At 53.6% G+C, this 62,304-nt stretch overlaps 2 protein-coding genes and 1 long non-coding RNA gene across 6 annotated transcripts in view; all 3 read left to right on the top strand.

Moving 5' to 3' along the window:
- LOC120239506 overlaps window positions 1–1,517 on the top strand; it is a 3,478-nt gene extending 1,961 nt beyond the window's left edge. Inside the window, exons 3-4 of the long non-coding RNA XR_005530444.1 lie at window positions 121–330; window positions 1,198–1,517. This is a non-coding gene — a long non-coding RNA (uncharacterized LOC120239506). The remainder of the gene's footprint in view (window positions 1–120; window positions 331–1,197) is intronic.
- A 14,417-nt stretch (window positions 1,518–15,934) lies between these two features.
- On the top strand, window positions 15,935–32,504 carry IMPDH1 (inosine monophosphate dehydrogenase 1). 3 transcript variants are annotated; one of them, XM_039242732.1, is made up of 16 exons: window positions 15,936–16,180; window positions 20,328–20,426; window positions 22,502–22,550; window positions 24,744–24,845; window positions 24,978–25,052; window positions 25,288–25,494; window positions 25,646–25,733; window positions 26,557–26,756; window positions 27,393–27,483; window positions 27,709–27,804; window positions 29,477–29,620; window positions 29,719–29,863; window positions 30,190–30,333; window positions 30,470–30,553; window positions 31,130–31,146; window positions 31,750–32,504. In XM_039242732.1, exons 1-16 carry the CDS (start codon window positions 16,011–16,013, stop codon window positions 31,848–31,850), a joined length of 1,812 nt encoding a protein of 603 aa, XP_039098663.1. In that variant the 5' UTR covers window positions 15,936–16,010; the 3' UTR covers window positions 31,851–32,504. The 3 variants fall into 3 exon arrangements, with proteins under 3 accessions (XP_039098672.1, XP_039098663.1, XP_039098683.1); XM_039242741.1 differs by lacking the exon at window positions 31,130–31,146 and having other exon boundaries at window positions 15,935–16,180; XM_039242752.1 differs by lacking the exons at window positions 15,936–16,180; window positions 20,328–20,426 and adding an exon at window positions 20,875–20,963.
- A 15,730-nt stretch (window positions 32,505–48,234) lies between these two features.
- On the top strand, window positions 48,235–58,246 carry PRRT4 (proline rich transmembrane protein 4). 2 transcript variants are annotated; one of them, XM_039243613.1, is made up of 5 exons: window positions 48,235–48,425; window positions 49,699–50,419; window positions 50,505–50,609; window positions 50,953–51,072; window positions 55,910–58,246. In XM_039243613.1, the coding sequence occupies exons 2-5, from the start codon at window positions 49,768–49,770 to the stop codon at window positions 57,733–57,735; spliced, it is 2,703 nt and encodes a 900-aa protein (XP_039099544.1). In that variant the 5' UTR covers window positions 48,235–48,425; window positions 49,699–49,767; the 3' UTR covers window positions 57,736–58,246. The 2 variants fall into 2 exon arrangements, with proteins under 2 accessions (XP_039099544.1, XP_039099553.1); XM_039243622.1 differs by lacking the exon at window positions 50,953–51,072.
- Window positions 58,247–62,304: the final 4,058 nt, after the last annotated feature.

The following is a 62,304-nucleotide window of genomic DNA, read 5'->3' as shown; positions in this document are numbered from 1 at the left end:
TTGAGATCAGTGATTGTGTCTTATTCGTGTCCGTCCCTTGTGCCTAGCACATAGTACTCACTAGATATTTATGAGATGAATGTATTAAACACACTGTTTCTTCATCCACTTCCTCCCTAGAAGCTGACCTCAAGTTGAACCACCTGCCAAGTAAGACATAAGATTTGCCTCTTGCAGAGAGAGGTCTACTTAATGAGACTTTAAGCCCAGAGAAACGACATCTAAAGTTGAATGCTCAGGCACCCTGGCTGGTGTAGAGGATTCCTCCTGCAAATGACACGTAGGGGAGGTGGTCATCCGGTCTGCGGCAGATGCTGCTAAGAGCCAATGGTAGGAGTGTTTTGTGTTTTGAGACGAAGTGGAGGACACTTTTGGGTCCTGAGCATCCCCTTGGTCCAGTGGCGTTATGTTCGGTGACATGATGGGCAAGGGAGGGGGTGTGGGCCTCTCGAGTCTGCACAATACTGGAGGGCTGCCAGAGGGTCTCTACATAGCAGTGGCTATCCATGAAGGTTATATGGGAAAAGGTGAGTGACTTCAAAACTTCTCTGCCTCATTGTTCTGTCAGGGGTTTTTTGGGGTGTTGATTTAATGAGCCAAGATGCTGTGATTATGTGTATGTATGTATATATAAATAATGTGCTTGAGGCTGAGGATTGGGCATAGACAGATGGTTTTGTGTGTGTGCGTGTGTGTGTGCGCACGCGCGCACGTGCACGTGATTCATACCTCTGTGGACATGATGAGTCCCTGTGCCTTCAGTTCAGTCATGGAAGTGAGGAGGGAACAAAGGGAAAATATAAACGTGTATTGAGTACATTGAGTGCCTGTTCTATACCAGATACCTTACGATTTTTACCTTTAAAAACATTTTTAATATTTATTTTTGAGAGTGTGCATGAGCAGGAGAGGGGCAGAGGATCTGAAGTGGGCTTTGCACTGACAGTAGTGAGTCCCCTTGAACCCACACACTGTGAGCTCATGACGTGAGCTGAATGCTCTTCCTATTGAGTCACCCAGGCACCTCATGATTCTTTACCTTGTTTAATCTTTTAACTCTTTAGTGTAGATTTCACTATCCCCATTTTGCGGATGAGGAAACAGACTCGTGGACATTATGTAGCTTGTCAAAGGACATAGAAATGATCTGTGGTCTTACTAGTAATGTTCAATTTACGTCTGCTCTGTCTTTTCCAGGTTGATTCCTAACTCGATGGTTTGGCACCTAGGACAGGACACAGAAGCGAAGCACGACTTGAGCCTAATTAAGAAGAAGGGTTAAGCTGTCAGGCTCTGGGGTCAGACTGAACAATTTCAAATCCTCCCTGTGCACGTTTACTGTGTGCCTGTGGCATTACGGTGGAGACCTTAGTGCATCAGTGCCTTTTTTTTAATGCCACAAATTTCCCTTTATTAAGTAGTCAAGACAAAACCACATAGTAAATATATATACTCTAACAACATAGCCATTTGAAAAAATAGTGCACGTAAATTAAAAGAAAAAATGTTTTAATTAATTCTTAAATGACCACAGTTACTAATGGGATATTGTGACTGTTGCGTGTTGCGTTACTTCTCACATTTTGGACTCAGATCGAACACCACACACTACAGGGAGAAATTTTCAGTTTTGCCAAAATAGGTCCTTGAAAGGAATTTAGCGCCACCTATTGTAGAAACGGTGAACTGCCTTGAGCTAATTAGTTCACGTGGGTGTTGAGACATAGGTATTACTCCTCCTGAAAACCTCCCTGTGGCAACTTGGAGAACGTTAGGGCATTAGGGACTATCCAGGATCAGTTGGGCAATTTACTTATTTTTTTCTGTGCCATGTTGTCCTCGCCTGTAATATGTGGATGATAATATGGAGCTGAACGGTTTGTGATGAGGTTGAAATGAAGTGTTTGTAAAGCGCCTGCAATGGCCCTTGACGCTCTACATTAGAATCACCTGTGAAGTTAATGAAACTCGTGGATGCCTGGCACCCTACCCACAGATTCTGATGTAATTGGCTGGGGTGAGGTGCAGGCATAGGAGTTACTTTTTTAAGGTACCCCAAGAGATTTTAATGTGTGGCCAGGGTTAAGATTCACTGACATAGTACATAGTGAGTAGGCTATTTTAAAAATAAAAGTAATGTTATTATGGTCAGGCAGAGAAAACCAATAACTAGGTATATGAAGGTCTAGGTTCTAGAACTTTTTTCCCTTTCTGGGTCTGTGTGGTCTTTGGCAAATCACTTGCTGTTTCTTAACTTCTATTCTTCCATTAAGATGAGCATAATAACTGTGTTCAATCTTAAATCATAGGGTTTCATAAACTGCTATTTAGACCGTGTGACACTATACTGATGGAGGGCATTATTGGGAACTAGAAGATGTGATCCCAAAGGGTAAAACCCCACAACACTTGAGGGCCATTGCTCTCTGCTGGTCTGTGCACCGTGAAGAGACTCGCAGGCCCACAGCTGAGGAGACGGAAACAGAAGGTGAGGTTCACTAGGGCCCCTCCTCGGTTGGGGAAGGCCAACAGCCTCAGCAGTTTATGGAGTCGCTGCGGTACTGAAAAGTAACAGAAGGGGTCACCTTCTCTCAGACCCAGACCTGGGTTTGAGTATAACCATCCAAACCAATTTGTTCTGAAAAAGTTTAAGCAAATAAAAGTTTAAAAGTTTAAACTTCTGGGGGCACCTGGGTGGCTCAGTTGGTTGGGTATCTGACTTCAGCTCAGGTCATGATCTCGCGGTTCAGGTTCTAGCCCCGTGTTGGGCTCTGTGCTGACAGCTCAGAGCCTGGAGCGTGCTTCGGGTTCTGCATCTCCTCTCCCTGCCCTTCCTCCCCCTCTCAAAAGTAAATAAACATTAAACATTTTTTTTGAAAGTTTAAACTTCTAGATTTTATTTCTATTTATTAGCCACTGTTCAATAATACATAAAGTAACTACAAAACTCAAAAATTAAAACAAGAACAAAATGTAAAAACTGTAAAAGAAAAGAAAGCTAATTTTTACTTGCTTAAGGCTCTTTGGCAGTAGACCTTTGCAAAAAGTTTCTCTAGATTTCTTTTTAAATGCCATTTGGACTTTTAATAATTATATCTTATTTGTACTGGGCTTGTATGTCACCACCCAAAATAGGTGTGCCAATCTAATGAAAGCAACAATGGAAGAGCTATTTCAATAGTTAGGAGACAAAGGGCTAGTTTTAACCAATTAACAATAACATCTTCATTCTTTCATTCTGAAGCCCAAGTTCAAGGGAAAGATCAAACCTCGGAACTCTGCAGATTTCTTTTTTCTTTTTTAATTTTTTAATGTTTTATTTATTTTTGAGAGAGAGAGAAAGAGAGACAGCATGAACAGGGGAGGGTCAGAGAGAGAGGGAGACACAGAATCCGAAGACAGGCTCCAGGCTCTGAGCTGTCAGCACAGAGCCCGACGCGGTGCTCGAACCTACAAACTCTGAGATCACGACCTGAGCTGAAGCCGGATGCTTAATCGGCTGAGCCACCCAGGTGCCCCCTCTGCAGATTTCTTATTCTCTGTGTTTGAAAATACACAGGGCTGGGCGCCTGGGTGGCTCAGTTGGTTAACGGTCAGACTCTTGATTTTGGCTCCAGTCATGATCTCATGGTTCAGGAAGTCAAACCCTGCATGGGTCTCTGCACTGGCAGCACGAAGCCTGCTTGGGATTCTCTCTCTTCCTCTCTCTGCCCCCCACCCCCACATGTGCATACTTTCTCTCTCTCTCTCAAAATAAATAAACATTAAAAAAAAGAAAAAGAAAGAAAATGCACAGGGCTTCCATTTAGCTCCAAGTGTCATGATAATAATAGCTACTATTTATTAAGCAACCACTATATGTCAGGTGTTTCCTTTACAAACTGCTACTTCTCATAGCTTAACAGAGGTCATGATCATCCAGGTCATTTTCCAGATGAAGAAACAACTCTGAGAATTTCTGACTACTGTCACGTAGCTGAGATGAGGACAACTGAGGGAGGCCTTCTATCGGCCAAGCTCATGGTAATTCATTGTCTAGTGCACGTAGGCTTAGAGACTCTCCACATCTATTCCAAGGTCTCAGGCAGGACTGTGTAGGGGAGGCGTCTTTCCCTACCTCTCCCTGGTCTAGCTAGCATGAGCAGCCCTATAGCTTTAAGACCCTGAGACTCAGAGGGTGCCTGGTATCTTCCCCTTGAAAAAGGGCCTTGTCTCCAATCACAAATCAAAGGGAATTAAAGCATGGCTAGAACAACAACATGAACTTGGGGAATGGAGTGTGGGACAGAAGGGTTGAATTTTCAGAACATTGCTGAACCTTAATGGAAACTATGTGAGCCGTGTGGGCTCTTCCTAAATCCAGGAATAAAGGGCTGCCTGTCTGTTGTCTAGTTGCATGGCCTCTGCACTTGGCCAAGGCTTTTCTGTGGCAACTGTGAAGAGGGTGTTGAAAATCCTGGATGGGACTAATCTTTAAAATAATGCAATGCTTTATGTGAACCCCTTTCACTTATTGTCACCCTGCACCTTCTAAGTAATCAACAATTATCTATAAAATATAGGTATATATTAAAGCCATCCATCCAGTTTTTCCTCCTTTCAGCTTCCTGGCCCATGGTAGGATTGCACTGCTCGCTCGGTCCCTGGTTCCTGCTCACAAGTGCGGCCATAGACTGGTCATGGCCAATAAAATGTAAGTGGAAGTAATGCTATTGCTTTCAGGCTCTAGTACTTAAATGCCTTTTTAAGCCCTTCAGAGCTCTCTTCTCTGCCACAGCAAGTGGTAATGCTCCAGACAGAGGCAGCTCCGTCCACCTGAGTTCGGAATGAGAACATGGAGGAGAAGCCCCATCTGACCCAGTGGATATGCAGAATAAATGAGAAAGACAGCTTTATTATTTGAAGTCACTGGAAGTTGGGTTTTGTTGTTGCTGTTCTTTTTTTAAAAAGTTTTTTTTTATGTTTATTCATTTTTGAGAGATGGAGAGAGACAGAGCGTGAGCAGGGGAGGGGCAGAGAGAGAGGGAGACACAGAATCGGAAGCAGGCTCTAGGCTCCAAATTGTCAGCACCGAGCCTGACGCAGAGCTAGAACCCACAGACTGCGAGATCATGACCTGAGCCCGAGTTGGACTCTCAACTGACTGAGCACCCAGGCACCCCTGCTCTTCCTCCTCCTCCTCTTCTTCTTCTTCTTCTTTTTAATTTTTAGTTTTATTTATTTATTTTGAGAGAGAACCAGAGAGAGTGAGGGGGCGGGGGGCGGGGGACAGAGAGAGAGGGAGAGAGAGAATCCCAAGCAGGTTCTGCACTATCAGCTTAGAGCCTGATATGGGGCTTGAACCCACCAATGGCAAGACCATGACCTGAGCTGAAACCAAGAGTTGGATGCTTAGCCAACTGAGCCACCTAGCCACCCCTTGTTGTTGGTGTTCTTTTTTTTTTAAATTTTTTTTAATGTTTTTATTTATTTTTAGGAGAGAGAGAGAGACAGCGTGAGCAGGGGAGGGTCAGAGAGAGAGGGAGTCACAGACTGAAACAGGCTCCAGGCTCTGAGCTGGCAGTCAGCACAGAGCCCGACGCGGGGCCCGAACCCACGAACCGCGAGATCATGACCTCAGCGAAAGTTGGACACTTAACTGACTAAGCCACCCAGGCACCCCTGTTGTTGGTGTTCTTACCACAACATAACCTATTCCGACTGGTAGGGGGTATTCACCGGTTCCCCATCACTGCGCACTGAGTCAAGGTGGGGTAAGTGAATTATTTAAGGACATGTATATGTAAAAGAAAGGGAATAGATTTTGGAGACACATAGATTACAGTTAAATATCAGCTCTGCCGCTCACTGTATGTATGATTTGAGGCAAATTTATTAATCTTTTTCACACATACGCATTAGAATGTCAAAAAGACAAACAAAAACCCTGACCATACCTAGTGCTGGCAAGGACGCAGAACCAGTAGAACTGAGGATGCAAAATGGCACAGCTATTTGGAAATTGATTTAGCAGTTTCTTATGAGATTACATACACACTAACTATATGTCCTGCCATTCCCAGTCCTGGGTACCCCAGAGAAATGAAACTTACACTTACACGAAAGCCTGTGCGTGAATGTTTATAGAAGTTTCGTTCATAACTGCCAGATGGCGTTCAGCTGTGAGTGGGTGACTGCCTGTGGCACAGCCACACAATGGAATGCCACTGAGCAATAAAAAAGAGGAAACTACCAACATAGGCAACATGGGTGAATCTCAACACATCATGCTAAGCGAAAGAAGTCAGATTCGAAGAGCTAGGATTCCACTTACAGGACACTCCAGAAAAGGCAAAGGGATAGGAACAGAAAACAGATTAGGGGTTGCAAGGGACTAGGTGTGGCGGTGGGGAGGGGGACAGTTGACTACAAAGGGGCCCCAGGAGGAAACGGGAGCTGTTCTGGATCTGGATCGTGTTGGTGGTTCCGTGGCCCCTAACATTGTCAAGACTCAGAACTGTACATCAGAAAGTGTCAATTTTCCATATGTAAATGAAAATGTTAAAGTGAATTAAAAGCCAGATATAAAAGGCCACATATTGTCTGATTCTGTTTATATGAAAAGTTTAGAACAGGCAAATTTATAGAGACAGAAAGTAATTTTGTGGCTGTTGTGGGGGAGGGAAGAGTGGGGAATGACTGCAAAAAGGTGGGGGGGTTTCCTCTTTGGGGTGATAAAAATGTTCTGAAATTAGACAGGGGTGATAGTTGTAGAGTCTTGTGAATATACTAAAATGTATTTTTCAATTTTTAAATGTACGTGTTTAAAGGAGGAGTTTTATGCTATGTGAATTATATCTTAATTTGGAAAAGTAAATTAGTAAATTAAAAAGAACCTTTCTCACTAGGGTGCCTGCATGGCTCAGTGGGTTAAGCGTCCAACAATAGCTCAGGTCATGATCTCATGGTTAGTGGGTTCGAGTCCTGCATAGGGCTCTGTGCTGACAGCTCAGAGCCTGGAGCCAGCTTCGGATTCTGTGTCTCCCTCTCTCTCTCTCTGCCCCTCTACCTCTCGCACTCTGTCTCTCAAAAATAAATAAACGCTTAAAATTTTTTTTTAAAAAGAACCTTTCTCAGCCAGTTTCCTCATCTATAAAAGTAATATTCCTACTTGACAGGCTGTTGTGTGGAATAGGTTTGATGTACACAAAGGGCCACATTTGAGGTGTCACACAGCAGTGTTTCACCTTGGAACACTGCTTGGCAGTGACAGCTGCCCTCCAGGACTCCAGTTCTGGCTTAGCCACTCCGTGTGGCCCTGGGAGACCCAGTTCAATTAACCAAGTCTCACATTTCCTATTTGCAAAATGAAGAGCAGGATTAGATGAACCTCATCTCCACACACCCCCCCAATGCCACTCACGGTGGGCAAGGACCTCTGAGAAACCGCTGAGAACAAGAATTTGTGTCCAGACAGTTCTCAACATTTCTCAAAGCACTTCAAGGAATGCGCCTTATGTGTCACCTCCCCTAGCATTTAATGCACTCCATGGCGATGACAATTGGCTTCCGAAGAACGAATGGTGGACCAGCAGGACACAGAGTGAACTCAGACTTGGGCAGAGGGGCCATGCTTCAGCGTGGCTACGGAAGCTGGTACCTACTCACACTGTCATGAGCACGCTGCCCCAGGGCCAGCCCTCCTCCCTCGCCCTCTCCCCCCGCCTCCTGTTGCCCGGGGAGCAGCCCCCCACCTCCCAGGGCCAGCGCTCAGGGGGCTTATCAGGAATGCCCCCCCCCTCCATCCAGAACCCCTCCACCAGGAGGCTCAGGTTTCCAGGGGCCACAGGAACCCACTCTGGGACAGGTCGCAGTTGATGCAAACTTTCCAAACCCCTTCCTAAATCTGCTCTCAGTGTCAAGGGCTTTCTTGGTTTCATTGGCTGGAAACAGGGCAGCATCTCCCAGGGGTGGGAACTGCAGGCAGATAAGCCTCCCCTTTCCCTTTCTGCAGTGTATGTAGAGAGAAGGAGCCCTAGGTCATCCTCTCTTCCTCTCTCTGTCTGTCCCCCCTCCTCTCTCTCTCTCTCAGGCCTGCCTGGAAGGTGGGTAGGAGTGTGTAAGGTTTCCACACTGGTAGGCGGTAGTGAGACAGTGTAGGACCTATAATGAAGGTGACAAGGAGAAAGAAGGGAACACAGTATCCCAATGAGATCTCACCCTGACCTGGGTCATCTCTGTACCTTAGAGGGGGGAGAGGCATTGCCTCCTCAGCCTTGCCCCCAAGACTGCCCTCTGGTAATTTGGTGTCCTACCTTCCCCAGTGGCTCTGGGCTGAGGCGCAGCTACACCTAAGGGAGGGGAAGGCAGTGCTGTGGATACAGGGCCCGCCTGTAGGTAACCAGGTGGGGCCGGAGGCCTGCGTGGGGCCCTGGGGATCCGCCAAGAGGCCCAAGTCTCCAGCAGGAAACCTCGGGCAGCCCTCACACCCACCCTGAGGGCTGAGCCGAGGTCTGAGCCGGAGTACTTGGGGGAGGGGGTGAAAACAGGAAAACAGATAATTCCTTTGAGGGTTACAGGGGAGAGAGTGGATGGGGCCGGGGTGAGAACAGAGTGTGGGAACCCACAGGGTCTCAAGGCCTGGGGGCAGGGTGGGAGGCAACACTCCCAGATGTGCCCTTGGGCGGATTAGGTGGGTGGGAGACAATGGCTGGGGGTGGAGGGAGACTTGGGGGAAGAGGTGGTCCTGGGACTATCGCTCCCATGACTGCCCTCCTGCCCCCTAACGGTCGGGCCTTCACCCCAAGGCAGAGGCCCCCATCACCACTCTCCCCCTGCCCTCTGTCCTGCTTGCCCACTGTGACCTGGCATGAGGCTCGGGCAGACGGGGGGTGGGGGGCTCTTCCGGAACTTAGGGCCCAATTGCCTTCCTGACCTGGATGGGAACATCTTTACCTTCCTGTCCTCAGGGCACCTTGGGAACCCAAAGCACCTACAGTGCACTCCCCAGGCAGCCGATGCAGCGACCAGGGTCGGGGCCTGCCCTGGTGCCTTGGGTAACACCATTACCCTGCATCCCTCTGCTCTCTGGCCTTGGACAAGAGGCAGGAGTGGGCTGGGGTGAAGGCCGGGGTCTGTTGTGGCTGTGATAATGTCAGGGCCTCCCAAGCAAGAGAACAGTGTGCTTTGCACATTGCTTACATTTTTCTCGTGAGGCGAGGCTGAGAAATGATTGGAACTAAAAGCAACAGAGGGTGGGCAGACGGTCTTCAAAGACAGGCTCTTGTGCCACCTGCAGCCTTGGGAGTGAAGGGAAGGGCTTCTACGTGGGGATCCAAGGTGGAGGCTGCTGTGGGAATGGGCACAAGGAGTTGCTATGGTCTTGGCATAGATCTTTCCTGGACTGGTGACTTCCACCCACCACCCCTCTGCACCCTCAGCCCTGTGCCAGGCCTGCCTGACTCCAACCTCATCCCCACTGGAGATGCAGAGGCGTGCGCTCTCTGGGTGACACGGGACAAAGCTGTCAGGCTATTTAAGGCCTGGAGGCCAGGACTGGGACAAGGAAGGGCATGGCAGAAGAGTCATAGGCCAGCACCTGGGTCCTGCTTCTTCCCATCTGCCCCCACCACTTGGACACGGCTGGCTGGCCGGCCGGGGTGGGAGTGAGACCCAGGTTTGGGGCTCCACCCCCTGTAGCACTCCCAATTGCTATTCTCCATGGGCTGCTCCTTCTCCTCTCACCTCACCCAGGTCCTCAGTGTCTGGGGCACAGGTGGGATTCCTTGCAGGCAGCCCCTGGCAATCCGCTTGGTGCTTTCCCCAAATCCCTCTCCTCTGACCTACGGCCCCTGCCCTTTGTTCTCCTTTCCACCCTGTTCCGACCCTGCTCGTGGATGCTTTGCCTCCTGGCCCTTCTCCCCTAAATGTAAACTGGAGAGGAGAGAGTCCCCAGCCAGTCAGGACAGATTCCGCTTGGCACCTTTGCCCTCTGTCTCCTCTGATTGTCTACGTGGGAATCTCCCGGTTCTCCCTTCCCCTCCACGAGGTGAGATTTTCCTCCCATTTCTCCAGCTCTGACAACCCTGAGAACCTGCATGCCCCGGCCTCCTCCTTTCCCCCACTGTCCCGTGCCTGCTGGCTTTTTCCCGCCACAGCCAGCCAGAAACTATTCTGTTCCTATCGATCTGCTGGCTTCTCTTCCCTCAGGTAGTCTGTTGACTATTAATTGTGTGTTTTGTGCTCTATAGAATGTGATTCTATTTCTACCAGCTTCCTCTTCGTATCTGATAAACATATGAGTGTGTGTGTTGAGGTTTCTATAGGATGTCCTTTCAAATAAAGAGATGGTAATGTTCCAGAGTAGACCAGCTGGATTCAGGACAGAAGGAAGCTTTGGTTTGGGTCATGCCCCCGAAAATTCCTTTTGGCTTCTGGTAGAAGACAGTACAAGGTGGGGCTGTGGCTCAGGTGAGCTGGACTACAGGGGGCAGAGCTCAGGACCCTGGGCACGGGAGGACTGGCTTCTCACCCCAGCTCAGCGACCATCACAGGGTCCTTGCTTAAGCTTTCTGTGCTTCTGTGCTGCCTGCTGCAATCCTCAGTGTGTGGAGTGGAGATAATGCTCCCTCCAGGACAGCCTGGCTCACTGTTCCAGAAACCTCCTAGCTTAGTCTGCCTCAGCAATTTTGCCCATGCTACATTCCCTCCTTGGGATGTCCCCTCCAGTTCCCCTCTTTTCCTAAATCATAACTTCTTCAGGAGGTGCTTGGGTGGCTCCATCAGTTGAGTGTCAAATGTAGGCTCAGGTCTTGACTGCTGTCAGCATGGAGCCTGCTTCAGATCTTCCGTCCCTGCCTCCTCTCTCTGCCCCTCCCCCACTCGTGCTCGCTGGCTGTCTCAAAAATAAACATTTTTAAAAAAGAAAAAAAAATAACTTCTTCCAAAACCCTAGTTTTGGACTAGTCCTTTTCCTTCAGTGAATCTTTTCTGATAGCTGATGGCTTCAGGTGTCTTCTTATAACTTTTACACTCATAGTTGGCACTACCAATGAGCATGTGATTGCTTTGTATCAGGGATTCTCAACCTCAGCTCTATTGACATTTTGAGCTGGAAAATTATTTGTTGTGAAGGATTATCCTGTGCATTTTCAGATGTGCGGCAGCATCTTTGGCCCCTACCCAATATATGCCAGCAGTGCTCTTCCGGATGCGATGCCCCAATACGTCTCTAGACATCGCCAAGTGAGCTCTGGGAGGCCACCCCCCCCCAGCTGAGAAAAATTACCCATATTGTGATTTAGCTTTTAATATTTCATTTTCCCAGCTAGATTCCTTTCTATATCCTAACGTCCCTGGCATCCTGTTGTACATGTCATGTGCTCCAAAACTATCTGTTGAACAAATCAAACACACTTTCGCAATTGTAAGACGTGCAAGTAGAAGTGATCCTTACAACTCCCTTTTGGCCTAAGTACACTTTCACGGGGTAGAGATGTTCATGTTTGTCCCTAAAAGGTCAGTCCTCTTTCTTCCCACATCAAGGGAGCGATTCTTAACAAAGAACTTTGTGATGTCTGCTACAGAAATTTTACAATAAATGGGACCCATAAAGAAAATATTTCCTTAAAGATATTTTTTAAATGTTTATTTACTTTTGAGAGAGAGAGAGCTAGAGAGAGAGAGAGTGAGACAGAGACAGAGAGCAAGTGGGGGAGGGGCAGAGAGCGAGGAAGATGCAGAATCTGAAGCAGCTCCAGGCTCTGAGCTGTCAGCACAGAGCCCGACACAGGGCTGAAACTTATGAACCCGAGATATGATGACCTTAGTCTGAGCCAAAGTCGAGGCTTAACCGACTGAACCACCCAGGTGCCCTTCCTTTTTTTAAAGTTTATTTATTTATTTTGAGAAAGACTAGTGAGGTGGGGTGGGAGGGGGAGAGGCAGAGAGAAAGAATCCAAACAGGCTCCATGCTATCAGCTATCAGCTCTCAGCTCTCAGCGCTGGAGCCTCATGCAGGCTCTGATCACAGGAACCTGTGAGATCATGACCTGAGCGGAAATCATGAGTTAGACCCTTCACCGACTGAACCATCCAGCTATATAACAAAAATATTTCCAAGCTAAACTCCACTTATTTCAGGAAAAACTTGTTCAGATCACAATCTGAATCACAAAAGAATCTGAACCTTCCTTTGAAGTTCATTGCAAAAAGCCATACCTTGTATTAGATTCTCTGCTGATGGTGTCCAGGTCTGTACGTGGGTAGAGCAGATGAGGGTTACTAGGATGGTATTTGAGGGCTCAGTGTTGGAGTAAACAAGCCCTGGGTCTTATGGGGCTCTACCAATCATTACTCTCTGCCTGTGGACGAACTGCTTCACCTTCCTGAGCCTCAGTTTCCTCGCCTGAGAAATAGACATAAGTCATGAGAAGCAGGTTTGTTGAGAAAAGGATGGCAAATTGCCTTTTCTAGTGCCTGATGTGTATATACTTAATGTTGGTCTTCTCGCCATTAGTTTCCCTCTCATATTGTACTTAGCCTTGCCTTTTCCACCTTCCTACAGTGTGGGTAACTCAAGGGGAAGAGCTGTACCTAAATCCTCTGTTCACCCCTCTAACACCTAAGCATAGCATCTTGCCCTTAGTAGGACTCCATACATTTTTGATGAATAGATGGTGCACCTAACTTCAGGAAGTCTGGAAGATGAGGGAGTACAAACAGACTAGCACCCAGACTGACCACCACCCCTTAATCTTATAGCCCCATGTTAGTTGCATCTTGATCCCTTCAGTATTTGACTCATCTGCTTTGTTTCAAGCTGGAAAGGGCTTTCTACAAGATCTAATCCAATACTCTCATTTCTTGGATGAGGAAACGGTCCCAGTGAGGATACATAGATCTTTTATATACAAACAACTGAAACAATCCATTGTCCTGCTGGCTTAGGAAGATAAAGTAGTTTTCCTTTAGTCCCAACTTCTTCAAACAGTTCCTCTAGACCAGCGTTTCTCTCAATGTTGGCACTATTGACCTTGGGACTTGATAACTGTTCTGTGCACTGCAGGATGTTTAATGGCATCTCTGGCCTCTACCCACTAGGTGCCAGTAATACACCCTTTTCTCCCTTAGTCATAACAATCCAAAAATCTCCCTACACATTGCCAAATATCTCAGTGAGAACCACTGGTCTAGACAATACTGCAGGTAAAATCCCTTCATATGAAGGGATTCATATGAAACTTCATATAAAATGCTGATGCCCTCGGGTTATCCCATCAAACTGTGATTGTTTTAATGAATAGTTTGCTAGAAAATCTCATTTGAAGCCAGCAAGCTCTGGAGAAAATACAGAACTGCCCTGTAGTGAGAGGCCAGATCTTGATCACTGCTCGGGGCCACTTATTCTGTATATGTGTATCATTTATTTATCATACTGCCTACTTCCAGTGGCCTTTGAAGTGGAGCCTGACTCATTTCCTTCTCAGAACAACTGGCTATGTTCTGTGTGCTGCCCAGAAGTCTGGCCCTGTAGAAAGGTCTCCTCCCTCTCAGAGCCCCTCTCACACCGTAGTCTCCTTGCCCGTTTTGTCTGTCTGCCCCAGTGGCTTCTAAGGCTCACAGGAGCGGAGACAATGACCATGTAATTTGGCACATGGGAAGTGCCCAATAAACATTTGTTGAATGAATATGCAATAGAAATTATAATATATTGCATTTAGCTGTGAGTCAAAAGTGCAGAACTTAGCTACCGCTTAGTTTACAATAACCATTGTTCTTGTTTATTAAGAACCTATCAAAAGCCAGGAACTTTACTTGTGTTATCTCACTAATGGCAAAGCAATGTTATGAGATAGATATTATTAATCCCATTTGAAAGACAGGGAAATTGAGGCTCAGAGAGAGTTTATGACTTGAGTGATTTTATATTAGGAAGTCCATACCTGGACCTAGGCTCACTCAATGGCTAGGATGATATATTACTGCTCCTGTTTACAGTCATAAACCTGTGTATTGCCTCTTTTTGTGAACAGAATGATAAGTTCATGATTAGGGACCAGAAACATGACTTTATTATTGTGTAAAGTTAATATCAGTCTACCCTTGCCTCTTTGGGAGATTTGCAGGACCATGGAAATAATCTTGTTATACAAAATTGTCTTAGTCCCTTTGAGTTGCTAGAACAAAAATACCACTGGGTGGCTTAAACAACAAATGCTTACTTCTCACAGTCTGCAAGCTGGGAAATCCAAGATCAAGGCAATAGCAGATTTGATATCTGGTGAGAGTTTGTTTCTTGGCTCATAGATGCTGTGTCCTTTCAAGGAGGAAGGGGTGGAGGAGCTTTTTGGGGTCTTTTTTATTTTATTAAAAATTTTTTAATGTTTATTCATTTTTTGAGAGACAGAGCACGAGTGGGGGAGGGGCAGAGAGAGAGGGAGACAGAATCTGTAGTAGGGTCCAGGCTCTGAGCTGTCAGCACAGAGCTCCACGCGGGACTCAAACCTATGAACCACGAGATCATGACCTGAGTGGAAGTTGAAGTTGGACGCTTAACCGACTGAGCAACCCAGGTGCCCCTGGGGCCTATTTTATAAGGGCATTAATCCTGTGATCTAATCACCTCCCAAAGGTCCTACCTCCAAATACCATCACAATGGGGATTAGGTTTCAATATACAACTTTTGAGGGGACACAAACAGTCAATAGCAAAAATATTGTCAGGGCGCCTGAGTGGCTCAGTCGGTTGAGTGTCCAACTTGGGTTCAGGTCATGATCTTGCGCTCTGTGAATTTGAGCCCTGCATCAGGCTCTGTGCTGACAGCTCAGAGCCTGGAGCCTGCTTTGATTCTGTCTCTCTCTCTCTCTCTAAAAAATAAACATTAAAATGTAAAAAAAAAATATTGTCTGTAATGGCATTTATGGTAACAGGATTTCATGTGTGGTCAAGAGTCAGAGAAACTGCGTTATAATCCTAAATCTGGGGAGTGGATGTGTACATGTATAGGAAAAGATACCAGGCAGGATAAAATGAAATATCCTACCACTGCATAAATTCAATTTCCTTTGTGAAATAGTTGCTGAAAAGTCTGATCCATAACTCTGCCTTCTTGAAATACGTCTTAACACCCCCAGGCATTCAGTGTTTACCATTTGCTCCCTCAGATTGTCAGATTTTTTTTTTTTAAGTATATGGTATAAGAGTTGTCAAGTGTTTATTTTCTATCTACTCTTTCTCCCCAAGAAATTGCCTGAGGGCAAGGACGCTTCTTTGTCATCTTTGCTAGATGCTTGATCATTGTTGACAAGAATAAGAACAACGGTGAAATAAGAAAAGTTATGTTTTCTAGTCAGCAAATGAGCAAGTTTGAACACCTGTGTGGTGAGCCCTACTCCCTGGTTATGGGATACCCCAAACGAGGGCAGACAAGGCTCCTTTCCTTAAGGAGACTGCCGCCTAATCTGTTCCTTCCTCAAGTAGTGGCAGTTAAGAACTGAGGAAAACCTATTTTCCTCCAGTGTAAGGGAGTCTGTTGAATAGGTAAAGAGGGCAGTAGACAAACGGAGCTGGATCATCTCCCCCATCTATCTTGTCCTAATTGAGGTAGGTCTGCGGGTGGCCGGTAGGAGGCACCCTAAAGGACCATTCCATTGGTTTTTGGAGATGCTCGGCTTCTTTGCTCTTCTGGTTTTTTTAGAGGGCGCCCAGGAGAACCTGGAAGGTCCAGACGGCGGGGAAAGTGATAGTGGGGGCGGGTTCCTTTGCAGTTCCACGGCCATCTTCCGGCATCCCCTCACCGATCCCAGGACGGGGGACACCGGCAGAGTCTGAACACCTTGGCAGGGCCGAACCTCCCTCTCCCTAGATGCCCCACCCCCGGCACTCAAGCACCGCCCCCGGCTCTCAGGCCCCACCCCCTGAGGCCCAGTCCCCTCCCCGGCACCCGCCTAGGCAGTGCTCACTCCCCAGCGGGGGCCCGGGGAACCTCCTAGCGGAGAGGCTCCCGCCCGCCCGGAGCAGCGGCCTCCGCATGGAGGGACCGCTAGCTCCTCTAGCGGGGTCCGGGCCAGTCCTGCTGCCGCTACAGGGAGGCGAAGCCGCCGCTGTTCCGGAGCCCGGAGCCCGGCAACACCCGGGACATGAGACGGCGGCGCAGCGGTACAGCGCCCGTCTGCTTCAGGCCGGCTACGAGCCCGAGAGGTGACGCCCAGGGCAGAGCGCGCGGGGCGCGTCCGGGGCGGGCGCGGCGGCTCCGGGAACTCGGCGACGCTGCCGGGGAGGGGAGGAGCAGGCCCCAGCACCCTTGCCCTCTAACCGCCTCAACTCCTAACTTCCTGAAATCGGGTTCCGACGCCACGCACCTTGCTCTGGTTGGGGGCTGCGGGCAGGAGCAGTGCAAAGGGTTCGGTGCTGAGCTGCAATATGGGAGCAGGTCAGGAAAACGCTCCGTAAAATCTTAGCTCTGTATCGGACCTCGACTACACCACCCGACGATACCTGGTCCAAATGGCTCCAACTCCTGGGGTTCAAACAGTGCTTGTTGGAGTCCTGTCCAGCATTGTTTACTCCTTCTTTAGTTGTTTCCTCCTAGAGCTCTCTCCAGAGTCTTACTGGCAGGTGTAGATGTCCAGATGGATGCTTCCTCAGAGCCGAGCGAGGACACTGTCCCTCCTCGCCATTCGCTGAGGTCTGATGAGGTTGCCAGTGCAGCTCGCCTCAGGGTTCCTTCTAAGATTCAGGACCCCCTCCTGCCCTTAGCCTGCTGGGGTCTGTAAGTTTCACTGGAGGAAGAGTGAGGGTGTTGAGCTGGGCCCCAGGGGGCTGGCTGAAAAGGAGACAGTGGTTAATCTCTGGATTGTATCACAGTTTGAAACGCAATCTCACTGTCCTTCCGGTCCAGAGGATTTGCACTTCTTTCTCTGCCCCATCTGTTGGTGCTCAGCAGCCTGAGGTGACCTGGGGAAGCTGGGTTTGGGGGGGGTGGTCTGGGGGAATTAGTCTTGCAGCTCTGCACAGGGGCTGGCGGCTTATGTAAGAACTTTTAAGGGCTTAAGGGGCTGCTGGGTGAAGCCCCACCCCTCCTGCCCTCACAGGCTGCCTCTCCAGAATTGACTCGGGTTCAGGCAGCCTTATCCTTCCTCCCATCCAGGAAATCCAGCTCCTCAGGTGCAGGGTCCAGGGCGATAGCGAGAGGCCAGACAAGGTTGAGGGAGCCGGCTGGGGCACTTTGGGACTCGATGGAGGCAGTGCCTTGGTTTGAGCAGGTATTGCAAAAGTATCATTTCAGAGCCCAGACTGGGGCCACGAAGGAGCATTCCTTCTCCAGATTGTACTTGTGCACAAAGGGGCCATCCCCATCCCCCACCAGTCTCCGAAGAACCTGTGGAAAACCTGAGCCCCAGCCAGGTGGTGTAATGAGATTCCAAACCTGGCGGCTAGACCTCCGTCTGCTATCACTGGCTTAGAGCTCTGGGAAGAGGGCGGGCAGGGTTGGATGAGAAATCCTGGGTCCTGGGTTTGAGGCCAGTGTTATTGTTCTCTGGCTTGAACTTGACCAAGCCATGTCCCCTGTCCCAGCTCAACAGTGCTATAACGTTATTGTTGTTACCTCTTCTCCTCATCTCCACCCTTCCCTCAAAATTGTTTTGAAATCTTGTCCCTTCAAACAGCCCTGGACCAGACAGAGGCCTCCAGGCTCCCAGCCTGGGCACTGTCTCCCCACTACCCTGAAGAAGGGGCTTAGGCCTGCTCCTCTGCTCTCCTGGCCTCACAGCTGCTAGGTGGGGAGCCTCAGGGACCAACAGCCCTTCCTCAGGCTGAGGAGGCCCACTGGTTGCCTCGGTGTCTCCTCCCCATGGAGGAAGCAGCTGGGGAAGATCAGGAAGAGGGAGGAGGAAAGCCACGGGGATGGATTAACATCTCTGGAAAAGGACAGCCTAACCCAGGGCTGAGCCCAGCAGCTTAGAGTAATGAGGAGTCCTGACACAGGTCATGGCGGTGGGGGAGTGGGGGGGGGGGTGCCGGGGTGAGGCAGCAGAAGAGGAGGACCATACCGTCTGTCGTCACTGGGAAAATGACCCTCCTCATAACTCAGCCTGGCAGCCTCCTCCCCTGGGGCCAAGTTCTAGGCTGGGGCAGATGTCACATTAAGGTCATCTGAGATGGCAGAATCCACCTGCTGTCCTGGGCCCCAGCTCTGGTGGACTCCTGAGTAGTACCTACCCATTCCTGACCCTTGCTGTAGACCATAGTGCCCCAGGGCAGGACCCTTAGAGATCTAGAGAGACCGCAGGGGAAGCTGTGCTCTGCTGCAATGCCATTACAGCCCTGTCCTACAGCGAGAAAAATGACCCAGAGAGCTTTGAATGGCCAGGGTCCTTTCTTTCACCTGTCTCACTGCTCTGCCTCCAGATGGCCAATGAGAGGTCCTAGCGAGGTCCTAGTGTTGTGCCCCTAAGGGCATGGGCTCTCAGGCTGAGTCCGTGAGGGCTGAGGAGCCAGAGGAGGCTTCTCCGCAAGCTGGCTCCAACGCACACTCAGCAGAGAACTCTGGTGGGCCCACTCCCTCCTTTCCAGGGCCAGAGCGCCTTCAGAAGTCCCTATCAGGAGCCCTCCTCAGGGCTCCGCAGGTGGGCAGGGAATCTTGGGGGGTGGGTAGGGGTCTGATGTCTTCATCCCTCACAGTAAGAGGAAGCAGGACACCGGAATCTGCGAGTCTCCTTCAGCACTAGCCTCATGGGCCTGGTCGCCCTAGCTTTGTGGGACAGTCCCCCTCTCCTCTGCACACAGATGGAACAGTCTGTATTTTCCTGGCAGGGTCCCGGGGGTGTCACTGGGGGAGGCTGGGCGTCCCAGGGAGCCTCCCCTGGGCCTGGCTGCCACCAAACCGTGGAGAGGTAAACAAATCCAGCCTCCCAGGGATGGGGAGGGAGGGAGGGAGCACCACAGACAGCCACCTTGCCAGGGGGAGGACTGTGTCCCTGCCTTGCCTTTCTCTTCCCTTACCTAGAAGTAAGTTGCAGCGGGCGACCACAGGAGGAGGAGGAAGGACACCCTGGAATGTGGGTTGGGGGTCTGCTCTCTAGCTTTTGGTCAGGGAGTAGCATTAGCAGTTCTGGTCAAAGGGTCTGCCCCCCTGCCACCCGACCTCTCCCATGTGAGTCAATTTGCTACCAAATCTTAGTGCCCCCAAGTAGAAATCTGGGTCTTGCTGGGCCCACAGGGCCACCAAACTTCTGCTTTGGGAAATCCTCCAAACTTCCATAACCTCTGTCCTAATTTGTGTGCATACTTACCTAAGCCAGGCCTATGATCCTCCCTCACCTTCCCCACCACTCTACCCTCCCAAATAAACTTTGTTCTCTGGGCTTAAAACCCTGATATGCACACCACTTTCTGAGCTGGGGATACAGATGCCAGGCTGAGGCACCCGGCAGGGATCAGAGGCAGTACCCATCGTCCCTTTCTTTCTGAACTAAAGGTTTTGCCTCTGTAAAGTGGGAATCCCTAATAATTGTCAGTTAATGGATTGGAGAGTAAATGTGATCATTTATGAAAAATGCCATGTAAACTGCAGAGGGCTTCAAGGCCGCCCAAAGGTCAGGGAATGTCATTGTTAAGAATGCCCGCCCCCTTGGAATGATGCTGGGGGAGATGGGAACCCACACTGCCAGGAGGGCACCACCACAAACTCCTGTGTGTTAGGGAGCTGTGAGCCCAAACCAGTTCCTCAGGGCTCCAAGCCCTGATCAGAGCCTTGGTCTTGGGTAAAGGCAAACCGTGTTAGAGGTACCCTGGGGGTGGGGAGTAGGACGGAGAGAGACTCAAGTTAGCGAGGCAGCGAGGGCCAGAAGGCTGGAGGGGTTAGGGGGAGGGCGAGAAGCAGGTTGCGGCCACCCAGGTTGGGAGCAAACCCGGGGGGGGGGGGGGGGGGGGGGGCCGCTGCGGGGGTCCTAGGAGGCGGGACGAAAACTGGTGGAGGGGGCGTGTCCCGGCCTGGTTCAGTCTCCTCCCCGGTTGGATGCGCACTCCCTCCCCCGCCCGGTACGCGGGGCCGCTGTGCCACTGCGGGCGGCGGCGGCGGCTGGGCCAGGCTCCGCTGGGCCTTTGTGCGGCGCGGGGCGGAGGCGGCGGTCTCCCGGGGGAGGGGCGGGAGGAGAGGGCGGCGCCCCGGGCCCGCCTTGCCGCTGCCGCAGCCCCCGCCCCCGGCCCGCCTGGCCCGCGGCGGCAGCGTGGCCGCGGCGCGGCGTCAGCAGCAGCGGCGGCGGCGGCGACAGCAGCGAAAGCAGCAACAGCAGCGGGGCGGCCCGCGCGGGTGTTTATGTCGGGTCGCGGTGTCTCCCGGCAGCATGGCGGACTACCTGATCAGCGGCGGCACCGGCTACGTGCCCGAGGATGGGCTCACCGCGCAGCAGCTCTTCGCCAACGCCGACGGCCTCACCTACAAGTAAGCCCCTGGGGCCTCGCCCCACCTCGGTGCACTCACCAACGCGCCTCGATCCCCAGGCCCTGGCGCCACACGTGCACGGTTTCCCCCTCGGTGACGCCCGGGTCCTCCGGCCCGTTTCGAGTGACTGACTGAAGGGGGGGGAGGGGGCTGGGCAAGGGAAGGAAGGAGGCCCGCGCTGAGAGCAGACGGACGTGGCATAGCGACATCGCGGGCCCTCGGTGCTTTGCCCCGTTCATGGCCAGATCCGGGTACGGTCTGCCCCCTTCCTCCTCTCTTGGGCATCTTGGCCCCATGGAGGGGCCTTGGGGCTTGTGGGAACTGGAGATGGGGGAGTTACGGAGAGACTTTTTCCAGACCTTGGTCCAGGACACCCTCTCACTCCCAGCGTCACATAAGGGCAGAAGGGACCCTGGAGTCCAGCTAAGTCACCTCTCCTGGGTGTTGCCTCCAGGACAGGCCCAGCTGAGCCGTTGGGATGGCTCCTTGTTCCCACGGACCATCCAGCCTTCCACTTGTACCCTTGCCTGCCCACAGGTTAGCACTAGTGCCCCCCTGGACAGGAGTATTCTGTGACTACCACCCCAAGCCCACCCCACATGGGATTTTGGAGGAGGGTGAGACCTCTCTGTTAGCCCCTGGCTTAGTTCGCTTTTCCTTGGGCTCTGGGCCAGTTGTCCTGCAGGCTGCAGGCCTGGCACTAGCTGCCCTCCTGGCTGCAGGACTGTGTCCATGCCAGGAAAGAGCATCAGAACCTGGGACTGGGAGGAGGGGGGATACCTGTGACCTGAAAGCATCCCTGCCCTGGCTCCTGCCAGTCCCTGCCTTTGCCTATAAGCGTCCCTGCTTGGCAGGCACTTTCCCTAGACACCAGGATTCCCAGTCACTCCTCAGTGGCCCCTCTTGCCTGTCTGGCTGGGGCGTGGGCCAGGTGAGGGATGTGTATAATACTTAGTAAATGTCAAGGGCCCTTGCCTCCCGTGTTTCTTCTCCTGCCTTTCAGTGAGCCACAGAGGCCTCTTCCCTCGACAGAAAGGCTGCCAAGGGGCAGGGGCAGTTAAGGGCCTTTATTTGTTTGGTGGTCTTGGATGAAGGGGGAGAAAATATCTCTTTGACATGTCGTTCACTGGAGTCTTCTGGGAAAACTCCCTAGAGAAATTCTAGGAGTTTCTCCAGGTCTGGGGCAGATTAAAGACCCCACCCCTCCCATCCACCCTCTAGCTCTTCATTCCTGCAGTGGGGGGCCTTCTGCGTTGCTTAGTCCCGTTAGGAGTGTTCCTGAAGTGTGGAACGTTTGCTTTTGGGTGTGTCTGTCAGGGCCCTGGGACTTCAGGCAGACTGAGCCCATGGGGCCCCGGGGCTATGGCGTGGTACCTTGCCAGACCCGTGCAGGCCTGTGCTCCCCTTCCGGGGTGAGCTGTGACCACGGCCCACCCTAGTGTTGGCAGCAGGGCCCCAGCGTCCTGGTCCTAACGACCGCAAGCCCCCTACTTCCCCTTTCCCATCCCAGGCTACGTCTGTCGGTTGCTCCAGCTCAGCTGGAGTGGAGTGCCTGCTCTGTCCGAACGTGCCTCACGCTCAGACCCCTGGGGTCCCGCCACACTGCCCTGAACCCTGTGTGACTCAGCAGCCCTGGCTCTGGGCTGTGCCGCGTGTCCCCTGCTCTGTGGTGTTCGTGCCATGCTGCACTACTAAACTGTTGTCAGTTCATTCCATGTTTACTCGCTGTCTCCCCCCTTCAAAACAGAAGGATTCAAGGGCAGGCACTGTATCTGCTATGTGTGTCATTACCGGAACTCCTATGCCCCTTGATGAGCTCTTAGCCCTGAAGGCAATAGACATTTGGGGCCAACTGCCTTGGTGGCACCCCAGGTCCACAGACGTCCTGCTGGCTTTGGCTCTAGGTGTCCAGGCTGGAGTCAGCAAGATGCTAGTGGGGGACCTGAGGGTGCTTCAGCCCTGACCAGAGAACAGCAGGGATCAGAGGGCCCCAGTCTCTGCCCCTGGCATGGCAGGCCCCGGCCCTTGCGAGTACCCCTCCCCACCCAGTAACACTCGCTTTTCTGTCTTCACAGCGACTTCCTGATTCTCCCAGGATTCATCGACTTCATAGCTGATGAGGTGGTGAGTACCTCTTCTGCTGACCCGGGGCAGAGGGGCTATGTATGTGGTAGAAGAGGCTGATTTCGTGCTCAAGGGCAAGGTGTGGGGGAGACTTTTCTTGGGAATGGAGCCTTTATTGGTGCCAGAGAAACTGGCACAGTGCGGTGGGTTGTGTCTAATGGGGCAGAGGCAGCTGGGGGGATGCAGGGGTACGCTGAGTGGTGGGCTGGGCACAGGCCGGGAGAGCTGTCCCTGACAGCGCCTGCGGCGAGGTTTCGGAAGGCCCAAAAGAAGATGGGCGTGGGTGTGGCGGCATAGATGGGAAGGATTGGACTTTGTCTGAAATGCTGAGCAAGGACATGACAGAAGCGAGTAAAATTATGGCGACTTTGGAAGAGGTGGACAGACTTGTTTGTGGATCCGTAATGCACAGGAATTGGCAAGAGAACTTGAGAGAATTAGTTGTTGGACAAATACAAGGACACACAGTGCCTTGCTTTATTGGAGGTGGGCTCAGGGATGAGCCAAGTGAATGAACAAGGTCCTTTACATGGTTAATATATGACAAGACCGTAGAAGCCAAGGGTTACGTGTTGATGAGTAGAAGCCGTTTTGTGGAAAAGTTAGATTATTCTACGACGGACTTGTGCGCATTGAGAAAATAGTTTCCTTTGTTGTTGTTATTGATATTTATTCAGGTCTGATTCTTATGAAAGACCAGAGGGCCTAAGTGTGCCTGGATAGCTTTTATGTTGGGGAAACTCACGCCCAGCCTGGTTGCCAGGGCTGATGCAGATGGAGTTTTAGGGGGAAATTCGGGCTATTCTGAATACGTCTCTTATGACAGCAACCAGGAAGTCTTGGTTCAGCTGTTCAGTTTCACAAAGTTTCCCAAGCTCTCTGGCTTTGTGCCAGACCTGAGCAGAGTACGAGGAAAAAGGGGATGGAAAAGTCCCCCCACTGGCCATTGAGGGTCTCCCCATCCTGCATCCTGTGTCAGGAAGGCTGTGGCTCTTCCCCTGTGGTACAGTGGGGGAAGGAGGAGATAGGGGAGTTTTCTAGACTACAGGGGCGTGATTCTGAACCAGGATCTGTGGATGGACTTCAGGGGCCTATGAATCTCCAAAAATTTTATACCGAACTCTGTGAGTACAGTGCGGCCTAGAATCCACGAGCTGTTGGCCTGAATCTTCCCAAATGTGTATTTGCAGCCCTGATCTCTCCCTGAGTGGCAGACCCTTAGTCACTTACTTTTCTGGATGCCTTATAGACTTCTTACCCTGCCTTCTCCTAGTCACAGCCTCTGCCTGGCCCTGTCCACCAGCCTTCTCGGTGGCCTCCCCATCTCTGACCTCATCACATAGAGTCCACTTTCCACATTGGAGCCTAAGTGACCTCTTTAAAACGTAAATCAGATCACGTCTCTCCTCTGCCTGAGACCTCCCTACCCCCTGCACCAGTGGCTTCTCTTCACAGAGTCAAATCTAAGCTCCTCTCTGTGGCCTTCAAGGCTTCACATCCTTACCTCCCCCTCCCCACCCTGGCCTGCCTCTCAGCTCCTGCCCTTCCCTTTTCTCCCTACTGCACTAGCTTTTTTCTTTCTTTCTTTCTTTTTTTTTTAAATGTTTTATTTATTTCTAGCAGAGAGAGAAAGACAGCGTGAGCAGGGGAGGGTCAGAGAGAGGGAGTCACAGACTCTGAAACAGGCTCCAGGCTCTGAGCTGGCAGTCAGCACAGAGCCCGACGCAGGGCTCGAACCCACGAACCGCGAGATCATGACCTAAGCGAAAGTTGGACGCTTAACCGACTAAGCCACCCAGGTGCCCCTGCTTTTTTCTTTCTTAAATACACCTCAGATGTCACACGTAGCTCCTCCTGCCTGCAACGACAGTCCCTCAGACTTTGATCGGTTTTCACTTTCACACATCCTAAGAGGCTTTGACCACCACATCCTTCTTCCTGTGGTCACTTTGCTTTGTTGTCTTTCTTTGGGGCCTTTATCCTGACTGAAATAATCTCATATGTGTTTTTCACGTTTGTCACCTTTCTTTCCAAGTAGAATATAATGTCTAGGAGGGATAGCAGGGACCTCACCTGCTTTGTTCAGTTCTATAGCTACAGGCCTGTCCTGAGGCTGGGTACCCGCAGGAGCTCAATAAATGTTTGTTGAGTGAATGGTAAAACTCTTCACATAGACTCTGCCTCTATTTCCAGGACCTGACTTCAGCCCTGACCCGGAAGATCACCCTAAAGACACCGCTGATCTCCTCCCCAATGGACACTGTGACAGAAGCTGACATGGCCATTGCGATGGCTGTGAGTCAGACACCTGGGTGGGGACCCCACCTTGGGGGAGGCACTGAATGGGGTGGGCTGGGTTCAGAGGTGAGGTTGACAGAGTGAGAGTGTTGGCCCCTGGCTCTGATCATGCTTCTCTTCCACCCCCAGCTGATGGGTGGTATTGGTTTCATTCACTACAACTGCACCCCGGAGTTCCAGGCCAATGAGGTGCGGAAGGTCAAGGCAAGTACCAGGCCTGTCCCCAGAAAGAAGATGCGACCTGGCCACATCCTCCTGCCCTCCCTTGCCAGCCCTACAGGCTGGCACACCCCCTGGCTGACTGCGGTGGGGTCTTGTCTGCTCTTCACGATGGGGACATAGGGCCCAGCCCTCACCTCCCCACCGCCCTGGCTTCTCCTGGCCACACACCACCTCCAGACCTCTTCCAGCCTCTTCCTTCCCCTGTCTCTGCCCACAGAAGTTTGAACAGGGCTTCATCACGGACCCCGTAGTTCTAAGCCCCTCGCATACTGTGGGCGATGTGTTGGAGGCCAAGATCCGGCATGGCTTTTCTGGCATCCCCATCACCGAGACAGGCGCCATGGGCAGCAAGCTGGTGGGCATCGTAACCTCCCGGGACATTGACTTCCTTGCCAAGAAGGACCACACCACCCTCCTCAGTGAGGTACCTCCAGGGCAGGGAGAGTGTGGCTGGATAGAGGGAGAAGCTCACGTCCTGGGGCCTCACACCGGTTCCTGTGACCAGGGAGCAGAGGGAGGCCTGGCTCCCTTCTCTCTCACCTGCCAACCTGCAGGCAAATGTTCCTGCTACACAGGTGATGACTACGCGGAATGAGCTGGTGGTGGCTCTGGCGGGTGTGACATTGAAAGAGGCAAATGAGATCCTGCAGCGCAGCAAGAAAGGTACCTGGGAGCAGGCAGAAAGCTCAAGACCTTGCTCCCTGTACCCCAGGCCCCCCCTGCTTCTTTAGAGCTTGGCGCGTTGTCCCAGCAACCAGACTGGGCCTTGGGGGAAGGTTCAGATAATCCCAGCCTGGAGCATGAATCCTGAGGTCCCTTTCCTGGCTTAGGAAAACCTGTCCCTTATTCAGCATCTTCACAGGATGTCTCCCCAAGTAGCCAGTCCTGTGAGATGCTCAGCACACACCCAAAAAAGTCTGAACCATGCTACTTTCTAACCCCCATAGTCCATACAAGATTGTGTGTTGGCTTATTAAAGGCCCTGAGAAGTCCTGCAATTAAATTTATTTGACGCTGGGGCTGCTGACATAATATTCCTTAGGGTCTTTTGGGAGACACTGGAAAATGCTTCTATGGCTCATACTGGATTGTTTCTTAGGGGCGGTACTGGGGAGGGCACATTTTCCTCCTTGCAGGACAGCCTCCCATTCGTGTCCTGGTTAGGAGTTTTCGACCACTGTGGCCTGTGGCCTAGCAGGTGAAAGGCTGCCAGTGTTCAGGGGCCACCCACCCAGCCTGGTTAGGCCACAGGGCAGGAAGAGCTCCGGAACCTACTTGGCTTCGAGGTTTCTTTGCTTCCTGTTCCTTGGGAGGAGGTCCAGGTCCCTAAGAGCATTTCCTGAGCGGGTGCTGTCCCCTAGTGGCTGGTTTGGGTACTTCAGTGGACTCTGTAGCCTGGTCTGTTTTTCAACCTCCCTGTGCCCCACTCCCCCCTCAGCTGGGGAGAGGCCTGCTCCTTCACCTGAACCTCTGCATTCCTTGTCAGGGAAGCTGCCCATCGTCAATGATCGTGATGAGCTAGTGGCCATCATTGCCCGTACTGACCTGAAGAAGAACAGGGATTACCCTCTGGCCTCCAAGGATGCCCACAAGCAGCTGCTGTGCGGGGCCGCCGTGGGCACCCGCGAGGATGACAAATACCGCCTGGACTTGCTCACCCAAGCAGGCGCCGATGTGATAGTACTGGTACGGGCGCTGCCCTGGCACAGGTGGTTTAGTAGAGTAGAAGCGTATGAAGACTCAGGTTTGCCTCTAAGCTCAGAATCGGAATCAGGAGGGTCACTGGTACTCCCACAGCTCAGAGCAAACTGTGGCGCCCTCTGAGGGCCCCCGTGCACTCGTAAACTGACCCTAATACCTCGAGCTCCCATTCTTTGAGAACCTCCCACTTGCTAGATGCTGTAAGACCTGGACGTAGATGAGTTCAGTTAACCCCACGACAGCTCCCTGAGGTATACCAGGTCTCGTTGTCAGACGAAGAAGCCAGGGTTGAAGAAATTAAGCAATTTCATCCGGTAGTGAGTTGGTGGGGTATAGCCCCAGGCAACATCTTGCTGTGAGGACTGGTCCACGCAGGGGGTACAATGGGGCTTTGCTCTGAGACCGTGAACTAGTGGTGCTCAACCTTTTGGGGAAAGCAGACCTCTTTGAGACTCAGTCTGCTGAGAGTCGTCAAGTGTTTTCCCCGGTGGGGGCGGGGGAAGAGCTTTCTCATAACGTTTTTCATACAATTTCAGGAGGTTTCTCATTCGTGATCCCTGCGTCCCCCCGTGAGGACTCTTAGCCATCGAGGCCTAAGCTTTCCCGTCCCCCTTCTCACAGGACTCCTCCCAAGGGAACTCTGTGTATCAGATCGCCATGGTGCACTACATCAAGCAGAAGTACCCCCACCTCCAGGTGATTGGGGGGAATGGTGAGTGCAGGGTCCCCTGTCAGCCCCCAGCCCTCACCCCCTCACCGTGTAACTTCTGCGTCCTTTGGCATCCCTAGGTGACAGCGTTGCTACTGCATGGGCACAGGGGGCTGAACAAATGGGCTGGGTTACTCTGGCCTGGGGGGCTAGACCAGGGTCCCAGGCATCCCGTCCTCACATTCTTCCTCTTTCCCCGCTCCTCCAAACCCTCCTCTCCACCCCCAGTGGTGACGGCAGCTCAGGCCAAGAACCTGATTGACGCTGGTGTGGATGGGCTGCGTGTGGGCATGGGCTGCGGTTCCATCTGCATCACCCAAGAAGGTAGGTGCCAGGAGAGCGATGCCAACAAGCACCCCACTGCCCTGCCACAGGCGCTGGGGCCCCACTCTCTGTCGCACAGATGCAGGATGACTGCCTGCTACGCCAGGCCCCTTCCCAGGATGGTGGGTTCAGGGCTGACCTGGGCTCAGAATCTCCATGTCTGGCCCACTGACGGGGCAGGAGGGAGGGGGGCTGGGGTTAGATAAGGTTACTGTGAGTTTGGGGCATGTGTCGGCCTGCCTCTCAGATTCTGGTCAAGGAGGCCCAACCTGGAGGCCAAAGGCCGGTGTGAAGACTTCTCTGAGATGCTTGATGGAAGCCAGCTCAGAGTCTGGACTAGCTTTGTGACAAGGCAGATACTTAAGATGTGGAGACATCATGTCCCTGAACATGTAAAGACGTGGCTATGGCCATGTGGCAATAGTGGGAGGGGGGATCCCTGTCCTTCTGCGGGGTGCACTCCTGAACATGAAGTGGGGCTGTGTGAGACCCTGGTGTGTGTCCCTGTGTGGTGACAGGTGCTCCTTGGAGCCTGGTGTCTGACTTGTGGGTCCTGGCTTGGCCTGAGGGGATGGATCTGGCCCCTCTAGTGAGAGTCATTTCTCTAGAACACTGAGTGCCCCTTTTGGTCTTCAGAGCCTCTGCTTTTTTTTTTTTTAACCATTTTTTTTAGCGTTTATTTATTTTTTGAGAGAGAGAGATAGAGTGTGAGCAGGGGAGGTACAGAGAGAGAGGGAGATACAGAATCTGAAGCAGGCTCCAGGCTCCAAGCTGTCAGCACAGAGCCTGACGTGGGGCTCGAACCCACAAGCTGTGAGAGCATGACCTGAGCTAAAGTCAGCCTCTTAACCGACTGAGCCACCCAGTTGCCCCAGAGAGCCTCTCCTTTAAGTTTTCTATCCTTCACCTTAGCTGACAGCTACAGTAAAACATGGGCCTTTCCTCAGTGACTTACATATTAATTGAGCACCTACTATGTGTCAGGCACTGTTCTGAATCTTGGGTTGCAACAGGGTCAAAACAAACAACAGGTACTTCTGGAGAAGCCTCTTCTCTACTTTATCTCTACCCCTAGATAAGTGCTAGTTCCTTAGAATTCCCATGTAAAACCTTGTGCTTCAAGGCTCTGGACAATTAATATTTTTCTTTCTTTCTTTTTTTTTAGTGTTTTATTTATTTCTGAGAGAGAGAGAGACAGCATGAGCAGGGGAGGGTCAGAGAGAGAGGGAGACACAGAATCAGAAGCAGGCTGCAAGCTCTGGGCTTGCTGTCAGCACAGAGCCCGACATGGGGCTCAAATCCATGAACCGTGAGATCATGACCTGAGCCAAAGTGTATCCATAAGGAGGCTGTGAGCACCAAATCCTAGTAACAGGCTTTGCAAATGAGAGAGGTTGATACTGGGGATGCACCGGTCTGGGGGTGGGGGTAGGGGCGCTATTCTCTGAAGGCTGGTACTGGCCACCCCCCAGCACCACCCCCCACCCCCGTCAGAATCCTGCACGGTGCTGTGATGGGTGGAGTGGTCCCTGAAGTGACATTTTACCCTGTTGTTTGTTGCCACCTGTCTTACGCCTCAGAAATATCGTCCAACCCTGTCCCTTTCCCCAGAGGTAGGGCACAAGGCTCCTGTGCTGCCACTGGCACCTCTGACTTGTGTGCCCTCCTGCAGTGATGGCCTGTGGTCGGCCCCAGGGCACTGCTGTGTACAAGGTGGCTGAGTATGCCCGGCGCTTTGGGGTGCCGGTCATAGCTGATGGTGGCATCCAGACCGTGGGTCATGTGGTCAAAGCCCTGGCCCTAGGAGCCTCCACAGGTGAGGGGTTCTGCTGGGAAATGGGCGGGCTGGGGGGGTGGCGGGGAGCTGGGCGAGGGCAGAAGGAGGGCAGAGGCACTAACCCTCGACCACCACAGTGATGATGGGCTCCCTGCTCGCTGCCACCACGGAGGCCCCTGGCGAGTACTTCTTCTCGGATGGGGTGAGGCTCAAGAAGTACCGGGGCATGGGCTCGTTGGATGCCATGGAGAAGAGCAGCAGCAGCCAGAAACGATACTTCAGGTGCCCTGCTTCTGAACCCTAGCCCCAGGCATATCGGCCCATAGCCCTTAAGCATCCACACCACCTTTGACTTCCCAAGATGGTGCCCAATCTCCATGTTATAGTTCTGGAAACAGAGGCACAGGGGACAGGTAGTGGACCTGGGGTAGCACCTGGGCCATCTGACTCAGAACCCATGCTTTTATATGCAGTAGCCAGGGAGTGGCTACTTTGCGGGGGGTGGGGGGCCTTCTGGGTGGTATCCCCTCTGCTGGTACCCTTGAGAGGTAGGGTAGGTGCCCCTGAATCATGGGCTGCTTGGCTCAGTCTCTTCACCCTCCACACAGTGAGGGGGATAAGGTGAAGATCGCACAGGGTGTCTCAGGCTCCATCCAGGACAAAGGCTCCATTCAGAAGTTCGTGCCCTACCTCATAGCAGGTATCCAACATGGCTGCCAGGATATTGGTGCCCGGAGCCTGTCGGTCCTGCGGTGAGTGCTCTGACCTGGGGGGGTGGGGGTGGGGCACAGGTGGGGAGTACCTGGGAGGCTCCTGGCTCCTCTCTACTTCCTCTCTCTCTCTCATTCCTGTTGGTGGCCCTGACCTGCTCCACCTGCCTGCCTGCAGGTCCATGATGTACTCAGGAGAGCTCAAGTTTGAGAAGCGGACCATGTCGGCTCAGATCGAGGGTGGTGTCCATGGCCTGCACTCGTAAGTGGGGGGGAGGGACTCCTTGTCCCAGCTGGCTGGCACTGGGTCGGGCAGGTGGGGCCGTGGTGCAGAGGCCAAGCTGGCGTTTCAGGGATCCCATGGGCCATCTGCTCTAGGGATGGATGCCGCTGCCGGATGACCCCGTCACCCTGTCCTCCAGGGCACAGCCCACCCTTGAACCCTGACCTTTAGCCCCCACGCAGGCCGGCGCCTCCCCTCCCCTCGGGCATCTCCCCGAGCAGGGCATGGGAGATGTGGCCGCTAGCCCCTCCCGGGCTCCCAGTCCCTTGCTTGCTCAGAAGCTTGGTGGCTGGTGGCAGGGGCTGGTGGTGCTGGGCTCTTGCTGGTGGCAGCCTCAGGCAGGCTGGTGGAGACAGAGGGCACGAGCCCTCTGGCGGGGAGAAGGGGCAGAGAGACAGACGCCAGGGCTGGTGCCGGGGCCACTGTGGGCGGGAGCAGTGCTAGTTGGCAGCAATAGTTGCAGGCATGCATCCCCGCCCTGGTTGAGAGAGGGCCTGCCCGCCCAGGCAGAGACAGCATCTAACCTGTGTCTCTTTCTGCCCCATCCTCCTGTAGCTATACCTTTCTGCCGTGTAAGTAACCGCGCTGCCCGGGGCCAAGTGTAGAGTAGAGCAGGGGCAGTGTGGGTGGGACCTGGGCCCAGGGCGGGGGGCATTGGGTTGAGGGCGGCACTGGGGTATAATCATGGGACATGGACCTTAGGGCTACCACTGTGCGGGGGGCAGCCGACAGGAGCCCCTCCTCCAGCGGAGGTGCCGAGAGCTGTCCCTGACCTCAGGCCTGAGGCTTCCCTCTCTTGGACTGGACCCAGGGACCACAGGGGCCACGGTGCGTGCAGGGGTGAGGCAGAGACATGGGCAGCAGAGGTTCAGCTTGTTCTGAGCTTGCTCCAGGAGGATGGACTGTGCCGTCCTGAGCTCTGTCTCCACCCCCAGCATCGAGGACGGCCTACTCAGCTGTAGCTGTGGCCAGAAGGAGCATGGCTGTGTCTGGACCCGGCATGGTTCTTTGAGGGGCCTTGGCCTGGGGAAGACAGGCACAGGGCCTGCTCTTTCCCCCTCCTGCCTCCCATATGGGGCCACCCCAGCAGCCCAAGGCCTAATGGCGAGGGGATTTGGGAAGGGAGCAGGGTTCACACACCCACTCTTGGCTCCCTTCTTGCCTTGTCCCCACAGTTACGAGAAGCGGCTGTACTGAGGATGGTGGTGGAAGCCGGGGCAGTGGAGGGGGTGCACCCCAGGGTGCCCCTTTGAGCACAGCCTCCCTCCATAACTGAGCGGTCCATAGATTTGCACTACGGATTCCCCAGCTCCTTTCCAGGGAGAGAGGAGGGGAGCCTCTGAGGGTCTGTGGCCCCTCCTGGCCCTCCCCTGCAGAGTCAGGACTGGTCCTGGGGCTCGGCTGCCCTGGGAGCCCCCCGGGGCCCCCCCTCCTTCAGTCCCCCTGAGCCTAGCCAGCCTGGGCTCTCAGGCCCTGTGCCTGCCTCAGGTCTTTCTCGCTGCAGCCTGCTCCGGCCTGGCTCCCACCCCTGGGGCAGGTGGCCCCTCCTGGCTTCTGTAGGGCACCTCCCTCCCCAAACCCCACCCCAGATATGGTGCTCTCCTGGCCCTGCCTCTGGCCCCTTCCCTGGCTGCTGCCCCCTCAGCCACGTGGCACTTCTGGGCCCCTGACCTAGGCCAGAGGGAGGTCTCTGCCCCCTTCCCCTGGCCCTAGGCTCCCCGGGCCCTGCTCCTCAGGCCACTCCCCCTGTTCCTGGCCCTGGGGAGGAGGCTACCTGTCATTCCTGGCTCCCCGCCACCCCCAGGTGTACCGTTCCTGCCCTCTCCTCTCAGCTGCAGTCAGAGGCTTTAACTTTGCACACTTTGGGGTCACAGTTGCGTCATTGTATATTAAATAACCTGAATAAATCAAGAGGTCTCAATACCTCTGCCATCCTGTCTCTGCCCCTTGTCCACTGGGCAGCTGGCCCCTATCCTGGTGGTGAGCTGGAGCCCAGAGCCCCCGTCAGAGCTGGGCTGGGGGCGGTGGGCAAGGGGCTCCAGGCCCAGCCTCCCCAGGAGGGTGAGGGGGGCGTTGCGGTACTTGAGGGGGTACTGGCACAGGTGGGCCGCGAGATGGGAGGTGTCCCGGGCCAGTGGCCAGCAGCTCACGCAGGTGGTGTGGCAGAGGTCGTGCTTGTAGAAGACTGGGATCAGGAGCCTCACTGTGGCTGCCCGGGGGTACCCACCGCACCCCCGTAATGCCGAACGGTGCGGCCTGGACACAGGCACAAGTAGAGCGTGGCCGTGACCCTGACCGCTGAGCCTAGGGCCTGCAGGGTCATCAGCTGAGACACATGTGTGGGTACCAGGTAGAGTGGGGTAGCTCCCACTGTTCATCTGCAGCTCAGCACCTGGGTCGCAGCCTCCAACCCCTCCTGATGGGGACAGCAGGGACACACGGGCTGCTGAATATCCCTAGGGTTGGGGGTCCGGGGACATCCACATTGCCCTCCTCTGCCTTTGTTGTTACAGCTGGTCCTTGGGCACACAGCTGTGCCACCAAGGCGCAGACAGCACTCAGGAGCAGAAGCAAGGAAGATGGCCTGAAGGCTCCAATGGCAGCAATGAGCAAAGGATGTAGGAGGCCCTAGCGTGTGGGTAGTGAACAGCTAGAAACATTCCTGGGACTGCTGGGGATGGGGTGGGGGTGGGGGGTTGCCTCAGGCTACCCTCGGCATGCCCTGCCACTACCCACCCTCTCCCAGGCCCTTCCTGAGAGCCCCTTGGTCTGGGGCCAGCCTTTCACTGTGGCATTTTCCAGCTTTGTGGCATCTTCAGGGATGAGAAGGAAAGAACTGGAGGGCAGGACTGTTGGGTAGGCTCAGAGCTAGTTCAATGACTGCTCCAGGAGTTGTTGCAAAGTGACTGGGTCATTGGGAGTCTCTGGAGGCCTTGCCCCCTGGCGTCTGTGGTCTCAGGGAGCACCTCAGAGTCCGAGGTGATGGAGCTTGGTGGGAGAAAGATGCATGCATGGGGATGGTAAAAACCGAGAAGGGACGGACCTAAATGAGGCCGTGTTTTAGTCTTTCACGTTGGTTTACAAGAACTGTACAAGAATCAGCTTGACCAGCACCTGAGAGGAATAAGATCTAAGGGTTTTTAAAGAAATATAAAGTCACTCTGCCTCAAGGGTGTATTTTGCTTTTGAGCTAGACCTAACTGGCCAAGGAGAGCTGACCAATAGAATGGGTTACCTTGTAACAATGACCTTCACCTTACTTGAGGTTTGTTAGCCTTACTTTGGCTCTTCTGGAGGGAGTTCAAGCACAATGGTCCTTAAATTCTGTGTGTGTGTGTGTGTGTGTGTGTGTGTGTGTGTGTGTGTGTGTGTGTGTATCAGAATCCCCTGGGGAACAAAAAAAAAAAAAATGCTCAGGCTCACTGAAGTAGGATAGGTTCTGGGCTTCTGAATTATCACTCAGGCCCAGGTGATTCTGACACATCCCCAAGTTAGAGAATCACCGTTAAGGAGGAAATCTGTGAATCCAATTACATGATTTCTGAGACTTGCCAAAGCACATGCCGTAAGAAAAGAGTTTCAGATGACACAGCACCTACCTCGTGCGTGAGCTGCGGGGATTACGTGAGAAGTGCGTGGAAGGTTATGGGGTGCTCAGTAAATCAGTCTTCCCATGTCCTACTCACCCTCCCCTTCCCCAAAGGAATGGAGGCTGGCGATGAATGCACGCCCCAGACAACATGCTCACTCTGGCTTGTATGATTCGGCCACAGTAGGGGAGGCCCAGATGGGACAAAGGGACAGTTGCTCTGGGTAGGAGGGCCACGTCAGATGGACATTCAGAGACAGTCTGGAGCCACATTTGGGACGGATGCAGATCGCAGACCCCAGGGTCAGCAGAATGTGTCCACGTGGGGTCTAGCCTGGTTTGTGTGGCCCAGGAACCCCCTCACCCTCACCCTGCCACACTCACCTAGCTAGCTGCATGCTCTCCAGGCTGACTGCCACCGGGCTGTTGCAGATGTGGCCACATAGGCACTGGGCCCTGTGCTGCTCAGGTCTTGGGTGGTGGGCGGCAACAGGGGTTTAGCCATGCAGGGAGAGGGTGTGTACCACCAGCAGGCAGCTGGCCAGTGCCCCAGTCCCCCAGCACAACGCCAGCTCCCAGGCAGTCTGGCCCAGGCTCCGGTGCAGGCACAGGAAGTGGCCCGGCACTCTCCACAGCTGGCACATCAGAACCACAGGCTGGGTAGAGCTGCAGCTACTTGGCCTAGCCAGGGCCGGAGTGGATGCTGTTGGCAGAGGCCCAGGGGACTCCGGGGGGTACGGCTTGCAGTACAGGTGAATGGAGTCAGAGAGTTGGTGGGTAGCAGTGCGGCCATGGTCGGCCCACCCTGGAGGACAGATGGAGGGGTGGTGGGTGGCCCTCAACTGTGGCCCCACCTTCCCCCCACATCTGCAGGCTGAGCACAAGGGCACTCATGTGGCTTGACCTGGTAGCTTGGGAGGGACCAGACTAGCCCTCTGAAGGTTCTTTCAGCTTCTGTGGTTCTAGTGCCAGTCAGGAAGTGGGTGGGCAGCCAACCTGGAGAGGGATCAGCACCCCAGCTGTGTACGACTCAATTCTCTCCATCCCATCTCGTCACATGGGGGGGTGGGGTCTAGAGAGGAAGAGAGATGAACCATGGGGAGAGGGGGGAGAGAGGGAAGAGAGGGGGAAGAGGCAGCTCCTCCCTCCACCCTCACACTAAAGCTTTTTTCTCCTTCACGACCCCTCCTAGCTTGTAAGAGCCAGACTCCGACCCCAACCTCTCTGGATCTGTGCCCCCTCTCCCTTTTTACATAGACCCCTCCCTTATTAGGGGGCTAGGGGGCCAGTTCTCTCCACCTCACCCCCCTCCCCCAGCAACCCTCCACCTCCAGCTGAGCAGGGTGTCTGGTCAGAGGTAGGGCCAGGGTCAAAGCGTGCAACTGCTGGCAACACCTACCTAGCAGGTCCCAGCTCCAGAACCCTGCTTCCTACAACTGTTATCCTCACCTGCAGGGTGTCAGGGTCACCTTCACCAGCCTCCTTTCCCTTCCAGCTCAGATATGCAAGGAAGATAGGGTTGGGGACCCAAGAGCCCTTGGTCCCAACTTCCTGCCCTACCCCCTCTTAAGCCCACTGGCAACAGGAGTCTCTGGGCTGAGAGCCAGGGTGTCTGGCTCCCAAGGGAGCTGTACCCCCAGCCCAGCTAGTGTCAGGGAAGAGGTAAGGTATGGGAACAGGATGCAGTATTAGCCTGGCACAGGTAGAGATCAGCCTTTCCCTCTCTAGGTGCCTTAGTCTCTCTACTCATGATCCTCACCGGGGAAAGAAGTCCCCGTCCCCACCCCCCGCCCCAGGCATCCCAACAGCCTCCTGTGTTTTGACCCTACACATCAGGGCAAGGGCAGGCAGGGGCTGCCTCCGTTCAACTCAGGAGACGTGGTTTCTCAGAGGGGGTTTCTGCTTCTCTTCTGCCCCCTGGGCTTGGTCTGAGGCAAGAAGGGGCTCCTCTGACAAAAGCTACTGGGGAACAAAATATTTTCCAGGCTCCAGGAAATCAATTGAAAGGAGGAACTTCATTTGGACCCGACACTACCAGGAATCCTCAGCCCTCGGTCCTTCCATGTGGGGAAGGATGCTGCGCTGCTTCCATCCCTCCCATGGTCCACGATGCTTCTAACTCCTTCCCATGCCTCTGGTCTCTGGGAATATCTAGGGACACAAAGGAGGAAAGGACTTTTCATGGTGGAGATACTGGGGGGAGAGGAGCAGGGGCAGAGCACCTTCCCTGCTTGCAGAAGAGGGAATCCCTGGTCTGAGTGCTTTAAGAGCAGTGTGGCACTTCATCCAGCAGGTGGCGCCAGTACCCATCAACCTGTGGGACCCCCAGGGACCCAGGAGTGGGGCAGTTTCCTAGGCAACAGGCAGCCTTTCCAAAAGCCCTGCCCTTGGCAACCATTTCCCTGGTCACCCATGTCCACAGTAAAATTTGGCGTCTGAAGGACAGGAGGAACACAGGAGTAAAATAGTCTCTCCGAAAGGAGAAAAGCTGGCTGGGAGTGGGGAATGGAGTCTAAGAGACCTGCTTTCCACAGACGTTTATTACCAAGCACCGGTCACTGTGGTAGGTGCATCTTATTCTCAGCAATCCCATAAGGCAGTAGTAGCACCTAGTCCTGTATTACGGACGGGGAAAATGAGGCTCGGAGACAGTGACTTCCCAAGTCACCAGATGGTAAGAGGTGAGCTCAGCTAGGAAGCTGGTCCTGCCTGGACATCCCCCCCATCCATTCCACCCTACCTCCTGGTGGGTGTGGTGTCCAAGCCCCTCAGGGAAGCTGGCGTGAGGGGCCTCGGGGTGAAGCTTTCTGGGGGACCAGGAGCACTCTGTGTGGATGAAGGGAGCCAAGGATGAATCCGTCCCTTGCAGTGCGGCCCCCTTTGCCTGGGCTGGGTGGGGGCGCCCCTCCACTCAGGACTCCCTGGACCTTGCAGTGAGGCTCCCCTTTGTTAGAGGACCACAGAGTTGGAGGAGAGGGGGTTTAGGAATTCTGGAGCTTATGTGAACTTTCTAGAGAAACCAAGGATAGGAGCGATCTCCAAGAGGGATGGAGGTGGAGCCCAGGACTGTGAAAGGATTCCGTTTCAGCAGTTGTGTAGAGAAGGCCGGCTTGAACTGGGTCAGGGGACAGATTTGGAGGATTCAAATTCAGTTCAAAGATCTAATCTACTCTCCCTCCCTCTCGATCTCGTTTACCCGCTTGCTCCACATCTCCATGTGGATATGAAATAGGATCTCTTGCTGACCATAACCATAAGCGTTTACTTATACCTGACAACCAGAAGAGCGATCCAGTCAGTCTATGTCCAAAAGCCAACAGCCGGAGACCAGTGTCCCGGCTCGAAGACAGCCAAGCAGAGAGAGCAAATTCCCTCTTACTCAGCCTTTTTGTCCTATTCAGACCTTCAATAGATTGGATGAGGCCAGCTCACATTGGGGAGGAAAATCTGCTTTACTCAGTCTACGGATTCAAATGTTAATCTCACCCAGAAACACCCTAACAGACACACCCAGGATAATGTTCGCCCAGCTATCTGGGCACCCCGTGGCCCTGTGAGGTTGGCACATAAAATTAACCATCCCACTTCCCCACCCATCATCTCAGATCTGGTCCTCCTTAAGTCTACCCCCTGTCAAAAAATATCAATTCCATTCTAGTTGCTCAGATGAAACAAAACCAAAAAATCTTGGTAACACCCCTTGCTCTCACGTTTTGTGTTAAATTCATCAGCAAACCCTGCGGGCGAGCCTCCATCAATGTGTCCTCAGTCTGGTCACTTCTTCCAGTCTCCCCCAACAGCGGTTGGTCTGGGCCACCATCATCTCTTGCATTGGTTACTCCAAGGAGCTCAGGCTTTTCTAGCCCCCAAGGTTGCTTTCCTACCAGGGTCTTCTCCGCATCACAGCCAGGGTGGTTCTTTCAAAATGTTAGCCAGAGGAGGGGCCCCTGCGTGGCTCAGCTAGTTGAGGTTCTCACTCTTAGTTTCATCTCAGGTCGTGATCTGACGGTTTGGGGGTTTGAGCCCCACCTCAGGCTCTGCGCTGCTGGTACAGAGCCTGCTTCAGATTCTCTCTTTCCCTCTTTGCCCTTCCCTTACTCACACTTTCTCCAAATAAATAAATAATAAAACTCTTTGAGTCACCAGGCACCCCTGAAAAAAAAAAAGTAAGCCAAAGCATATCATTTGCTGCTCAAAACCCTCCAGTGACTTTCCTGGGGTGAAAGTCAAATCCAGCCTTTCCTGTGGCCTCCAAGGCCCTTCACGATCTAGCCCCACTACGTCAGACCTTGCTTTCTACCTGTTCCCCCAGGTGAGACGCGCCTCACCCCTTCACTGTCCTCAGGTCTCTGGTCCAGCAGCACCTGGTTAGACAGACCTTCCCCGCCCCTGCACAAAACTGCAAACCACTCCCCTGCCTCAATTCCTGGCACCTCCCTTTCCTGCTTCGTTGTTTTCCATAACACATCACATACTCTCCCTTTGTATGTATCCAGTCTGTTTTCCCTTGTCTGGCTTCATCCTCGAAAGCAGTGTTGCTCATCAATACTTGCTGAATAGAATGAATGAAATTATAAAACATTCATCACCTAACACACACCGCTGAGTCCAGCAAGCAGAGGATGCAAAGATAGGGTTTACTCTATGCTGGGGACTCTGTTTTCAAGCACTGTGTCATTTGATACAGCCACAGGTAGTAGAGACTTCTCATCCTCATTTCTGGAGGAGAAAGGAGGCTCAGAGAGGCAAGTGATTTGCCCAAGGTCAACCAGCTAGTCTGCCACTGAGCCAATTGTGACCCAACCATTTGCTGTCTAGCCCCAAATTCCCTACCCCCCCCCCTCTCTCCAGGGAGCCCAGGAGACCCCCAAGGATGCAGAAGGAAAAACAAGAGAGGAAGGGAATGCTCCTGCCCCTAAGGAGAGAAGTAGAGCAGGACCGAGCTGGTGGGGCCCTGGGTGACAGGGCACCTCACCAGCCCCTGCTGGCCTCCTCCCTCCACTGGTGTGGCCTCTGCAGCCCCAGGGCTGATTGGGCTCCCTCCCCTGGCACCAGCCTTCTCTGCCACACCCCTACCCTTGCCTGGGGCCTGGCTACACAGGGATCCCTTTCTGGCCCAGTGAGGCATGTAACCCCAGGCTGACAGGCGTCCGGATGCCAGGGCAGCTGTGGCTGGCCAAGGGTGAGATCACAGGCTGAGCACTCCGTGCCCGGCCCTCCCCTCTCATCCCAGCCTCACCCCTTGCCCTGCCCAGTACAAAAACTCCCCTCCTAACTCCTGCTGTACCGTAGCTTCCCCCCAGTGGCTCTGGCCTCTTCTGGCAAGGCTTAGTGTATCAGTTTACTGTGGCTGCTATAACAAATTAGCGCAAACGAAGCAGCTCAAAACAACACAAATTCATTATCTTATAGTTGTGGAGCTTGGAAATCTGAAATAGATCCTCCAGTCTGTGCTCCTTCTACAGGCTTGAGAGGACAATCCTTTATCTTGTCTTGTCCAGCTTCTAGAGGCCGCCTGAATTCTTTGGCTCTTTAAAGATGGCAACTTCTCCATCTTCAAAGCCGCAGCTCATCATCTTCAAATCTCCCTGTCTGTCTGACCTTTGCTTCCATTTCCACAGCTGCTCTGACTCTGACCCTCCCGCTTCCCTCTTATAAGGGTTCTTACCATTACATTGGAGCCACTAGGATAATCCAAGATAATCTCCCACCTCAAACCCTTAACATAGTCATGCTTGCAAAGTCCTTTTGCTGTGGAAGGTACCATATTCGCAGATTCTAGAGATTAGACATCTTTGGAGGGCTGTTATTCAACTCTCCACACCTAGTTAGGATGCTCCCTCCCTCCATTGCTCGCTGAGTATTTACAGCGCCTGTATCATGAGCCTCACTCTACCCCATGCTAAACACCATCCATATTCTCTCTCACCATCCTGTGAGGTGGGCGTGGATCCCCACTCTATAGATGAAGGGACTGGCCAGCTCCAGAGCCTGTGGGTTTGCTGCGATCTGAAGGCCGTCTCCTCAAACTAGAAATGAGCGCCTCCCTCCCAGAAGCCCTCTGCTTTGGCTCCAAGTCCCTGGGGTTTTGCATCCTGATCTGGCCTGCAAGTTCCCTAGGCAGGGGTTGTGTCTCTGCCTTTGGGGCCCCGGCGTGGGGCATAGAGGAATGAGTACCTGGGCAATGTTGAGACAGAGGGAAAGATCGGATTTACGGTCTGGGGTTCAGGGATGAGCTCTGGGGGATCTACATGTGTCTGTTCATTTTTCTGGGCAGAGGGAGCAGAATTTCCATGAAATTCTCAGAAGGGCCTCAATTTCCAAGGATTAAGAAACTTTACTCTCGGGTCTGCCTCCAGCCCTCTTTCCTGGGCTTCCTTCTCTGAACCAGCCTGTTACCAGAGTTCACTCAGCACCAGGGGCCATGGCCAGGGGAGGCCAGGGGAGGCGCTGGCTCAAGGAGCTAGTCAGTGGAGCCACTGAATAGCATGGGTCTAGAGGATCCACCTTCATCCTCTTCTCCCCAGCATCTTCTCAATGGTTCAATGCTTTTGAGTTCTTAAAATCTATTATTGTCTGCCCTCCCTCCCATGTCACCCCTTTGCCCCCCCACCCCCACGCACACAATGGCTGTGAGGCCATTTTCTTACTCTTGGTAGAGACTGGTCCTTCAGGGAGGAGCACAGTCTTCCCCAGGGGGCCGGGATGAAGCAGGCGCTCCTCACCTCTGGGTTCCCTTATCACCTTCCAGGCCTCCCAGTGGCCCCGTCCTCCAAGCGTTTCCTGTCGTTGCTCTTGCAGACATGACCTCACCCTCCTATCAGCAGTGATCCAGTCCTGAGAGAAGGGGTGGAACATTCTTCACAGCTCTACCCAGGACAGGACTGGAACACAGGTCTTCCGGTTCTCAAGTAAGACTGATTCAGACGCATCCTTAAGATTTCAGAATTGAGGAGAGAGTTGGATGAATGGCTTATTTCACCTTGAAAAACCAAAAGCGTGTTTTAAACAATCCGCCCCCAAGAGCTGGAAGCAATAGTTGTTTCTGGTTTGCCCCCTTCACCTGTGCCCTTCTTCCTGGAAAGGTTTTTACAAAGGAATTCCTGCAGGCGGCCGTGAGTGGCTGTGCCTGTGGTGGGGGCAGGGCACAGGGTGCAGGCACAAGCCTCTATACCCGCAGCCTGCACCCCGGTAGCGAGCTCCCCACTCACTGCCCAGGAGGGAGGATAGGAGGGGCGGGTGAGGGAAGGGCGGGGAGGTATCTGGAAGGGTTCTTCTCCTTTCTCTCCCAGCAGCGCAGACTCAGAGAACGCCCCTCATTCCCTGCCCAGCCCAGGCCCTCTGGGAGGGGAGGTAGATTTTTGAGTGTCCCCAGCATCAACTCTGCCTTTTGGTCATCCTGCCGTTTACATAACCAAGGCATCGAGTCTCAGGAAGCTGGGGAGGAGGGCTGAGATGAGGAACAGAGATTGCTCTAAGGTTCCTCCCCAGCCCTTGGCGGGAGGGGTGAGGGAAGCCCGCTGAGGAGAGCTGGAGGATGGGGCCTGTGCTGGGGCTGCGGGCTTCCCTTCTGTTGGAAGGGGGTGCCTCCCCCACCGACACCCTCACCAGGCCTCGAGTGGGTGCCAACGTAGCAGCTCTGGCGCCGCCCGCCTGCGCCTCCCTCCCCCACGGGCCCTCGGCCGCTCCTCTCTGTCCTCCAAGCCCGTGAAGGCTGGGGACACAACCAGAGGGGAGGGGCACGGGCAGCAGGGCCTCATGGCTGCGGGTCCCCACGCCCCCTGCTGCGAGAAACAGCTGAGTCCCCCTGGCAGTTGTGGGAAGCCTTCAGGCTGTCGAAAACCAAAGCCCAGCTGAGTCTGCCCCAGCACGTCTGTGCGGGAGGAGGGGCTCGAGCTGAGCCCCCAGCCCAGCCATGGACCTGTCCCCTCAGCGCCGCCCCCCATCCTGTGCCTGGGTGGTCCAGAGTAGGGGACCTCTGCTCTAAGCAGGGCGTGTGCTTTTTCACGGGGATGTGAGAACCAGGACACTTTTCCCTGGGGCCTACTCTGCCCTATAAAACTTAAACAGATCAACCTTGCAGATGGTATCGCAGCTCCTACCAGCCACAGCCTCCTTACCTCTACCTGCTGCCTCGTGCGGACCTCACCCCACAGCCCTTCCCCTAGTAGGAATCCACCTCCCCCAGCCACTTTCATCTGCCACTTGTCCCCACTGCCCCCAACCTCTTCTGTCCACTGCCCCCAAACTTCTCCACCTCCTCCACCCCCCCGCCCCCTCCCCCCACCAGCAGCTTGTCACTCCTGAAACCGAAGCACCATAGTAACACGGTAGAAAACGCTTCTACAGTGTATCTGTGTCCAAAGCACCTCATGTATATTAACTCACTTAGTGGTCTCGGTGACTCTATGAAGGAAGGACGACTATTATCCCCATTTTACAAATGAGGAATCTGATACACTGGAGAACGGTAAGGTTGAGTTAAGTCTAAGGGCTGCAGAAACAAGGAGATAGAGGCCACCAAGCAGGCTCCTGGGAGCAGCTGGCCTTGTCAAAAGATTAAAGCACCGTTCTTTTCTCTTCTTTTCTTTTCTTTTTTTAAATTACAACATAATGTGTGCAGCAGACCTCCCTGACCCCTACCCTATCCACCCTAATCCCCAAGAGCTAAAGACACAAAGAGATGAAATGCAGGAACTCACTGGAAGGACCCTCTGCCAGCCTGCCCCAGCTCCCTGGCCCTAGGAGCCAGAGGCAGGAGGGAAGAAGGATGGGGACCAGAGCAGGGCAGGGCTCCTTGGTCACCGTCTCTGGTCCTCAGGCCTCCTTCCTCTCACCACTCTACTTCCCACTCACCTCCATATTCTTCCTCTCTGTGGGAGAGAGTGGGCAGCCACGTTCAGGCACTGGCCCTCTGGACACTGGGAAGATGCTCTGACCTCCTAGGGGAGGGCTGCCCTGCACAGCTTTGGTTTGTGGTTTCACCACATTTGTGTGTGTTCCTAAAAAAATACCAAAACACCGAGAAGCAAGAACAATCTAACTGGTGAAGGAAAGGATGGTTTTGTGCAAGGTGGAGACTTCCGGGAAGAGGGATGCCGAGCAGAGCCTCTGGCTCTTGGTGTGGCTTTGGCTTCCCTGAGAGTTTACAAGAACCTTTACTGGAAATGTCAGTGAGCAAGGTCACCAGGGAGTCCCGGGAGACCCAGAGTCCACTGTAGCGGGGCCGGAGCGTCCACCGGCCCTCGGAGCTTCGGATGTGGTACGGTCAGGGGCAGTGGCTGCTCTGTGCTCTCTGCTTCTGAGCCTGCTCCTGTCTCCTCTCCAGAGCGAGGCAAGGTGGAACCCTTCTGGAGCAGGCAGAGGCGCACGGACAGAACGGCAGCTTCATTGCACATGGTCAAGGTAAGACAAGTACAAATAAGAATTGGGCAGCATTGCTCCAGTCTGAACCGGAGTCCCTCTTCTGGTGCCCAGATGACATCCCAGGATTCCCCCTTCATTGTCTTCCAAGGAGCCCCTTTGCCCCTCTGCTGTGGTGGATCTCCTGTGTTCTGCACCCCACATTTTCTGCTCTCTTGGTTTACTTTCTAGTTTTGGTAGAACACTTTGTCTAGTAGCTTTTCCAGAAACTGTGCATTGGAAGTAAACATTTTGAAATTTTATACGTCTGAAAAACATACATACCCTAACTTTTTACCTGATTTGATAGCCTGAATGGATATAAACTTCAAGTTGAAAGTAAACGTTCTTCAGCATTTTGAAAGCATTGCTTTTAACTTGTATTATTGCTGCTGAGAAATCCAAAGTCTTTCTGGTATCTAATCCTTTGTATGTTACTTTGTTTCAGAAGTTTCTAGCTTCTTCTCTTTAATTTGCCTTGGTGTGAGTTTATTTTCATCTACAGTGTTGGGTCTTAGTGGACACACCTTTAATGACCTGGCAACTCCTGTCCTTCTGTTCTGGAAAATTTCCTCAAACTAGTTCATTGAGGATTTCTTCTCTTCCATTTTCCTCTGTTTCTTTCTTTCTTTTTTTCTTTTTCAAGTTTATTTATTTACTTTAGAGAAAGACAGAGACAGTGCAAGTAGGGAAGGGGCAGAGAGAGAGAGAGAGAGAGAGAGAGAGAGAGAATCCCAACAGGCTTCTCACTGTCAGCACAAGAGCCCTACATGGGGCTTGAGCTCACGAACTACAAGATCATGACCCCAGCCAAAACCAAGAGCTGTATGTTTAACTGACTAAACCACCTAGGCCGCCCCTCCACCTTTTTTTTCTTACTGGAGCTTCTGTTATGTTGATGTTGAACTCCTGCAATTGTCCTGTAATGTTTTAATCTTCTGTCTTCTTTATTTTCTTAGTATGCTTGCTTTACTTCCTAGGGAGGTTTAGTCGACTTCATGTTCCTATCTTTCTATTGACATTTTGTTTTTTGCCGTCATGATTTTATTTTTCAAGACATAATTGTTGCTCTTCCTATATTCTGGTTGTTCCTTTATGTAGTATCTTGTTCTTGTTTCATAGAGGTACTATCTTGTCTTATCTCTCTAAGGATTAAAAATGGGCTTTTGGACCCTTCCATCTCTCTGTATAACCTGTTTCCTGCAAGTTACTGCTCTTATTGTTTTGTCTGTCTTTGCATTAGAAAATTTCCTGGATGTCTGTAATTTTTGGCCATGTTTAAGGTTGTGGAGGCTGAGAGGGCTAGTCAAAACTCTGAGCCAACGCACAGGCTGGCTTTGCCACTGTAGGGTGACACAGCTGGGTTGTTTAGGGGGAAACCTCTATGTCAATATCTTCAGATCTTCCCTCTAGGGCTGGTGAAATACCCCAGGATAGAATCTTCCAGTTTCCTCACCAAACAGCAAAGACCCTACTCCGAGCACTTTGGGAGCCCAACAGTAGAAGGCTAGCGGTCTCTGCATTCAGTGTCCCATATGACATGGTCACTTAATCCCCTCGTTTTTAGTATTTTCAGTATGGTATCTCTGGTCACAATTGAGTTCGCAGCTTCTCCAATCCTGATAGTCTCTCTCTCTCTCTCTCTTTTTTAATTTTTTGATGTTTATTTATTTTTGGGAGACAGAGAGCAGGAGAGGGGCAGCGTGAGAGGGAGACAGAGGATCTGAAGCGGGCTCTGTGCTGACAGCAGAGAGCCCAATGCAGGGCTCGAACTCATGAACTGTGAGATCGTGACCTGAGCGGAAGGCGGATGCTTAGGCGACTGAGCCACCCAGGTGCCCCCAATTACCCTCTATCTTACCATCCTTGGAGGAAAATCTTCCAGACTGTGGCTGGGATGGGGAGGGACTTATAGCCCAATGGCCTGGAGTTAGGAAAGAAATCTAGGGATCTGACTGCTTTTCATCCTGGCCTTTATTTCAGCAACCTCTTCCACGGTTCCAGGGGGATGGTGGTTGGCAGTTTGTATGCCTTCTGAGAACCTTGCAATGTAAATGAATTTGGCTCCAGTTCAGACCCCCCCCCCCCCCCCGCTGCCAGTTGAGATGTCTTTTTCCTCAGGGCTGATAAGTCAGTAATCGCATGGCTGTCTGCCATCCTGCTTCAAAGATTCTGTGGCTGTTGCCTGTTTTCCTGTTCTCTCCATCCTTCAGGGTTTATCTCTTGATTTAAAAAATTTCTTTATTGAAATTTTAGTGGAGTTTGGGGAGGGAGTGAAATTAGATATATGCATTTCATCACCATCTTAACCCAGAACCCTAACTTCCGTTTTCAATATATTTTTAAAAACATAGTTCCTGGGAATAATCCTACTTGGTCATGGAAGATTGCTGTTTTAATGTACTGGGGTGTGTTTATTTCTGTCTTTCCATTTAGAAGTCTTTAAGTGAACACGATTAGCAGGAAATGAGCCCTTCTATGAGGAGGATTCAAGGGAAATGTCTCTAGCAGGATAACTTTTATTAAGTATCTGAGAGAAAACCAGAGGCTGGGTCCCAGTATGCAGCCTTCAGGCAGCCCCTAAAGGGCTTGGGGGGCTGTCCCGACTACAATAGGGATCCTATAGTGATCCCAGAGGGTGCATCCTGGGAATGCCCTTTGCAATGTTTGCTTAGGGACCCAGAATAAACACCAGCCTTCATCATTGGCATCCCCAGGAAAGGGGATCAGCTGGTTGCCTGATTGTATTATATCAGTTGAAGGGATTCTGTGATGAGAAGGTGAGTCCTAGATGCCTTTCTGAAACACACCCCGTTGCCCAAATGGACCCCAGAATTATTCATTTGTGTGTTACTTACTCATCTAATATTCATTGAGCATCTCACCAGGGCATCTCTCTAATTGAGCTCTTTATGACTATGTGAGCTCTGTGACTGAGACAGAACCTGCCCTAGGTAACTCTTTCAGCAGCCCCTCTCCAACCTTACAGTGCAGCAGGGGAGGGGGAGACGGAAAAGGGGTCAGGGTCACATCCAACGGCATAACACAGTGACAATAATTTTTTCTCTCTGTGGCTTGTGATACGGAATAAGTGAGGATATTCTTTTATTTTTTATTTTTTAATGTTTATTTATTTTTCTGTCCTCCCAGAGCCCAACACAGAGCTCAAACCCACAAACTGAGATCGTGACCTGAGCCGAAGTCAGATGGTTAACTGACTGAGCCACCCAGACGCCCCTAAATGAGGTTCTTCTTAAAGCATCCAGCACAATGCTTGGAGCACAATAGGATGTGTCTGGATTTTGAAGGACAGCCTTATGGGTTGCAGGGAGCCTCCTGTTTTATGTTTCCTGAGACTTTTAAATACTAGTATTTATTTTTATTTTGTTTCAGCGTTTTTAAAGTATTTTACTTTTAGGTCGTCTCTACACCCATACATGGGGCTCAAACTCACAACCCCGAGATGAAGAGCCAAGTGCTCTATGGACGGAGCCAGCAGGCGCCCCTAAATACTCGCATTTTTGGAGGAACACTTGCAGGGATTTACAGACCCAAGATAATACAAACAGAAGAGCTGGAACTACTTAAATCAGTCACTGGGACAGTGTATAACAGAGTCCATAAAGTATCCACAGTGACCACTCTGCTCATTTGTCATCTTCAACACTGGGTTAACCTTGGCCTGGGCTTTCACATTCCTGAAGCTGCATACTCTTTGACTTCACTGTTTTTTCATCCCTTATTGGAAACAAGCTATCAACCACGTCGCGCATGCAGTTTAGGCTCACCATTCTTCCTGGCATACATTTCTGAAACTCTTGAGTATTTCGGGGAGATCAGTTTTTGAAAGAAAAAAAAAAAGAGTTACACACTGATTGGCATTCTGCAGTTCACCTGTGAAGTGTTGCAGGCACTCCCGTGTGTTGAAAGCCACCAGGTTGTAGAGAGGGCAGCAGAGAGCCTGCCTGGGTGCAAGTCTCTGACAAGCTGTGTAATGGGCAAATTCGGTACTTTTCTGGGCCTTAGTTTATCTATCTGTGAAATGGGAACACCCACAGGATTGTGGTGAGGACTGAGGAGCTACTACACTCCTACTCTCACGGCTTACTAAACCGCAGGATGGTTCTGGGGTGCCGTCCTGGGGCAGGCTGTCGCGTGCGCGCGCGCGTGTGTGTATGTGTGTGCACACGTGTGCGCGCGCGGTGCTCCGGCCCAAGGCTGCGTTTCGCGGGGAAGGAGGGCGTGCGGCTGTGTCTGCTGGGCCGCGCAGGGAGTGAGCGTGCGGCTGCCGGCGCCGGGCCGAGAGCGAGGCTCCCGCGCTCGCCGCGGCCGATTGGCAGCGCCGGGTGAATGAGCGCGCGTCGGGGCGACGGGCACCGAGGCGGCGGCGCTGGGCGCTGCGGTGCGCGCCCGCCTGCCGGCTCGGGGAGGGGGCGGGCCGCGGGGGGGAGGGGAGGGGAGAGGGAGGGACGGGCGGGAGCGAGGGACGCAGGCGGGGAAGGGAGGGAGGGCGGTCAGAGCGCGGCTGCCGCGGAGCCCAGCGCGGGCGGCTCTGCCGGGGAGCGGGGCTCGCAGCCAGGAGGCGGCGCCGCGGGGAGGGAGCGCGGGGCGCGGAGCCGGACCCGGCCGGCCGCGGGGGACAGCGCAGCGGGTCGCCGGCAGAGCCGAGCCAGCCCGGGGGACGGTGTGGCGGCGTGGCGGCGGTCGCCAGGACGTGCCGAGGGGGCGTCAGGCGCGACCGAGAGAACGGGCGACACTCGGCGGAGCGTTGTCCAGCTGGGCGCCTGGGCCGCCGCGACCTCCCGTTCTCGGGGGACTTGGCAGAGGAGACCCGCCTGCGGGAGGGAGCGAGAGGAGCAGGTCGGCGGGTCCGGGCAGGGGGAGAGGGAGAGCGCGAGAGCGGCGTGAGCGAGAGAGCGAGCGAGCCTTCGAGGGGTGGGTGGGTGTGTAGGGGGATGAAGGTGTGTGATGTGTCTGTACGGAGTGTGTGAATGTGTGTAGGGGTGTGTGTGCCTCTCTGTGTGACTGTATATGCTGTGCGTGTCTGTGAGGGGCGTGTGTGTGTGTGTGAGAGAGAGAGAAAGAGAGAGAGAGAGAGACGGGAGGCTGAGAGCTCACAGAGCTTGGGTCTGAACCCATGTAAGAGGGAGGGGGCTCGGCAGAATCGGATGTGTGTGTGCGTGTGTGTGCGCGCACACACGTGTGTGTGCAGGGGTGTGTGAAGGGTGAGTGTGTCACGGGTGCTAGGTGTGGCTGTGTGTGATGTAAGGGTGCCGGGTGCACGTGTATCCCTGGCTCACCCTCCCCTTCCCCCACCAGATGTGTTCATGGAGGGGGTACTCAGGGGGAGGTATGACTACTGCAGCAGCCCCTTGCCCAGCTTGCCTGCCTGGCCATCATCTCCAGGAAGCCGGAGATGGCCAAGCTGCCCCTCCCCCCCAATACTTCTAGGGTTAAGGGGAGGGGAGCAGGCCGAGCCCCAAGAAGGAGGGGAAAGGCTGAAGAGACCGCTCCTGCCAGACTAGAGCACCCCGCTTCTTGGATGGGAGTCTGGCTGCCTTCTCCATGTCAGCCTGATCACTCGGCCCTGTGCTTTGCCCCTCCCAGAGCCCTGTGTTCCCCGGGGTCTGAGTGAGAGAGAGCGCCAGCATTCGTAGCTTGGAGCCCAGGGTGGGGGTGGGGGCAGCGAGTGTGAGGCTCCTCCGTTGAGTGTTTGCTTGTTCACGGTTGTATTAGCAGAAGGGTGCTTGGCACATAGTAGGCCTCAATAAATGTCTGAGGGAGGACAAGAGGAGAGACAGAAGAGAGGGAGGGAAAGGATCTGAGTCAAAAAGTCTAAGTCCATCCCTTCAGCTATCAGGGAGGATGAGGACATCCTCATTCAGGCCCCAGGCCCCAGATTGAGGAGGTTGGGGAGACAGGGGGTCAGGGAGAGGGGCTTGAGCTGGAAGAGAGGGGGAACCGCAGGGAAGAGATCTGTTCTGGGCCTGAATGGAGGAAGGAGTTGGCAACTCTCCTTGGGCAGAGCCCTGTGCGTCCTGTCCCCACCGCCTGCTTCTCTGTGATCAGCAGCCTCTCTCTGGGGCATCTGATCCCAGGCAGCCAGGGCTCATAGCGCCTCTCCTCTCTCCAGGATCTTCAAGCTCAAAAGGTGCTGAAGAACTGAGCCCCTGCCCAAGGCCACCCAAGGCCAGGCCAGGCCATGGCAGGGCCTGGCTGTCTGGGGCTGGGGCTGTTCTGCTGGGTCCTGCTTGCTGTTCCTGTGGGCCCCCAGCCTGCCGCCTCCGTCTCGGGTGTCCCTCTCACCACTTTGACCCCACCGCCTCAGACTGAGGCCTCTATGCTGTCTCTCAACCTGGGACTTAACTTCAAATTCCACCTTCGGGGACCTGCTGCCGCCTGGGGGATCTCTGTCACAGAGACCCAGCCGCTCTCTCCTGGGCCGAGCCGGGAGCCAGAGGAAGAGGTGGCCAGTGGGCTGAGGACTGACCCCATTTGGGAACTGCTGGTGGGCTCCCTTGGGAAGTCCCCCCCAGAGTGGGGCTCCGCTGAAGGCAGCTCTCCGCCCTGGGCCTCCTCCCAGTCTCCAGAGTCCACATCCCCCCACTCTGGGCTCACTGACCGGCCCACCGCTCCCTATCAGCCCAGGATGGGCACTGTCACCTGGGACACCGCTCTGACAGTGACAGCAGCTCCATCCAGTGCTCCCAGGCCCCGCCAGAGTGAGCTGGAGCTGAAGTTTGACATGGCCCTGAGAGCAGGTGCAGCCCCCACACTTGGGCATCGGACGCTGCCCCTGCTGCCCAGCCTGCGGGCCAGCCTGGCAGAGATTGCTGGGCGCCTGGGACCCTTTGGTGAGTACCTACCCCACCTGGAGAAGAGCCCCTGCTGGGCAGCCTGGCAGGTAGGAGGAAGCTTCAGCCAGGGCTCCTTTTGCAGGGTTCTTTGGCACTACTCTGTCTCCACTGCGGAACTTCTCAGGCCCAGGCCCTCTCGGCCCAACTCCATCCCCAAGCTCTCCTGCTAGAGTTTCAGATGCTCCAGGTGAGTGTTCATTTTGTTGCAACAAACACATAGGGAACGCTTCTGCATGCCAGGCACGGTGCTAGGGGCCGAATCAGATCTCCCTGGCTTCTTTGACTCTGTGTTGCTTTTCCCAGGGCCTGGAACACGGGCCACTGCTCCTATGGGGAAATATCTTTGCCATACTGAGTCTGATTTGGTCCTTGCAGTTTAGCTACCAGGGTACGTGTGGCTACAATGCCTGGTTGGTGTACGTTGGCTCCCTTAGGGCAAGATCTGGGGAAGGACAGGATTTTCTCCAAAGCCCCGACAGCCAAGACTGGCTGGTGGGATGGCGCTTGAACCCCGCGTACTCCCTTTGCAGGGTTCTTTGGCACCACTCTGTCCCCATCCCCATCCCCTCTGGAGAGAAAGCTCCCAAGCTCAGGCCCGTTGGACCCCGCTGCTTCCCTAAGCTCTCTCACAATTGCAACAGCATCACTAGGTAAGTGTCCAGTTCACTTGCACATGACATTTATTTAGCACTTACTACATGCTAGCCACTCATTGGCGTTCTGGGACTCTTATTTCATTGTCATCATAATCATAATCACCATTCTCTTCATCATCACCGTGGCGATATATATTCATGGTCTGAGAACAAGTGTGGCTGGGGACGGTCCCACACAGAGTTAAGTAATGGTCCTCCGGGAGTTTTGCAATCACAGGCAGAGCAGGATGTAGACAAATGTCTGGCAGACAGGCACAGGAACTCCTTCATGATTCCCACAGCCTCAGTACCAACTCCACCCTTCGCTCCGGTCTGCCTGGCCTGCCTCTCCACCTGCCACCCTACCTTGGGGCTCTCTCTTTGCCATCTGATCTGACATGACATATTGTCAGATATGGGCAGAGCTGGGCCCTTCACTGGGAAGACATTGAAGAGAAGACCTTGAGCAGACAGACGTCACCCTTATTCGAGGGAGTCTTTCAGAACATGCATGTAGATAAGCTGGTCGTGCGGAGGAAAGACCAGGTGGCTCTGGAATCTTGAGACTTGGTTTAGAATCCCAGTTCACTTACTAACTGGCTGGGTGGCCCGGGAAAGTTATTTAATCTTCCTGAGCCTAAAGTGTCCCATATATTTAGGGTTTAATAATAGTACCTATTCTGTTCTTGTGAAGCTTCTAGATAATGTAAGCTCCTGGCATAAGGCTGGGCATGAAGTAGAAGTTTATTAAATAGTAGCTGTTGGCCTTGGTTCTGCCCCTACTGCATCCCAAATGCACTTCCAGAGCCTGCCTCTCCACATGGCAACCCATGTGATGTGATGGCCAACATGACCCACAGGGCAGAGAGCACTCTCAGGGACAGGCTCTGGTAGGTGAGGCCCAGGGAGCCACAAAGAGGGACCCCTCGGCCCAGCTTTGTTCTGCAAAACATTTACTATAGCTGTGAATCCACACACAGTAATTCCCAGTAGGAACCAGCTCAGCAGGAAACCACTGGTCTCCCAGCTTCTTCCAGTTCCAGACTTAGCACAGCACCTGACTGTAGCTCACTCCAGAGCAGTCTCTGTGCTCCTGGGCATATGGGTGAGGGGGCTGCTGTCCCCTCCCCATTAAGCCTGGTTTGTAGCAGTGGCAAGATCTGCTGTGGGATGGGGTGAGGGGGGGCAGGCTCTGTGGCCCCAGGGGAAGGACGCTGGCTGGCAGTCTGTCAGCCTTGGTGACAGTGCTGGCCAGGCAGGTTTAATGAGTCTGGACAGTATCAGAGGAAGCCCAGCTCACTGTCCCACTCCCTACCCCCTCCTCACTGTGGCTGCAGGAACTCAGCCTCTTCCTGGCTATTTCTCTCAGATAAACCCAGGAGAGCTACAGGCCTCTTGAAGAGAGGGCCAAGGGGCCTTACTCAAGCCAGCAGCATGTGTAGGGAGTAGTGTCAAGCAGTTAGGGGACAAAGGACAGTCTCTGCCTCCTCTAGGATCTTTCTAACCTAGGTGTGGTTAACCTTTGACTCTAGGGCCTCTCTTTTGCATTAGGCCCCCTTCACCTTGGACAAAACTAGTAGTCAGCCAGTACACACAGGAAGAAGTTGTGCAGGTCATTAACATATTGAAAGACTTTCCTACAACTTGATAAGTATCCGCTGGCCTGAGCCCCCTGAGCACTCACTCCCCTCCACTCCCTAGGCACCCTGGCTGACATCTGTTCTGATTGGCTGCCATCTCTGCCATTTACAGTTAAATATTTCAAATTACAAAGAGGATCAATCTTCCATGATCCTAGAGGTGGGGGTGGGGAGAGGAATGGGGCCAGGCCACTGAATGGACTGTAGCCTCTATTGGGAGAGAGATTCCCCAGCCCTTTGATCTGGGCAGCTGGTAGATAATCAGGCCTGACTTTTCCATAAATCGAGCAGGCTCCTCTCCCCGACTCCATCCCAGCCAGCTGTGACCTCGCCAATTACTCACATTGACATCCTATCTCCTTTCTTGCCCCTGAGGTCAAGACGGGCCACAGGGCCAGAGTGGGACTACCTTGTAAGAGAGGGGTCCTCAGGGGAGGGATCCTAGGAAGTCACTATCTTCTGGGCTCTTCTGGGGGAGACTGTGAGGGCTCTTTCTGGGCAAGTCTCAAGTGCGGAGATGGGGGATGAGGTCAAATGGACTCTCCAAAGACAGAAACTGGGTCTTCTCTGCCTGTCCCCACCTACATCATGGCCCAGCCCTGGGCACACAGGGTATGCACAGCCTCCCAAGGAAGCAATGCTCCTAGTTCAGAACTCCCTCCTCTGACACCTGAGCTGTGCCCATACGTTGCCTGTTTCTGGTTTTGATTCTTTTCTGGCTTCTTAATAATGTTAAATAGTTGCTCTCCCTGCCATCGTGATTTGGGACAGAGGTATGAGACGGGGTTTCTTGTGGCCCTCGGGTAAGAAGTGGAGCTAGAGGAAGGTGAGGTAGGACAGACCTCGGAGAGCTGCACTCCTCTGCACAGGGAGAGGAAGAGGAGGCTGTGAGGGGTGCCAGGCTGGCTCAGGCAGTGGGGCTCCTGGGCACAGTCTCACTGCCTTTCTGCTGAGCCCGCCAAAGCCGAGGAAAAGCCAAGCAAACTCATCCACTTTCCAGAAGAGAGTTGGGCAAGACCATCTGAGAGAACGAAGGAAGGGGGTTGATGGAGGGGGTGCAAGCATTTGGTCCTGTTCGTGTCAGACCGATGCCCACCCCTGATCAACAAGCCATCCCAGCTGAGCGGTTCCTCATTTAACTCGCGGCTGTGTCTCCGTTAGGCGTTCGGGGGTGGTCAGGCCATCCAAGTGGTGTTCCTCAGGCAGGGTTCGCACAGTGAAACAATGTGACTAACGGTTGCCTTTCTAAACGAGTTTAGGATGTGCTCAGAGACACCAGCCTTTCATTAGTTAAATCAAGAACGAGTTTGAGGCCAGAAATAGTCCCACTCACGTGAACACAAACTGATGACTGATCGGTGATAAACATTAACTGATAATGATGATACCAACAACCATCACATATCGAATGCTTATTAGGCACCAGGCACTCTGAAGAGCTTTGGACACGTCGCCCATTTATCCTCATACCAGCCTTACGCAGTAGGTGCTCTTCCCCATTTCAGACTTGAGGAATGTGATGGACCGGGAACCAGGGCACATACTGCCATTTGCAGGAAGCAGCAAGCTGTGTATATTTCATTTTTGGCTGCTCCCGCTCTGCCCTCCCCAGTTGTCTGATTCTATCTTCCCCTCCTCTCTCTCCAGGGCTGCTTTCTACCCCCTCTCACTCCTTTTCCTTGTTCTCAGGATTGCTCTGTTTTGCACGTTCCCAGCATGAGCTGGCACTGCCTGGGTGTGGGAGTGCCCCTGGGGTCTTCCTATATTGTACAGCTGAGGCAAGGCTGGAGCGCGGCCAGGCTGTTGGGGCAGGGGTCTGGCTGTCAGAAGACCCGCCCTTCCTCATTCGGCATCTGCCTCCTGTGCCCCTCCCCCTCCTCACCAGGGTGTCTCCAGCCTTCACCACCATCTTTCTCCCTCCGTGCGGGTTTGCAGCTGCAGTTCTGCTGAGCTTGCTAGGTGGAGTCGGGAGAAGTTCAGCCTGGAGCATCTTCCTTTGCTGCTTGGCCGTGGGAAGAATCCGCGGATCTCTTTCCAACTCTTCTCTTGCTCCAGGAAAGTAAATTAGGGATCTTACTCCTCGCCCTCTTTTACTTGACTTCCCCGTTCCCCACAGAGGGGGGCTAGGGGCCTACAGTAGCAAACCCTGAGGGGCTCACTCACCAAGATGGCTTCTTATCCCGCTATGATTTTCCCAGTGGTTCCTTCCTGGGAGTTCAAGGGTAGCCTTGAGACCCAGGGGAGTCCATCCCAATGTCACCTTCTATAAAACGGAGAACTAAAGGAGCACATGTATTAAGAGCCTTAGATCAATGGCTTTGTGACTGAGTCAGGATGGGGACCGTGGCCATGAGTAAGCTAAGGTTGGGGGGTGTGGCAGACAGGAAGGCCAGTGAATAGGAAAGGTTGTGTTCTCCACAGGTGCTGGGGACAGGAATGTCTTACCTCTCTCCCTGCTGCATGTATCCATATGTGTGTGTAGGGGCTATTCCTAAAGAGACAGAAGAGCAAGCAGTTGAAAAAGGGCAAGGGAAGCTTCTCGTAGAACCAAGGTGGGAGTTGGGAGTCCCAACCTGAATAAAAGATAAGCAAATCAGTATCACGAAAAAGCTCTGGAATCATGAGAAGGGGCTCAGGCTGATGCTTAGATCCGGATTCTAGTGGCAGCTCTGCCAGTTTGTGACCTTGGATAAGTCACTTGGCCTCTCTGTAGAGCCTCAGAGTCTTCATAGAGCAAATAAGAGGATTCATTTATTTAACGAATATCTGCTCAGTGCCAACTCTGAGCCAGGTACCATTTTAGGCATGGAGATTCAGATGTGAGCAAAGCAAACAAAAATCTTTGTTCTTACCAAGCTTTCTTTCTCGTCAGAGGATTGAACTAGAGGGGGCTTCTCCAGTTCCTTCCAGTTGTATAGTTCTGTGGCTTCTTAAGAAAAACTCTTTTCTGTAGAATTGCAGGGTGATGAAGGGAAATGAACCAAGTAGGGAGCCTGGATGGGTTAGGGACGGAGGGAAGAGATGAGAGCTGAAAGGACTGTGTGGGGAGTTTGATGGGGAGGGGAAGGCGAGCAGCTGAGGGACAGGGTGAGTCTTGTGTTTAAGACAAGTGTGTCCTAGATGCTATGAGACTGACAGTAGCCTTACTGGCTGTGGGGAGGGCAGGGAGAGGGGCTGCATAACTGCCTCAGACAAACGTTCTTTGCCCACAGACCCCACCATCCCCACCTCTGGCCCAGATGACCCCTCTCCTGCCAGCCTTGGGAAGCCTTCGGTGCAGCCAGAGTGTGGGTCAGGGTCCTGCAGCGTTGGAGAATTGCCTGAACGCGAGGGGCAGCCTCCTGTGGCCACGCTGCCCCTCTTCTTCCTGACCCTGGAGGCCGACTGGGCAGAGGCCAGAGCCCGCTGGGGGCTGGCCTGGGAGGCCCACGTGTACGGGGTAGGCACGCTCTTCGGCCTGGTGGCCCTGCTGGCGCTTCTGGCCCTAGCCCTTTTGCCCTGGCGCTGCCCGCCGGGCGCCCCCTGCCTGGCGCTGCTGGACCTGCTCCTGCTCTCGGCCGGGACCACGCGGGCCTTCCCGCTCTTCTACGATGCCTATGGGCACCGCGACCGGCTGCCCCCGCTCGCCTGGCTGCTACTGCAGGACCTTCCGCTGCCCTGCCTGGCCGCCGGCCTGGGCCTGGCCTGCCTGCTGCTGGCCCGGCCGCGCCCGCCGCGGTGTCCCGCCGGGCTGGCCGCGCTGCTGCTCCTGGGGCTGGGCCTGGCGGCCGCCGCCGCCCTCGGGAGCGCAGCCCACCGCCCGCTGCGGCCCCTGCGGCTCGCCTCCCGCGGGCTGCACGCCTTCCTCGCCGCCCTCCTTTCCGGCCTCCTGCTGGCGCTCTCCTGCTGGGGGGGACGGCGGCGGCGGGCCGGAGCGCCCCTGGGAGGGTCTGGCTTCAAGGGCGCCACCCCTCTCCCGCAGGCGCGCAGCCCCTTCGCCCCGCGCGAGTCTTGGCGGCGCGCCGCCCGCACAGCCCCGGTGGCGGGCACCTTCGGGCTGCTGAGCGGAGCCCTGCAGGGCTACGAGGTGCTGCACGCCCTGGGCTATGGCGGCCAACCTGGCCTGGAGGGACCCTGGCCCTGGTGGGCCTTCCAGCTAGGCCTGCGCTTGGGCGAGGTGGGCGTCGCGCTCCCGTTGGCGCTGCTGGGCCTCTACCCGGCGCTCTGCAGCCCCCGGGTGCCGCCGCGCTGCTGGGCCAAGCTCTTCCGCCTGTCCCCGGGCCACGCGGCCCCCCTGCTGCCCGGGGGCTGGGTCACCGGGCCCCCAGACAAGGAGCCCCTGGGGGGCGCCATCGCGCGCGGCGACGCGGAGCTGCTGCAGCTGTGCGCCCTGGCAGGGCCGGGCCCGGACCTCCTACTCCAGGGAGGCGGCTGCCGGGGCTTTGACGGCGCGGCGGCCAACCCGGCCCCTTCTCCGGCCTCCTCCCCCTGCAGCGATTACACCGTGGATTTCCGCCCGCCCTCCCCCATCAACCTGCGGCGCAGCATTGAGGAGGCCTTGTGCAGCGAGGCCCTGCTCGCGCCGGGCCTCTTCCAGGGCCCTGCCTACGGGGAAGCCTTGCCTGGGCTGGGCCTCTACCGCACCACCTCGTTGGGGGCGAAGACGGGGGCCGGACCCAACGGGAGGTCCGAGGAGGCACTTGGCTCTCCCGCGCCGCAGGAGCTCCCCTCCCCCGGGGCCTGGCCCGCGGGCAGCAGCGCCTCTTCAGGCTCACTGTGTGGACTTTCGAGGGACAGCTCGTCCATGCTGCTATGCTCCAGCCCCGACAGGCCTCCACGCTGTCCGCTGGTCTGCGTCCTCAGTCCCCCGCGGCCCTCAGGAAGCAGCCCGAGCCTCCCGGGCTCAGGCTCCTACCAGGCCCTCTCCCCGCCCTCCCGCGACTCCCCAGAGCCTACTCTTGAGCTGCAGGCTGCAGAGGCCTTGCTGCAGGAGCAATTCCTGGACGCCTGCCGACAGATCGACGAGCTGAGCGTGGGCAGCGACACCATAGACCTGTGAAGAGGCGCCCCCCACCCTGGGCGCAGCAGCCTACGCCCCCTCCTGGCGCCTGCTCTGCCTGAGACCTGCACACTGTAACCCATCCCCAATCCTGCCTGGCTCAGATACCTCTCCCCGCTTCCTTCCCCATCCAGGGGTCCCTGGGTGGGTGGGTCAGCAGCCAGGCTCTGTTGATTGGGAATTAGTGCCACCTCCTCTGGAGCCCTGGGCGCTGATGCCCTCAGCTGCAATTCTAGGCTGGCAGGGGTCCCACTTTCCTTGGCATTCACCAGCAATAAAGTCCCAAGGTGCTCCACTCCTGACCACCACTCCCCACCCTGGTGCTGAGTGAGAGGGGCTGTCCTCAGAGGACCTCGAGACTGGCTTCAGTCCCCATACCCACCTCTGCCACAGCCAGGAATCCCATTCCTGTATGAGTGAGACTCCCTGTCCTCCACATGATCCTTCCCCACAGAAGGGTCCGCGGCTCATCTGGGAGACTCTACAGCAGTTGGGTGTGAGGTGAGCGCTTTCAGAGTTAATTTATCAATAAAATATTTTCAGAGAAAGGTCTGATCTTCTTGGAAAAGCTTGGATGAGGCAACAACAGCGGCGGTTTCATCAGTTGTGGAAGAGAAGCAGTGTTTGGGTGGGGTGAGACCCCTGTGACCTTCCTTCCTGATGGCAAGGAGTAGCATGCTGTAGCTGGGATAAGTGAGGGTCCCAGGAGTGACCCCTCGAAGAGCCTCTGACTCTCTGGGAAGTGGCTTGTCAGAGGTGAGACAGGCCCTGAGAGGTGAGGCGGGAACTCTACAGTCATTGGTGGCAATATCTGCATTTCTAGGAGCCTGGTTGCAACGTTGTGGTGGACAGCTGGCTAGGGACTAGTTAGTGACAAAGTCCTTCATGGAAATGGTGATACTCATGTCAAGGGCTTGATCACTTGGAGCTGGGATCCCCAGCTATCTCCCTGCCATGTTGCAGAGGATTTTTGGATTCACAGAGGAAACTACCTGCTCCTCCTACCAACAGGGCCTCTTCAAGGTTCGACTCATAAGCTCTCTTCCCTTGCACTCATCTACCATAGGTGCAGGTCCTCCCTGAAGAAAGCCTATTTTCCCCAACCTCCAGCCCCATCTCACTCACCCAAGCAGAACTCGCCCATGCAGAGACCCAGGCCACTAGGCACTCTGCAACCCTTGTTCAGAGCATTTGGCCCTGAGCTCTGTAGAGTGCATTTGTCATTTGGCTAAAATGCGGGAAGTTCAGAGGGGCACCAAAACAGGGTCATAGATTAGGTTTGAAAATGAAAAACCTGCCAGTGCTTTGGCAGATGTCTTGCACATTACATGGAAACCTAGAGGGATGCAACGTATCAGGCTCCAAGTGGAAAAACAGGAATGGGAGTGATTTTTCTTCCAAGTCTGTCCATCAGCTCTTGGGGGTTTGAGAAGGAAGGCGGGGGAACCAGAGGGAAAGCAGGCAGGGAGGTCCGGAGGGGTGGGCCCTCACCAGACCAGTCCCATGCACTAGTGGAAAAATTAACGCACTGCTCTCCTTGCACATGGAGCTCTGTCTTGCCTGAGGGGGCGTGTCCGGGGTCTGGGACCTCAGAGGAAGGAAGAGTCAGTGATGTTTGGGGAGAGTGAGGGTCATAGTGGGGAAGACAGTGAGAGGGGGGTGGGACAGACCCCGCTGAGGGATGGAACTAGAGTGGTTTTGACCGTGTGTCCTCCATCACCTGGCTCAATTTGGCTCAGAAATTCTTGCTGCATCGTCACTCTGGGCTAAGGCCCAGAGAACTGCCAGCCTCCTAATTACAGGCATTTCTCACTGGTGTCGTAGCGGCTGTAGCAGACCCAGCATCGGAGCTGCTTTGTATCATGGAAGGAGTGCTTGCTGCTCGGATAAATTGCTCCCTTTCTTCCCCACTTACCCTTCCATCTGCCTCTGCTCACTCTCAACTCCTCTTGGCCGCCTCTTCCTCACCCTAATGCTTGCCAGCCTGCTCATTCGCTCTTCCCACCAGGGGCCTCAGGGTTCATGCACACACAGGCTCCGACAGAGCAGTCCAGGCCCACATACCCCCAGTCAGTCAGTCTGTCTGTCTGTCTCTCCTCCCTACCCCCCATACACACATTCCTTTTCTGTTCAGAAGCTCTGAATGGGGCTGGTGAGATGAAGAGGAGGAATACACTCAGTGTTCACCAGCTGCAGCACTTCTTTGGTTTTCCCCAGCAACAATGACCTTGGCCCTTCGACTTTATAAAGAGGCCAATGCTTTGGGGAGACAACCCTTCCCTTTTGTCCCATGCCTCGGCCCTTACCCAAACCAGGTTTCCCAGGTAGATCCTAATGCATACACCTTTCAGTCCTAGCTCTTAGTACTGCAGGGGACTGAGACAGACTCACCCTCGTTTATTCAATGTCTTTAAAACATTTTATTGAATGCTTACAACGTGCTAGGTGCTGGAGAGAGGTGAACTAGGTGGACACCAGCCCCGAACTTATGAACTTGAAGGTCTTTGGGGGAAGGCAGACATCGAACAACTAATCATAGGGGTACCCTGGGGGGCTCAGTTGGTAGAGCATGCGACTCTTAATCTTGAGGTTTTAAGTTCGAGCCCCATGTTGGGTGTAGAGATTACTTAAAAACAAAATACTAAATAAAAGAACTAATCATATAAGTAATTACAATAGCACCAACCACAGTTGTGAGAAGTGCTAAGAACAAGAAGTAAGTGGTATTATAAGGTTTGGCTTGCAAAGGGGAAATAGAACCAGCGAGATGGGGCCTGGGAGAGGCTGCCTGGGAGAGAGCACAGCCCAGGCCTTTCTTACTGCCTTTCCGGGCTGCTGCACAGTGATGGATGAGAGAGAAGCCCACAATTTATTTCCCCTGGAAGCCACGTTGCTGATGTGGTGCAGGGCACCACAACTCCTGCTATTTAATAAAGAACGCTGCGTGTGTCCTGGGTAGATGGATGAGCAAATATTCCTGACTGAAGCACCACGTGCCTCCCCGATGTGAATGGATTGGACGGGAGGGGCTGAGGGTGAGGCCGGGAGCCAGGTCGAAACTGGGTATCGGAAATTGTTGTCCTCCCTTGGGGACACAACAGCCCTCTGCATTGTGGGTGGCTGCTGCCCCCTGTTGGGCACACGCGCACAGTTTTGTTTTGTTCTCTAAGAAAGGTCTGAATGAGAAGTGTATTTAAACCAGCATTTGTAGGGACATCCCAAAGTGATGTTGGAACAGCCTTCCTAGAGTTCTTTTCCTGCTTCTACTGCAGCCTGCACTGGGAAGGCCTCCCTAGAGCTAGGGCCCTGAAGCTTGCAGTTTCGTTTTTGGGGATAGGATTTTTATTTCTAAAGTGGTGAGTGGGCAGGAGAGGAGGAGACAACAAGAGGGAGGAATGTGGAATCCCAAACCAACTTTATTCAAATGACCCCCCTTGCTTCTTTTGTCTATTTGTCTCTGTTTATCCTGGATAGGATTAACCCCATAGCCTTAAAAATCTGTTTTGTATTTCGGTACTTCCTCTCCTGAGTTATGTGTTTAAAAATAACCGGCATTTTCTTTTGAGCATACACTATTTACTTGGAGCTATGGCTTCATAAATCTAATGTTAACTGCTCTCCCTTCCCGCCCCCCCCCCACCCATTACTATCAACCCGTCATCCCATCTATCCAAAATGTAGTGAAAGCAAATGGGGTTTGAAGAGAAAGGGAAACTTACTTTTCACTGTACCTTTTGTACCTTTTGAATTTTCTACTTACTATATGTTCAGGTTATACCATTTAAAAGTAATTAATGAGGGGTGCCTGGGTAGCTCAGTGGGTTAAGCTAAACGTTCAAATTTGGTTCAAGTCATATCTCAAAGTTCATGGGTTCCAGCCCCGCATTAGGCCTTTCTGCTGTCAGCGTGGAGCCCACTTTGGATCCTCTGTCCCCACTGTCTCTCTGCCCCTCCCCCCTCTCTCAAAAATAAGTAAACATTAATAAAAGAAAAGAAAAGAAAAGAAAACTAATTATTGAGAAAGTGCACTGCAGGGTCCTGCAGTCTTGCACACAGGTTGGTTCCTGAACTCAATGAAATGGCAAATGGTCTCTGCCTTCCAGGTTCCAGGACCACTCAGGTTTCCCGCGGGTCAGTGAGATCCCTCAGCCTTGGGTCTGACCCATAAACTGACCTGAGGGAAGGTCTTCTCTCTCTGGAAGGACCTGCCTTCTGGGTCTGTGTGTATATGTTATGTTTGCTTTGGGTATGTACCTACGTTATCTTGTAGCGTGCATGCTATGATTTATTTGTCCAGTTTTTAGAGGAATGTCTGTCTACCCTACTAGACTTGATGCTCCATGAGAGCAGGGACTCTCTTTTATTAGCTCACCGATTTTATCCCTAGTATCTGGCACATAGTAGGAGCTCAGTAATTATTTATTGAAAGAATGATTGTGTACCACCTGTGTCTGTGTGTGTTTTGGCAGCTATATTTTGTCTGTGAAGTGTCATAGGCACCGTTTTAGTTATCTGTTACAGTGTGACAGATGCCTCATATTCTCTGAGAATGTAAGAATTGTTTGAATG

This window comes from Hyaena hyaena, unplaced genomic scaffold (assembly GCF_003009895.1).
Source record: "Hyaena hyaena isolate Hyena2069 unplaced genomic scaffold, ASM300989v1 scaffold_8, whole genome shotgun sequence".
Classification (NCBI taxonomy): domain Eukaryota; kingdom Metazoa; phylum Chordata; class Mammalia; order Carnivora; family Hyaenidae; genus Hyaena; species Hyaena hyaena.
This window is presented reverse-complemented; position numbering and strand designations above follow the sequence as displayed.

Coding starts and splice junctions, on each gene's coding strand:
- PRRT4 (XM_039243613.1), top strand. CDS start 49,768: ATGGCAGGGCCTGGCTGTCTGGGGCTGGGGCTGTTCTGCTGGGTCCTG. Junction 50,420..50,504: donor TGGGCGCCTGGGACCCTTTG/GTGAGTACCTAC, acceptor CTCCTTTTGCAG/GGTTCTTTGGCACTACTCTG. Junction 51,073..55,909: donor AATTGCAACAGCATCACTAG/GTAAGTGTCCAG, acceptor CTTTGCCCACAG/ACCCCACCATCCCCACCTCT.
- IMPDH1 (XM_039242732.1), top strand. CDS start 16,011: ATGGAGGGACCGCTAGCTCCTCTAGCGGGGTCCGGGCCAGTCCTGCTG. Junction 16,181..20,327: donor GCCGGCTACGAGCCCGAGAG/GTGACGCCCAGG, acceptor GTCTCCCGGCAG/CATGGCGGACTACCTGATCA. Junction 29,621..29,718: donor GGCCCTAGGAGCCTCCACAG/GTGAGGGGTTCT, acceptor CGACCACCACAG/TGATGATGGGCTCCCTGCTC.